At 43.2% G+C, this 72,089-nt stretch overlaps 1 protein-coding gene and 1 long non-coding RNA gene across 2 annotated transcripts; both read left to right on the top strand.

Moving 5' to 3' along the window:
* Positions 1-4,988: 4,988 nt before the first annotated feature.
* LOC102554736 (uncharacterized) lies at positions 4,989-10,959 on the top strand. Its single transcript, XR_001837721.3, has 3 exons — positions 4,989-5,674; positions 6,067-6,161; positions 6,635-10,959. It is a non-coding gene; the product is annotated as an uncharacterized LOC102554736 (long non-coding RNA).
* A 15,991-nt stretch (positions 10,960-26,950) lies between these two features.
* A2ml1 (alpha-2-macroglobulin-like 1) lies at positions 26,951-69,160 on the top strand. Its single transcript, XM_039108844.2, has 36 exons — positions 26,951-27,127; positions 27,457-27,640; positions 28,112-28,268; positions 29,761-29,813; positions 30,388-30,408; positions 32,217-32,385; positions 32,946-33,030; positions 36,683-36,800; positions 37,802-37,913; positions 38,200-38,309; positions 38,642-38,800; positions 39,679-39,906; positions 40,725-40,779; positions 41,538-41,683; positions 42,230-42,379; positions 46,874-47,044; positions 47,741-47,900; positions 49,111-49,213; positions 49,670-49,898; positions 50,544-50,673; positions 52,876-52,994; positions 53,686-53,737; positions 54,816-54,899; positions 55,818-55,994; positions 57,317-57,398; positions 58,111-58,267; positions 60,725-60,799; positions 62,133-62,298; positions 63,007-63,218; positions 64,326-64,535; positions 65,442-65,566; positions 66,157-66,247; positions 66,581-66,649; positions 67,983-68,082; positions 68,708-68,785; positions 69,000-69,160. Exons 1-35 carry the CDS (start codon positions 27,063-27,065, stop codon positions 68,758-68,760), a joined length of 4,377 nt encoding a protein of 1,458 aa, XP_038964772.1. The 5' UTR covers positions 26,951-27,062; the 3' UTR covers positions 68,761-68,785; positions 69,000-69,160.
* The last annotated feature ends 2,929 nt before the right edge of the window (positions 69,161-72,089 follow it).

The raw sequence follows: 72,089 nt of genomic DNA, 5'->3' as shown, positions 1-72,089 counted from the left end.
CATGACACCCAACCCCCTTTGTGAGAGTTGATGGTTTCCAATCGAGAGGGCAGCATTTTCCTCAGTGTTGCAGCCACTGGTGAGTTGCCCATTGCTCCCGCAAACAACCCCAACAAACTCAGTGCATCAAAGACAGGGGGTGGGGGGGGAGCACAAATGCGGGAGGGAATTTGCTCTGCAGTAGATGAAATTCAGAGGAAGGAAGGATAAGAAGAGTGATGGAGGGCTGGAGAGATGGGTCAGTGGTTAAGAGAGCTGACTGCCCTTCCTAGGGGTCCTGAATTCAATTCCCAGCAACCACATGGTAGCTCACAACCATCTTTAACAGGATCCAATGCCCTCTTCTGGTGTGTCTGAGGACAGCAACAATGTACTCAAATACATAAAATAATAAATAAATCTTTTAAAAAAAGAAGAGTGATGGTAGGTTGACTATAATCACAATACATTGTATGCATGAAACTATCAAAGAATAAGGAAAAATAAATGAAATATCTCTACTTATCACCAGATACAATTATTTCCTTCTGAGTTGACTTGTAGAATGTACTAGTAAAATTTGCCAATTGTGTAAAAATATCTAATGTTAGACAGAATTATCTTTTGGACCAAGTACCTCATTTTATGCACTCAAGTGCTTAGGATGTAACTCTCAGTATTTATACCTCATTGTTTTGAATGAGCAAGAGACAGTATTGAGTATCATAAATATGTTTAGCAAGTCGTGTTTAATGTGTAATTCCCTTTTGATGGGGATGATTATTAAGCCAAGCGTACAGCTGCAGAGCCGCACTCCAGTTATAAATGTGAAAAACAGCATAACAAAAGATGATTCTGCAACTACGGCATAAAGAACATTTGAAAATCAACCTGTACTGGCAACATTCACACTCCTCCATTCTTCAAGCATTTTGTCAGTCCTTGGAACACAACTCATACTTCATATGTTTAAATTTAATCTGAAATGAGCAAAGGAAGAACAAAGGCTGATGACCAAAGTCATTGTTCTGTGTGTGTGTGTGTGTGTGTGTGTGTGTGTGTGTGTGTGTCTGTCTGTCTGTCTGTCTGTCTCTCTCTCTCTCTCTCTCTCTCACACACACACACACACACACACCTAGCAAACATTGCCCTAGCATGATGAAATTTGCTACAGATACTTCAAAAACTCAGAGTAAAATTATGTTTCGACTTCTAGCTAAAGTTGTATTTGATCATGTATCAAAAACACTTGAGAAATATCAAGAAATCTGCCTTTTCCTGAAGTGTATAAACCCTGATTTTATGTGTTTTTTTTTTTTAAGATAAATACAGTTGTGGCTATTGATTTAATATCCCACAAGACTCTGACTGGCTCTGGTTGGGAAGACACTATATGGTAATAATGCAAATACCTCAAATTCAATATTTTAAACAAAAAAATGTACTGAGTGCACTGAAAGAGTGTCTCCTGGACTGCTGCCTGCAGCCTAAGGCGGTAGGTTTTAGTTTTGTCTATTTACTTATTACTCATACAGAGGCTCATGTGAATAGCACTGCTTCAAACTCACTATGTAGCTGGAAATGACCTTGAGCTCCTAGTCCTTCTCCCCCATCTCCTCGGTCCTGAGATTTCCGGTACATGCCAACATGCCTGGGAAAATGCATATCTGAAGACTTCATGTCTTCATGATACTTCACCAATCTATTCAATCGCCTGGTTGACTTTGCTATATAGTAATTTAAAGGGTGTTTTTATTTTATGCACAATGTGTATAAAGTAAGATTCTTAATAAATGACTCAGTAACACAGCACCACGATCAAGAACAGAGGATTCATTCCTGACTCTTGACCTTTCTTCCAGAGGACTTGGGTTCGATTCCCAGCATCCACGTATCAGCTCAGAACCACAATCCAGAAAATGGAAAACTCAATCCAGAAAGTGAGAGATTTCTTGCTTGGTTTGAAGTAGGTGAATCCACTTCTAGTCTGGACCTATGACGTGGGAAGACACACGCCATTAACCCAGACCTTGAAGTGAGAAGACACGCCTTTAATATGGGCCACACCTTTTGCTGGACATCTATATAAGGAGAGAGAAGAAGAAAGCTTTTGCTCTTTGCCTTTTTGCCCTCACCTTGCTAGCACGTCCATCCCTTCACTGGCAGGAGAGCCTACGTGTTTGAGATCCCAGCATCTACTGAAGAGCAACTGAGGCATCCCGCTTTGTGAACTGAACACTACTGGATTCTTGGACTTTGCGTCCACAGCCAGCCATTGTTGGATTAGCTGGATGGCAGCCTGTAAGTCATTCCAATAAATCCCCTTTATAATATTAGAGAAAGATGCACTCTAAACTTTGTTACTTTAGAGAACCCTGAAAGAATATGCGAATCCAATCCCAGGGGATCTGTCGCCCTCCTCTGACCTACGAGGGAACTGCAAAGGCAAAACATTGACACAAATAAAAATAAAATGTAAATTAGTCTAAAAGCTATTTTTCACTGAAGAAGCTAAGGTGGTTGTTTGAGGAAATAAACCTAGTTCACAGCTAGTAGTTGAATAATTTGTTTTGGGTCAGTTCCTTCGTAATATTAATGTAAGTAGCCATTTGTGTAAAAATTCATCCTGAGCAATTGTCCTTTGCTTTGAAACAGAAAGCAGAAGAAAGACAGACTTTGTTTTCTGCTATTTACGTAGAACAGACAGATGTCAGGAGCAATGTGGATGAAATATTGTAAATTCTGCCAGGGAGAACAGAAAGAGTCACAAAGAGGAAAGGAATTCTCCCGTCGAGGAATCCCGTTCAACGTTGTCTCACGAACTGGCTCAAAATGCACAGGCTTCCCGGGAAATGAAAGATTGAGGCGTTTTATGCGCAGATCTTAGTGGGGGCAAAATCTCTTGATGACAAAGACCTTTGTGTTTGAAGAGGTCTACTGGCTCTGACATAGAAAACACATTTTGAAATATTTGCATTGCTTTAGGAAGTTGTTGAGTTTTGTGATTCAAGAAAGAAAGAAAAGGAACTTGGTTATTACTCTAAAGCTGTGTGAATGGAGTCTGTGTAAGGCAGAACACCAGCTCTTACAGGAGGCCGCCTTCTACTTGATCTGAAGTGGGATTTCTGTCAACTCCACAGGCCTTACACAGAGAGAGGCAGCACCTTCTGCCCCACCCTGCTCAGTTCAGAAGACACTGGTAGCGTCATTTAAGCACTGAAGCAAATAACACAGCGTACTGCAAGTCAGAGGAGCTTAAGTGGGACTCCAACTAATCTTTTTTAAGGTAAAGATTTGCTGTTTATTATTGTCGTGTCGTTGGTTGTTTTGAAACAGGGTCTCTCTATGTAACCTGGAACTCATTATGTAGATCAGACTGGTTTCAACTCACAGAGATCCTTTCAGGTGCTAGAATCAAAGGAGGACAGTACCATGCTTGGCTCGCTCATTTTTAATTTTATGTGTACTTGTTTGCCTGCAGGTGTGTCTGTGCACCTGCCGGAGCTGCACTCAGAGGCCAGAAGAGGGTGTCCAATCTCTTCTTAGAGCTGGAGCCGCAGACAGCTGTGAGCTGTTCTGTGGGTGCGGGGAATAGAACTCTGGGCCTCCGGAAGAGCAGTCCTTACTCTTATCCACTGAGCCATCTCTCCAGCCCCAGATTCTACTTAATCTTAAGGACAAGTGTCATCTGAGTCCCCTTACAAGAAGTGTGCAAACTAATGGATCTCATAGAAAAGAGAGTAAAACGGAAATAAGGGGGGAGTATAGAGTTTCAGTTATACAGGATAGCAATTTCTAGAAGTCTACTATGAAACACTGTGCTTATTAACAGTTTTAAATTCTGCTCTTAAAACTTACTAAGATGGCAGATTTCATGCCAAGTGTTTACACCATGAAAAATAGTTCGAGCAGAATAGTTTCAGATAGAAAATGGTTAGATGAAGTTATTAGCTGTACAGAAGACTTGTTCTTAATCTTACTGGTGTAAAGGGATAGACCTTTGGGGCAGTAAAGAATCCCACGTACTTGGACCCCCCAAAGGTCTTGTTCTATGAGGCCCTAACTTGTGTGGCTGCTTAATTTCTTCAAAACTAAAATTACATGTTTCGATTTACATTATTTTTGGTGAGGGCTATCTTTCATAATAACCATTTTACCTAAAAAATTAAAACCTCCATTGTTTTTCTTTTTAACGGTTTCCCTTTGATATGGGACAATGGCATCCATAGAGTCTTCCTGTTCCTCTTTCTAATATTTGAAGGTATCACAGGACAGTGAACAAAAAGAAACTGGACACAGTTCAGATCGTAAAAGGCTTAACAGAGACATTAGTGTTATGTGGCCGCTCAAATATTTTCTAATCCCAAATGAGAACTTCCTTATTTATACTAAAAGAAAATGCCTGGTCTTTGAAAGATCTGAGAAACACTTGGATTTTGTTTGGGGTTGTTGTGGTTTGGTGTTTTGTTTTGTTTTGTTTTTCGTCGCCCCACCCCTCCCCTCCAAAGCTTCTGAGTCCTGGAAGAAGGCGGAAGCGTGGAATCAACGTCTTTGTGCATGGGCTGAACTGAATCAAGCAAACATTGTTGTAATCATTTGCGCAGTGACAGATCAATTAGGCAGAGTCCAAGGCACAGCACAATGTTTATGGCCCTCCTCCTTCCTGGAACAGTGCAAACCACCGCCTGGCAGACAGCCTGAGACCGGTTGCTTTCCTAAGTAAACTGACCTTTTCTTTGGCTTGGAGTATCAGTTAAGCTAGCCATAGATGAGGCTGTACAACGTGCAGGGAACCATAGCGACAGAGCACACGGTACCGCGGCCACATTCTGCAACAGCACCAGGACCATCGCCAAGGTGGTCCTAGGCCCAGATTCTCTACTGATTTATCAGCCTCGCAATTTATTGAGTTCTTGCAGCAGGCCAAGCACCGCTCTAAGTATTTTGTCATTAATGATCCACTCCACCTTTATTTTTTTTTTATTGTTATCCTCTTTCCTGGTTCCCCCTCTGAAAACCCCCTATCCCATCCTCCCTCCCCCTGCTTCTATGAGGGTGCTCCCCCACCCACCCACCCACCCACTCCCGCCTCACCCCCTACCATTCCCCTACACCGGGGCATTGAGCCTTCATAGGACCAAGGGCTTCCCCTCCCATTGATGCCAGATAGGGCCATCCTCTGCTACATATGCTGCTGGAGCCATGGGTCGCTCCACATCTACTCTTTGGTTGGTGGTTTAGTCCCTGGGAGCTCTGGAGTATCTGATTGGTTGGTATTGTTGTTCTTCCTATGGGGTTGCAAACCCCTCCAGCTCCCTCAGTCCTTCCCCCAGCTCGGTCTTTATTTAAAACCCATGTTGTGGATGCTGCTGCATTCCTCGCCTGACAGACAAGGATGTTGATTTTTCAACAGCTTTCAGCTTTCCTCAGTTTTATCCCCAAAATGAACAACAAATACCGCTTTACAAATTTCGTACTATAACATTATACCATCGTTTCTAGTGAATAAACACTGAGAAAACTTAATTTGTAATCAGTACTGCCCCCTCCCCCTTTGAGTTAAAACACTTCAGCTTGTGTCTTATTTGAATTTTTTGTTTGTTTGGATTAAAGGCTCTGTGTCACTGCCACCTGGCCTTGAATTTCTCAGGATGACCTCCCCCATTGCTGGCACAGGAGGCGCTCAGTCAATACGGTGAGTTTAATGAATGAGTGAATTTAATGGAAGGGGAAGAACCATGCAGTTATCTGAGTCAGAGTTGCCTCTTGTGAAATTATAATCTGGAAATGTAATTCCTCAAAGAGAAGTGGAAAAGACATATCAGAAGCGGTTGCAATTTAAGATACAGGTATAACATTATATCCCTGGAAAACTCAAAGTATTTTCAAATGCTTCTACACAGCCTAGCTGTAAGATACTTGGAACTTGGGTGGACAAGTAGATCCAAAACAAAGTGCAGTCCCTCTGTCCTCTGCCTCTGTCCCCCAGAGTCCATGTCTTCTCTGCTTGAATTCATGGGCCAGGCAGACTAACTCATGAGCTTGCATGAAAGATAAAAATCTGATCACACATTGTTTAAATCTCAGCCCGAATCCAGATAAAGCACACCAAGCCAACCGGGTTCCACATGGAGAGATTTAATGAGAGAAGAGGAGAGAAGAGGAAAAGAGGCCAGCCATGGGTACGTGGGGGGAAAGGGGACGGGGACAGAGAAGAGGGGAAGATCAGGGAAGAACAAAGAGCAAGAGAGGGTAAGAGGGAGAGGAGGGGGCAAGCAGCCCCCTTTATAGTCAGACACAGCTGGTTGTTGCCAGGCAACTGTGGAGCAGAGCATACCTGGCTGTTCCCAGGTAGCTGTTGGGGGTAGAGCTTAGACAGAATACCCACTCGCATAGTTTTAAGATCTAGGGAAATGAGATGCCTGCAGAATCATGGCTTTTGGGAAGAGACAGAGTCTCCGGGGGAGGCAGAGGAGGCTTCCCAGAGTCAGTAACAAATGCTATATCAGCCAAGCAGCAGGAAGGAGTGCCTGGCGGTGGGGACAAAGGCATTCTCTACGGAAAGACCTGATAGTGAGGTCAAGAAGAAAGATACAGCAGTGAAGCCCATCTCCTAAATAATGCCTTCATTTTCATTTTTCTCTGTACCAAGAAGCTGAGGCTACAGGGAGAGGTGGCAGCCAGTCCTACAGAGCCTCACAGGTCAGGCTTCGGTTCAAACTTCGAGCAGCTTTCACAACGCAGAAAAATCGCTCCTGATGTAGGTGATCACTATCTGTGTTTGTCCAACAAGCACTATGTCCACCAAAAATATTTTGAGGACAATAGCTTACCAAGACTGATCAAGGAAGCAAAGTTTAAAATAAAAAGATAAATAGTTCTTCAAGCACCTAGATAAAATGACAACTAAAAGTCGATTCCTCCTCCGTGTCTTCCTTTCTCTCGTTTCCTCTTTAACTCTTCTTGTTTCCCTGTCTCTCTTTCCCTCCAGTACGGGAGGCATCAGAGTCCATCTGTGCTGGGGGACCTAGGGAGCCCTGCTGGGAGCAGGAAGGGTGCTGAGGCTGAGAAGGACAGCCAGGCAGGAAGGAGCACAGTCCAGGGAGGAGGAGGACTTGCAGATGGAGAGATGTGTTGGGGGAAGTTTGAAGATTTATCAGACCGCAAATAATTAAATTGGTCGAATACATAAATAAAGGCATTGTTGATAATGAGCGCCAAGTTTCACTGTGATGGAGAATGTACCCGTAAACGTGTCCAGTCAGAAGTCCTGACTAATCCTAAAGCATTAGATTAGACTCTAATAGAATCGGTGTGAATTACAGATCCAGCGGGTATGTCTTTCTTACATTGTCTTGTTGTCCTTTGTTTTTTGAGACAGGCTGGCCTAGAACTCATGAAGGATTCCAGGCTGACTTCAAACTCACTCTAACTCTAATCCTCCTGCTCTAACCTTTCAAGCGAGTGCTAAGATGATAGATAGGTGTGAGCTTTTTCTTTTCCCTCCCCCATTCTTTCTTGTTTCTTTTCTTCTCTCTTTGGTCTTTTCCTTTCTTCCTTGCCCTCATTAATGAGTCATCTAGTGGCCAAAACCAAATGGGACTCCATTAGTCATAAGAGCATAATTCACCCCAAACCTGTCTTCCACTTACTGCCAACTAATGAAACCATACACTGAGCTGGAGGGCTGCTTTGGTGGTTAAGAACACAACACTGGCTGCTCTTCCAGAGGATCCGGGTTTGACTCCCAGCATCCACATGACAGCTCATAAGGGGCTGTGCCTCCATCCTTTTCTAGCCTCTGAGACACACAGACATACAGTCAGAACACCCATATACATAATGTTTTTAAGTTCACAATGAGGAAGAACAGGAAATCATGAACAGCGAGGCGTGAATGAAAAAATGTTCCTTACTGAGGGACCTGCATCCTTTGAGAAACACTTTCAAGCCATAAAACTTGCATTTACTGATGACTTAAACTAACATACACTTATTACCGTCTTACTGTGTTTGAGGTTCTGTGTTCTTGCCTGGCACAAAGGCCTGTGATGAACTGTGTTGATTCTGTCCTTGGGAGGAAAACACAGCACAGTGAGTGTCCCTATCCCTTCTCTCTCCTCCCTCTTACTTCCCTCCAAGTGCCCATGGCCAACCTCCTTTCCTCCCTTCTTCTACTCTTCTTCTCTCATTAAGCCTCTCTACGTGGAACCATGTTAGCTTGGTGTGCTTTGTCCCGGTGTGGGCTGAGATTTTAAACCCTAACAGTGGGGGCCCATATGAAGAGATTGATCTCCCCGTGCCTACATGGCCTGGCACCCTGCCACTGCTGACCTCGGGGCAGAAGATAGGCCTTTTCCACCGCATACCTCCACCACCTGTCAAGGCTCGAGCATGCACCACCCAAGATCGCTGCAGCACGTCCCGCCATTGAGTTCCACTCTTACATTCACTGCTGCTTCTGTGTGCACCACCCCAATTCGATTGCAGCTGCTGCCTCTGCTATGCCATCTACACATCCGACCACCACCACCACCACCTGCTGGCTTCCACCACATGAGTTGCTGCTTCAGCTGGCCCACATGCAGACTTCTGCATGAGCCGCTGCCCTCTGCGGTTCACCACGTGGTGCCAGCTCTTGCTGCTTAGACAGGCCCGCCCCAACCACACGGTTCCTCTTTTCCTGCTACCAGACTGCAGCTACAGTCTCTTCACAAACACCGGCTGATTGGTAGGTATATTCCGGTTGGCAAGGAGGACCCTGATTTCCCAGATAAAGTCTGGCCAGCTTTTCTGAGATTACGGGAATTTTCTTGATCATTGAGTGGAGTTTCCCTCAAAAGTGGTTCCTCGCTCCCCTCCTGCTCTGGGCTCTCACAGCCAACAACAAAAAAAAAAATCCCAGGCCTGGGTAGGAACGCTTTCTTGTGTGTCTGGGACCCATCGTTTATAGCTGCCAGGAGTCTAATCCACGACTCAAACACCAGGCGTGGCAGAGTATTACCATTACCATTAATTTCTCCTGGGACGCTGGTGAGATTTAATTGGTGACTTCCTCCAATGGGAAATTCGAGGTCTTCGACCGTACCCCCAAATTCACCGTCAGGATGTCTTTTAGAGAATTTCAAAACTTCAAAATTAACACCTCACCTGAGGACATCAAAATTGATACACCTATGCAGTATTCATTAGATAATGTTCAAAATGGCCGCATAATGGCACTCCTTTTTCACTGAATGAACTTTCTCAAATAGAAAGCAGACTGGGTTCCTATACCTCTAATTCATTCACTGTTATTAAAGAGTTCCAGTACATTACCCAATCTTACAGCTTGACCTTTCATGATGTGCATATGGTCCTTACTAATAATTTACTTCCTGAGGAACACCGGCAAGTTTGGGAGCAGGACAGTCTTAAAACCAGTGAATTTTGAAAAAACTACAAGAGGTCATCCAGGAAGAAACAGGAAAACCCACCCCAATCTTTAGAACGCCTTACAAAGGCTTTATTGCAATACACTAATCTAGACCTGGAAAACCCAGAAGGTAAACAACTTCTGATGAACTATTTCTTTTCCCAAAGGGACAAACTTAAAAAGCTGGAGAGGGGGTCCCTAACCCCGCAGGCAGAAATTTTGGCGCTGACCTTCAAGGTGTACCATGGGAGAGATGGGAAGGCTTGCAGACAAAAGCACCTTATGCTGGTAACGGCTGTCTGACCAGCCTCAGCCACTCCCTGGAACTCCTGGTCTTCTAAGGCTAAGAGACCACCAGGCTCCTGCCAAAAATGTGGTCAAGAAGGTCACTGGGCAAGGGCTTGCCCTAACTTCTGAAAACCAAGGGTCCATGTCCTAGATGCCATCAAGAGGGACACTGGGCTGTCGATTGCCCTCATGTTGTGCAGGACAGGGGGACATCATGCCCAGATAACCCTCCAGAGGATCTTCTAGGCTTGGCTATGGATGACTGAAGGGTCCTGAGTTCCCTGGACCTGACCACTGCCATTTCCAGCAGGGAGACATTATGGTATGTGGGTAGCCCATCTCCTTCCTCTTGGACACCGGGGCCACTTACTCCTAATGGCGTTTTGGGGACCCATTTCTTTCTCCCGATTCCCCATTGTCGGGGTAAGGGGTAACCTAACTTTCCTCACCAAACCCTACTGCTTAGTTTCAATTTTAGGGGTGTACCTCCCACTCATTCCTTTTTGGTGGTGCCGACATGCCCTGTCCTCTTATTGGGAAGGGATCTTCTAGCTAAGTTGGGAGCCTTTATTTCCTCTGCTCTACCCATTTGCCTAAAACCAAGCTCGCCTGCACTCCTCTGCTTCTCCTAGCCAGCCAACCTACTAACACGGACATGTTGCTTCCTTTACCAGCTTTTCAGGTAGACCTCCCTGAGTCTGGGAGGTCCAGAACCCCTCTGTTGCTAAACAGTCTTTCCAAATAGGATCTGGAAACTGTCTTAACTGTCCTTTTTGTCATGACAAACAGTTTTAAGACACCCAGGACACTTTCTACAGGACAAATTCTTCCTTCTGCTCCACAAAAAGCTTATCTTAAAGAATGTTCATGTTGTTAACTCATGTTGTTATCTCTCTTGTAAACTTGTAAGTTACAGGAAACCCTCTCAGACCTATTGTTGTTGTTAAAATCTCCTTGTTGCTAAATATGGGCCCACGCCCGTCCAGATAGAGCACACCAAACCAACACAGTTCCACGTGGAGAGATTTAATGGGAGAACGAGACAAGGGGAAGGATCGAGAGAAAGAAGAGGAAGAGAAGGAGGGCAGAAGAGGGCTGCCTTTTATTTGGAATGTGAGGTAACTACTCCCAGATGGAGGTGGGAATTAAACTAAAGGAATACTGGGAATGTACGGCCGTTGCCGTGGCAACAGTGACCAACCGGTGTCGCTGTTGGAGGTAAAGGCAATTCCTGATACCAACATACTTCCCTTTTTCTTAGCATAAAAAGAAGGGGGGGGAAGGGAGGGGGAAGCTGATGGTGAAAGGGAGAGAGGGGCACTGTGTCTCAGGCTACTTCCTACTGTCTTGGGGTGTCATCAGTGTCGGGGTACCACTGACTTTCACCATCAGGCTCCTCTTGGTAAATGTTCGCATCCGGCCCCTCAGTGGACAGCAGCTGGTAATCCTGTGACAGGAACTGATTAGTAGTTTGATTTGTACCTGTCGTTGAAGGAATGTAGAGACAAGATTAACAAGGCAGGGAGTGAATAGTAACGCCAGAAAGATGACTAGAAAGGGTGTTACAAAAGGGAGTCTCCACTTCCCTATAGGGTTTTCGAAAGTCCAGGAACTGGAGGCCTCACGTTCCTTGAAATTCTGCATGTCCGATTGAAGCTCCTGGGCTTTATTTCTCACTATCCCTGATTGGTTGCCATAGAGACGGCATTCTTCTTGGAGGAACAGGCAAAGACCACTTTCCTTGGCTGTCAGGACATCCAACCCCCATCAGTTCTGAAGCATCACAGCTGCTAAAGAATCAATCTGTTTCTGGATGTAAGCATGGTTTCAGACACTTTCTGAAAACCGTTGTCAAGCTCGTAAGTGAACTTATCATATTGGGTCACGGAAGTAGTTATCCCTACAACCCCAGTGCCAGCAGCACCTGTGGCTACTCCTGCGGTGACCAAGAGTGGCACGACCTGAACTGCCCTCTTACGTTGGGCAGCTATCATACCTACTACTGGGATTGGCAGGGGCTCGTTTCCCTGGGTTACCCCTAGTTCAGGGAAAAGGAGCACCAACGTGCAAACTCTTGACCAGGAGGATTGACGTGTTTTGGACTGCAGGGCATTGTGGCAGAGATGGGGTATCAAGGGTTGTGGTTCTATTGCAGTCTAGGGAGCCTAGCGCTCCCTAGACTAGAATGTGTCCCAGAGGTTTTAAAAGAGTTTGCCACACCAAAAGGAGAAGTAGAGGAAAGGTATGGAGTTGTGGCGACATCAGAGTCAGGGCAGCTGACAAAGGGTGAGGTAAAGTTATCGGGTTGTATCACTGGAAAAGCTGTAAGTGGTCACTGTGAGTTAGTTCCTTAGGGACGCATAGCCAGCAATCTTTGAAGCGACCGTGTCCGGTGACATTAAAGAGTTGGTATGCTGAGGTCAAGGTCTGGAGCAAAAGGTGGAATGACAGGTTGGTGTCATTTATGAGGGGGGATGTTAAAGAGTTAAAGGACTTCGGAGGAGTGTTTGATTACCTTCCTGATATCTAGAGGTTGGACAGTTGAGACATATTTTCTCTGAATGTGGATAGTGCTTATTGGAATCCCGGCTTGATTTTTCTAGTAGAGCTTACCAACAACTCCTGTCTCCCACCTGGGATTCCATAGATCTCCTATGTAGAAGAAAAGTGTCTTGCGTCATTGATAGAAGTGATTGGTCCGTGATCCTAGCATATGTATTTGATAAGACCAATATTGGCAGCCCCCGTATGTGTCTGGCCATGTTTTACAATCATCTTTTGTCTGGTCAATGAGAAAGCAAGAAAAGAGATCAAAATATTTAGATGGGATAACTGATACAGGGATGACAGCAATGTGGATTGGTTCCTGGCACCCGACCACGGAGCAGTTTCAGGACGCTATTTGGAAGACTGTTTGTTATCTGTGGGAGTTTCTTGAACCTCAAATTTCCAGATGTATGGCCTACTCTGGATAGAAACAAGCAGCAAGGAGAGGATGAGAAGCCCATGTCTAGTCCAGTGGTGTTGAACCCAGCTGGTGAAGTAGAGTCTCATTTTCTGGAGTTGGGGACAAGGTGGGTCTCGATGTCTTCTGGAGCTTAACAGAGCATGGTCCTTTAGGTTCGATGTGTATGAAGAATGTTTAGGAAAAGGGGTAAAAGGTTTGAGGTGGGAAAGGTGGACCCAATGAGGGAATCCCTCCAATTTGGCAGCTGTAGATGTCACGAGAATCACCTTAAAAGGGCCTGCCATTTAGGGGAGAGGGGTGAGGGCTGATGATCTGGGGGTGGGGGGGGATAGCAGAACTTGATCTCCAATGTTGATAAGCAGTGGACAAGGGACAGCATGTGGCCAAGGTAGATGGTGGTCAGCAAAGTTCCATAGGAGAGAACGAAGGTGACAAAGCAATGGGGAAAGTAGATGATCTGGGAGGGGAGAGCATTTAGGTGAAAAGCCAGGGGTTAGGACTGGGAGTCCATACACGAGTTCAAAAGGTAAGACTTGAAGAGGTCAAGTAGGGAGAGCTCTTTGTCTGAAGAGAGCCAGAGGTAAGAGTTTTACCAAATCTAGATGGAGATCCTGTGACAGCTTGACAAGAGTAGTTTTTAAAGAGCAGTTAGTTCTTTCTACCTTTCCTGATAATTGAGGGTGGTAGGGAATGTGGAAATGCCAGGAGGTGTCTAGGGCCTTAGCCAGAATTTGAGAGATTTGGGAGGTAGACTCAGGACCATTGTCTGATTGGAGGGAGGCTGGGACACCAAATCGGGGGATGATCTCTTGGAGGAGGAGATCAGAAACTGTCTGAGCCCTTTTGTTAGTTGTGGGAAATGCCTCTATGCACCCTGAGATGGTGTCTACCAAGACCAGGAGATACTTGGTACATTTGACAGTGGGCATGTGGGTGAAGTCAAGTTGCCAGTAGGTTCCAGGAAAGGAGCCTCTGTCCTGGTGGGTAGAGAAGGGGACACTATGATACCTTGAGTTGGAGTCTGACACCTGACAGAATTTGCAAGAAGCAGTGATTGATTTTAAGAAACTTAAGTCCTCAGGAGTAGGCTGTAGGTGGGTCTTAACAAAATAGGACAGCTCTTGGCTGTTAGAATGAAAGTGTTGGTGAAGACAGGACAGAGATTAGCCAGTGTTGGGAGTGAAAGTGGGGTTGTCGGTTGCAGTGTAAGAATTCCCTGGGGAGGATGAGATGAGTCTAGGCCCCTAAGGGCTGTAGCTCTAACTGCCTCATTGGCTCAGTTGTTTCCCTTGGAGGCAACAGAGTCATCCGTCTGGTGGGATCTGCAGTGGACGATCCCAGTAGCTGTGGGGAAGTGGGAGGCCTTTAGCATGGCCATAATTTGGTTCACATTAGTTACTGATCCTCCTTTTAAGTAACCCGCGCTCCTTCCAGATAACCGCATGGGACAGGAGGATATGGAAAGCATATTTGGAATCTGTGTAGATGTTAAGGGGTTGTCCCTGTGCCAGTTGAAAGGCACGGGTAAGGGCTATTAGTTCAGCCTGTTGATTGGTAGTATGAGCAGGGAGGGCCTGCGCCTCTACCACCTCTGTGTCTGACACTATGGTGTAGCCAGCTTTTCTTCCCCCCCCCCCCACCTCTCATGGACCAAATAGATTCCACCCAGATAAGTACATCTGCCTAAAGTTCCCACTTACGTACGACCTATTCCAAATGGTGGGATTCCTCTGGGTTTCAAATGTACATCTAAGAAAAGAAAAATTGTCTTTCTCCCAAATGTGCTTAAGCTTATTCTCTACCTATAATAAGTGTGTGTGTGTGTGTGTGTGTGTGTGTGTGTGTGTCTGTGTGTCTGTGTGTGTGTCTGTGTGTGTTCCAGCATCTTGTCAAGTCCAGGCACTTACTACACCCAGGACAGCTCCAGAGAAGTGATCTCTGGATCCAGATGTTCCAATCTTCTCTCACAGACACAGATGCTTCTATTGGACCTGTTCCTTCTGACCTCTCCTCAGATGGTTCCACAGACCCTGGACAACAAGGAAACAGCCAACTCTAAGACCAGACAAACATCCCATACCCACTTCTCTTGGTTCCTTAGAGACATGTCACCCTAAAGCAAGCAGGAAGTAGTCAGAGATCACAACGACCCTATTCCTGCTCCACCATCGCCTTTCTAATTCTTTTTTCTTTTTTTTTAATTAAAAAAAGTTGAGGAAATGTTGGTATTCTGTCTAAGCCCCACAGCTATCTGGCAATAGCCAGGTATATTCCGTCCCACAGTTGCCTGGCAACAGCCAGCTGTGCCTGACTATATAAGGGGCTGCTTGCCCAGTCCTCATTCTCTTTGTTCTTCTCTTCCCTGCTCTTGTCCTCTTCCCTGTCCCTTCTCTTCCCATCCCCCACTTTCCTCCACATGCCCATGGCTGGCCTCTTTACTTCTCCCCCCTTCTACTCTTCTTTTCTCATTAAACCTTTCCACATGGAACCGTGTCGGTTTGGTGTTCTTTGTCCAGGTGCGGGCCGAGATTTAAACCCCAACAGTGAGTGATTACTAAATGAATGTATTCCAGTATAGAAATCTAGTGTTTTCTAAAGCAAATTATGTATCTTCCAATACACACATGGATGATAAGATACTGATAGGAATTTGAAATGTCCCAGCTATACAAGATGGACCCAAGCTCAGAGTCCCTGCAGTGCACTGGGCCAAACATCCTTCTTACTTGCAGTATCCAAGTGTAATGCGTGGAGAGCTGATGAAACCCTCTGTGAATGTGTATGGTTGATACAGGCACAGCCATGCCAAAGACGTCAATGCCTCAGGCATGGGAATGGCAAGGGTTTCCCCTGGTCCCTGTGCCAGTGTTGCCAGTGTTGCCAGTGTATACAGAAACTGTGGCTGACGGCTCTCTTTTCCAGAAGTTTTACAGTCTGAATCTGCTCCCCTACAGAGACTCCCCTACTGAGACCTCCTACAGAGATTAATTAAACCCGCTCCTCCTTCAGCTGTAGACAAGAAAGCCACTTCCTCCTCCACTCAAATGCACAAGATACTGAGTTTCCAGGTCACTGCTATTGCATGTCCAACAGGTCACATGCTACATGATCTCAGCCTTTTAGCGTGTGTGTGTGTGTGTGTGTGTGTGTGTGTGTGTGTGTGTCTGTGTCTGTGTCTGTGTCTGTGTCTGTGTGTCTATCTATCCTTTCTTTATTCCTTTATTACCCCAATCATGTCAATCCCTAAAGCCATTGGATCATGGGAGAAGGGAACTCTATGGTCAATTTAACAAGTGCAGTTCCAGAGAATGAGAAGCAGGGCAATGCTCTATGGTAACCTGAAGAAAAGCCAAGTCAAATAGAAAACGGCAACTGGGTTACGTAGTTACTGAATCATTTCCTACGGAAATCATTTTGAACTTTTCTCCACTTGTGCTTCTTCTTCCAAATTGTGAAATTCTTAAATGGCTTCGTAAACTTTTTAAAGAAGATGTCTTTAATTTTTTACGTATATGACTGTTTTACCTGCATGTGTGTGCCTGGTACCCTGAGAGGCCAGAAAAGGCCATTGAATCCCCTGGGAATGTAGCAACAGACAATTGTATGCCACCATGCAGGTGCTGAGACTCGAAGCTCGGCCCTCTGGAAGTAAACAATCAGTACTCGTAACCCATATGTCCAGCTCCTGCCTCTTGTCTCAGAGTGACTTGAAATTTATGCTGTATTAGCAAATTTACTTTGGCAATGACTTTCAGGACTCAGATCAGAAGTCGCCTTGTCTAATACAGAATCGAGGGCTGAAAGCTTCAGTAGTTTTGTTTGTCAGTAGTAAGCACAGGGAAGAGAACTTAAATGGCCTTAGTTGTCTATCCAGTCCTTTCCTCATCGCACACACATCCCTTGAGGCTCTCGGCAAACACTGATTTCAAAGCTGCAGAGAGGCCTGAGGCCCGAGGCAGCCAGCTTCTCACCGCCCAGACTGCAGGACTGGGAACTACAATTTTAATAGAGACTCTATAGCCCATCCAACTGTAACAGGAATGAACCACCATGACCAGCCATCTATTGAGCAAGCTGGCTTAGTCAGTCAGCAGGGTCTCAAGGGAGGGAGGATTGGAAAGAAAACAGACAATTAGACAAAACAATAACATGACTCCAGCCAGTGCTGAGGCTGAAGCAGCTTTATTTTTTCCTCAGTCTGCTTTCATATCAATCTAGGTACATTCAATGAATACAGTTCTCAGATCAAAGAAAAAGTGATCAAGCAAGGCAAAGAACAAACAAGACCAGGTAGTAATCAAACAGAGTGAAAGATCTCCGTAGGGAGACCCTCCCTGAAGTATCGAGAAGTCGAGGACCCCAGACACATGAGAGACCGATCTTGAATGTAATACGCAAAAGGTGAGGTTTATTACTCGGAGATCTCCAGACCAACACATATCTCACGCAGGAGACAGAGGTGTCGGTGGCTGGGAGAAGGGCTTTTTAAAGGAAGAGGCTGTGAGCCCCAGGAGATGGGGGGACATCAAAGGGAAATGCCAAAGATACCACAAGTTACAGGATTGTCAGGTTGTTTATGGCCCCAGGAGATGAGGGGACACCAAAAGGTTTTATGGCTCCCTGGTTCCTGGAACAGAGCTACTAAATCAGGAGAAAGGTCAGGTCCTCAGGTCCTCATTGTTCTGAGAGCAAAGCTTAACTCCTGTCCTTTTATCAGAGTTGATGAAGCATCTGCATCTGAAACACATCTGGCTAGACTTTGGCCAGCCTGTGGTTTCCTGGAATGCTCTCTGCAGGACACAAAGGCTGGAGGGCACAATGGGGGCTTGAACAAACATCACAGGGGCAGAACAGAACCCATTACTCATTTACTCACGAAACGTCAGTGAGTTTGTATCAGTTCTCCTGTATTTTTAACAATCTATCTTCCTGAGTCAGATCCTATTGCTGAGTTTTGAGCTAGTTTATTTTTAGCTAATTTAAAACCCTATCTCTCAAGAGCAATGAGGTCCCAAAGTCACTGGGTCTGGGGGCTTAACGGAATTATCAAGACAGAAGGGAAGTCACACATTTCTTGGCTGTGTTTACCTTGATCCTTGCATTAGCCCAAGTGTGAATATTCTTATCTGAGCCCACTTCTTTGAGTCCAATGACAGGCACTTGCCAAACTGTCTATGAGCTGCACCAAAAGCTCTCCACAAACTATTATAGCACAAATAAACAGAACAGAACATAAAAGACTTAAAAAAGGAAACCATCTTCTTGCATTGAGAAAACTTGGTTAGTAAATAATAAATAGAAATACTAAACGCTACATTTAGAAACACTGAACTTGTGTGCATGCGTGCGTGCGTGTAGGTGGGATGCTGGGGCTCAAACCCAGGGCCTTGGGTGTGCACGACAAACCTACCGCTGAGTTATACCTCCATTCTGGTTTGTTAAAACTGTCTCCCTGTGAAACAGAGGCTGGTCTCGAACTTCTGTGCCTTCTGGCTTTGCCTTCCACTAGGACTGGAGCTTCAAGCCTCACACATGCTAGACAGGCACCTACCACTTGGCTCCATCCCCCAATCTTGACTGGATTGCAGGTACATATACTCAGGCCTGGCCTTAATCAATGTGTCATTTATGGAAAATGTGGACATTGAAACCAACGCTAGGAGGGCATTTAAAATGTGCACTTGTTATTAAATAAAATAAATTGACCCAAAGGCCCAGAACTCTGCCCCTGCTTCCCAGAACAGGTGATATACTTTGGCATTAATATCCCAGGAAGAAAAGATTCTTTCTTCATAAGGAGTTAAGCAACAGCCTTGACTTTGGGAACCTCCCAAAGAGCGCTCCCTGGGCTCATGATGGTCACATTTACAACTTGGCTATGTTATTAGAACAAAGAGCCCTTCTTCTCAAAGTCCCCATTCTTGCCCGTGTGTCGAACGATCACTGTGCTTTTGAAGCCTCTTTTGAGCTGTGTAATGAAACCACTCTTGACTCTGAGGGAATTGTCAAGAGGCCCCAGAACAAGTGTGTCCTCCCTGAGCAAACAACAGCTTTTCCAAGGTGTCAATCCAAGGAACAGGCAAAGCTCTGTACAGTGAAGGGATCGCAAGGAGAAACTGAGCATGTGAACAGAAGACGGGACAATGAAGCCATGGCCCCACCAGACAGGCCAAGAACAGTACTTCTATGCTTTCTCCGGGTTCCGCCCTAGTATATGTGTGGCAGGTTGACACTGGCCAGACTCCTTCACATGGCTGAGCCCTGCTGTCCACGTTCTGTAGTGAGTTGGAACACCGGCTGATTCAAGAACCAGTGTGTTCTGTGAGCTTTGTTTTGAATTGTATTGGAAACTATTAGAGGCTGATACTCTAATAAAAAACAACAACAACAATAACAACAACAAAAAACCAACCAATGTTGGAGAGTATGAACCAGGCTGTGGTGGTACCATATTTAATCTCAGCATTGGAAGTCAGAGCAGGCATCTTTGTGAGTTTGAGGCCAGCTTGGTTGGTAGAGCAAGTTCCTGAACAGCCAGGGTTACATGGAGAAACCTTGTCTTGAGAATCAGATATAGATAGATAGTTAGTTAGATAGATAGATGGATGGATGGATGGATGGATGGATGGATGGATGGATGGATGGATGGACAGACGGACAGAGAGACAGATAGACAGATAGACAGACAGATAGATGGATAGATAGATGGATGGATGGGTAGATAGATGGATAGATAGATGATAGATGATAGAGAGAGATTGAAAGCCACAAGGTATTCATTTACTGAGCAGATGTACTAAGTTGTCTTTTTAGGTTTTTACAGAAATTATATCACTCCATAATTTTCTCTTTAAAAGAAAGTTAGTGTAACTTAGTGTTGTTCTCCTGACATGAAATAACCCCGTTTACTGTGCCTGAACCCTTACTGCCAGAAACTCTGACTTCTGGGTATTTTCAGTAATTATTTTCTGTTAAAATGCACTTAACTCTCAGAGAGCTGACACTTTGGCCACTATGATCAGGTCCATTTATAAATGACAGAATGAGACTCTTTACAGGGAGCAGAATGGAATCTATGCGGTCCTAGTCCTAACACCACTATGTCCCACCTAACCAGAATTAGACAGGTATTTCTTTGAATATGTAAGGGTGTTTCTCTTTTGGAGAGATAGCTGTGAACTTATCTCTAAGATAACTACACAATACAATAATATAACATAAATCTTGGAAAATCGACAAAAGATGCCTAACTTGTAACTTCCCCAAGTTAAGAAAAAAAAAATCTTTTAAAGAAAGGCCAGGAGGAGGGCTGAGTGGATAAAGGGCTTATTGGTGAGACACAGGGAGAGAAGATGGCGCTTCTCTGAAGGACATGTGAGTTCTTCCTCATTCTCAACGAGGAAACATTTTAATTGGTGTCCGAACAAAGCTGCCTGTCCCTCCTTCCACTTGGGCCAACTCCAATCAACTGGAGACCACAGAGAGCAAAAAGGCCAAGTTCTGCGTGACTTTGGAGCTAAGACATCAGGTTTTGTCTGCCTTGCTCTTGGATAAAAGCGTTGCTAGTGTTGGATCTGAGCAGAAATTACACCATTGGCCACCATGCTCCTCCTCCGGCCCCTGAGCCCAAATGGGTCAGGGTACCAGCCCCGCTGGGACTCCAGCTCTTCACTGCGGGTCTTGAGATTACCCCTCTTCTTCCTTCAAATAAGTCACCAACCAAGCAAACAAATAAAATCACACCAACAGAGAGGGTGTGGCTGCTACTCTCTTACCTCAAACGACTTCAGTGGAGTCAAGTTGCTGTTGGTGAAAAGAGAACCAACGTGAGGTTACCATTTTGTGTCTCAGTTTGCTCCCTGCTTCCTGCTTCTTGTACACGCTAGCCATTTTAGCTGTCTGGATTCCTTGCACCTGCAAGATTTGCTCATGAGAGTCTGAACACGCGTTCACCTTCGCTGTCTTTCCTCCCTGCAGCTGACCTCGCCGGAACCACTCTGCATCCACCCTGCTCCACATCTTGCGTTTAAAATGCCTCAGGCTAGGTTGAAAAGTCTCAGAGAGGAAACTATATACGTTTATTAATTAATGATCGCATACTCACAGCCTTCGACAATGAATGGCAGATTATTTTACAGGAATTATCCCGCTAGGCTTTACCCTTGCCCAGTAAATTACCTGGAGGACTTTCAAAGCTATATTAATGGGTTAGGCACTGGTAAGAAGCCAAAGATAAGAGGAACTAGCGGCTCTGTGTTAATCAGAACTTTACGATCAACAGCAAAAGGATTGTAGAGCCACTGAGTCTGATGGTAAATGATGTCTTATCTTGTCATCAGCTGTCATGACTGTGTGACTATACATACTTATATTTACTTTCACGAAAATAATGTCAGAATCAGGTGGAAATTACGATGAAGCAAACCAGATGTAAGGAAACACCTTGAAAATCCATCTGGGGCCGAACAACAAAGCTTCTCTCCCTTACACACACCAGCGCTGTGGTGCAGGGATAGAACAGTGTGGTGGAAAGACCGGTGTGTACAACACAAGTCACAGTTAAATATAACCTTCCAGATATCACCACAGAAATCACAGTGAACTCGGCAACCCGGCCCAAGGGGTTGCCCAGCTGATTTGACATTGCCCAGTCGGAAAACAGGCCTGACCTACCCGGCAAAGGATATTACAATTAATTTTAGGGTTTTTTTTTTTTTATGTTGCAAGAAAGAGAAATGATATTCACAAAATAGGGCACAACTTCTCACTACCTCTCTCGTCCTTCAATGTATTAAAACTTAGATTTATAATCGGGGAGCTGATTGTAGACATAGGAAGAGTCTAATTCGGGGGGGGGACCCCTTTCATCTTTTATTACAGAGCGGAGAGAGGAAAGTTGCACCTTCAAATTTAACACTCAGGCTCCGAGTTGAGCTGGTTCGTGGCCTATCAACTCCGTTATATTATTTTCCTTATTTCCACCCAATCTCAATTCCTGGAGTTTATACCTCTAATTAGTTTTGAGCCCACAAATAAATCCACGCTCCGTGGGTGGCTGAGGTTCCGTGTTTCCTCCAGTTAAAGTCCCCAGCTTCTTGCGGAAGGAGGGTGGTTTAACTGCACGCTACGTTTTTATGACTCGCCCACATCATCTCTCCAACTTGTGTCTCCATCGCTCCAAGTGCTCGGTATTTCCTCCAGCGTAAAGCCAGAAGTTAAAATGTCTCCATTGATGGTGGCGGGGGAGGGCAGAGGGACGGGGAGGTTGGGGGTGTCCCCCTTCTCAGAGGAGAAGGAGAAGGGTAGAGAGAGGAGCTGTGTGTGAAGGGGGGGAGCTGAGAGGGGGGCTGGGATGGGAATGCAAGGTGAATAAATAAATTAATAGAGAAAATATGTCTCCACTGATGGATTGTTGGTCATCTTCAATAAAGAGTCCACTTCACATTTGTTTGTCTGCCTGGGTGGGGTGACATTTAAGGATAGTGGACCCTTGTCAAGTGGAAAGATTAGAAATGAGCTTTTGTGTACGGAAGCTGGCACGTACTTGGCTCTGCAGACTAGCCAGGTGGATGGATTGACTTGACCTTCTTAGCAACACCCGTTTCTCCCCCCACTTACCTCTTTTCAATCACTTGTCCACCGTCGCACATTGTACCTGGAAAAATTCTTGGCCAACAATGGTGAAGTGACACAAGAATTAAGTATCTGAGAACAGAGGGGCACCTCGACTTGTAAAACAACTTATTGTTCAAGGAGGAAAAGACAAGTTCCCTTTCAAAGGATTGCCACATCGGGACTGAGTAATTTCGTTTAGTTTAAGACATAATTAGCTGAATATAGGTTACTGGTCTTGAATAATCTTTGAGTTGTGTTGACTTTACCATTTCACAAAGGCAAACTTGAAGTTCAAGATGTTCTCAGAAATGCCAGAATAAACCTCACATCTATTCTCCCTCTTAAAATGGACCATGATTAATTATGGCCTTAAAGCAGGTCATGCCAGGACCACTCGTGGCGCTCTGCTCACATCCACAGTGGCCAGGGAAACAAGCACATGCTGCCCCAGGCCTGCGCAGCCAGTTGGCAGCACAGACTTCCCCATTCAGAAACTGAATGGCTGCACCTTGCAACCACATCGATGCCCACAAGGCTAACATCACCCACATGCTGTGCAGGTCCTGAACCTTTGTCTAGCTGTTCTCACAGCACATGCCTTGTTCAGGAGGCCTTCTGACAATAACGCCACCTCCTACTTCCTCTATACAGACCCTCAATCCCGCCTTCATACCAGTCGGACTTTCTTCCCTCTTCAAATCCACATCAGAGCAGCTTCAAGTCTAAGATTCGGGGTAAGATCCAAAGTCACCGCCCAGGCCCTTCTCTTTATAACTGTTGTCGAACAGTTCCTGTGGTTTTTGAGTGTGTTCCCCACACCATTCTAAGTCCACCTCCCTAGTCTGTGTGGAACGCAGGGCTTGTTTTTCTTATGACTTTCCTTCCTTGTCTCCTCTAACAAGGCCTCACCGTGTAACCCGACTTGGCCTTGATTTTTCTCTCCTACCTGCAACATTCCTAATCATGTTATCACTTCCAATCCCCGAGGCCTCAAAACCTCCTTAGGCTCCTTTGTAGTCCTCTCGTTCACAGAGCTAACTCGATTCCACAGAACACCAATCGCAGCTCCAAAATAAACTGTCTGTTGTGTCCACTGGCATTGGTGTCTATATTTGCATCTTCCTCTGAGCAGACTGCGAGCTATTCTTAGGAAGCATTGGATACTGTTCACTGGGTTGTCACCATACCATGGCGCGTCCCCGAGACCCTTAGGACACACATTCTCCACACCCTTATGCTGGAATAGTAATAGTATTATTACTGCATAGCAATCATATAGTATTATCATTACTATAGTATTATGCTGAAATAGTATTGTTACTGCTTAGTAATCATATAGTATTATTATTACTATATTATTATGCTGTGATATCGCAATAGTAGTCTGTCTGATTAGCCATTAAATCTTGGTCTTTCTGGTAAGAAGATTGCTTCAGCCACTTACATTTACCTCTTCCTGTCTACCACCTACCATAACGCTAGTAGACTAGTTATGCATTCAGTTAAGCACCCTAGGTAAGTATACTGATGAACACCAATGACCTGCATGGTACTAAATCTATCAGGGGACAGAAATTCCTGTTACTGTCCTCGGTAATTATATACTCATGGCCAATACTTCTAAAACAAAAGACAGGCTGGGAAGAGGCCCTTAAAACAGACTTACTGGATAGAAGTTTTAGAAACAGCGATACAATGGCCCTGAACTATCCATTTTCATGCAGAATTGTGATTGGTCCAAATGTTTGTGACCGTGTGATAATGGAGGAGAGGATCCCAGCTATGCCTGTCTGTTGTAGTTCTACTTTTGTCTCTGTGTAGTGTTCCTGGCCTCTGAGAACGAAGCAGGGCCCCTAGAATGAGATCCTTAGATCTACTATCAGCCGAGGAGGATCAGGGAAGTTTTATTTTTGTTTTTAATAAGCAATGATTAGTCAGCGTTGCATTGCTACCAAAAAATGCCAGGGGCAGCTAATTTTGTAAAGAGAACAGACCTATTTAGTTCTGAACTTAAGACTCTCAAAGTCCGTTGGTTTGACCATTGGTGATACTCGGCACACAAAGGCTCAAGTGCTTGTGTGTGGACGATCTTAGATCTCCAAAAAGGAAATCAAAGAGAGAAACTTCAGAGTCTCCCACTAGGCCTTACCCTGCAAAGGGTCCTCCATCTCCCAACAGCACCATCTTGTGGACCAAGCATTTGTTACAACAGACCCTTGGGGGACACTGCTCAGATTCAAGCCACCTCTGAGGAAATGTCTCAGGCTGTAGGGTGGCCTTTGGGGAAGAGGGACTCATTTCTATGACTTCCTTCAAGAGACAGGAATCCCTAATTTTTATGGCCCTCCTTGGTGAGAAAATGGAAGGCAGTAGACAGTCCTTCAGGAAGACATCTTAGGGCCTGAGAAGTCCAGAGTGCGGTCCTTCAGAACATAGACTGATGAGACTCAACATGATATCTGGTTTTGTTCATTTTCTTGCTCAGCTTCTAGCTCAACAGAACCCACTGAGAATACAAGCAGATGGTGTATCGCTCTCTCCTGTGTTTATTGTAGGTAGAATAAAGGCCAGGTAGAACTACCTCTCTCCCTCTTCTTTCTCTCCTTCTTTCCTTTTGCCCTTTCTTGGTTCTCTCTGGCTTTCTCTACTCTTTCCTTCTATCTTTATTTCTTCCTTAGTATTTTATTTATTATGCCCCTACATTCAGAAACTTGAACCCTATTTATAAGTGGCTTTCTTCTATGATGGATAATGGCTGCTTCCACAATGTGTGATGGTTATGGCTTTAGAACTTATTTCCACCAAAGTATTATATTTAATTAATGTAGTTCTGACACGTATTCAGCATTATACTTTAATATATGTGTATATTACATATTATTCAGTCAAGTTAATTAACATTACTACCTCTGTGACTGAATAATATCACATTATATGTCAATATATAAATAGGTAGACAGACCAATCCAACACCAGTGGATTCTTTGACTGATTACATGTCTTGACATCTGTGAAAGGGGTTGTAATAAACATGAGATATAAGTATCTCTTTGTTATAACCCCTTCATTCCCTTTACATATATGCCCAGTATTAGAGTTGTTAGGTCATGTGATAATTCTATTTTCATATTTTCAAGAAAATGTAAGGACACTTTCCATAATGATGATGTCATTCTGCATGTACCTCTAATCAATCTCTCTCTCTCTCTCTCTCTCTCTCTCTCTCTCTCTCTGTGTGTGTGTGTGTGTGTGTGTGTGTGTGTGTGTGCATGTTGATAGTAGCTGCCATGGTTGGAGCAGATTTCTCATCATGGTTTTATTTTATTTTACTGGTATGTATATAGGTGTTTTCCTTCATGCGTGTCTGTGTACTACATGAGTACCTGATGGCTTCAGAGGCAGGAAGAAGGCACTGGGTCTTCTGACGGTTGTCAGCCTCCATGCGGTTGCTGGAATCAAACCGGGTTCTCTAGAAGAGCTTCCATTTGAGCTTTTCTATATACTTATCCACAATTTACACATGTACCCCTAGGGAATGCTAGTCAGATAACTTGCCCATTTTAAAATCCAATTGTCATTTTTTACTGCTCAATAAAGTTCCCTATATATTTTCAGTATCAACTCCTGCCCCATCAGATAAGTAGTTTCTACAGATTGAAGCCAGTTTCTGCCTTTCCTACCCAGTCTAACATTCCTCGGTGCCCATGAACTCGACTTTTCACTACTCGAAGTTAAAAAAAAAAATCTAAGAAAAACAAACAAACAAAAAAAGGAAAGTCATTGAAAATGGGAGAGTTGCCATACTGGAGAGCTGATGGATATCTACCAGATTCAACTGGGTGTGGTGGCTCTTATCAGCAATTTCAGCACTGGGACAATCACTCTGGCTTCAAGGGTAGCCTGTGCTCCACAGGGAGTTCCAGACTATCAGCAGGTGCTACAGAGTGAGACCCTGTCTATTATGACCCTGTCATAATGATGATGATGATGATGATGATGATGACGACGACGACTGACGACAACAGCAACAATAGAAAGAAAGCTGACTTCAGCATTTCGTTGGCATGAACTTACAATTAGGTTGTTGTACTTTACGGCTGATAATTATTTTATTGCCAGTGGTGCTTGTGTTTTTACATTTTCTCTAAATTTCTCATGATATTGGAGGAGACAGTGAACACAGTGTATGAACCTCACTAAGAAAGCCATGCTAAATATTGACTACAAACCAACATTTTAACATTGAATTCTATATTATAAAATTATAAAGGAAAACAACACACTTAACTATCCAGAGAATGAGTCCGTGTTGCAAGGCGTGATCCCCTGAACACAGTTTTCTTCTGAGAATCGCTATCGAGATAAGGTTTTACAGAGATATCCTCTTCCGAGAGACACTGCCTCAGCACGCTGCACTGCTATTGCCGTCAGCCCTGTGTGGAGAATCCAAATCAGATGGACTCCTACGTGTCACCCAACTACTTTCTTTGTTTCTCTCCTCTTCCTGTCCGACTTGCACTGCCGACTCCAGCCAGGCCAGCATCCAGCATTAGCAGGAAGTTACACATAAACCGATGCCCCCTGGCGAGGTAACCGGAGAGGCGATCTGAAGTGATCACTCTCAGGATCCTTGCTCCAAAAGGTAATTGATCTTGCATTCCGTGAGACTATAAAAGCAACGTCAGGCAGACTAAGCAAGAGGAGGGGGAGAGCGTGGAACACCTAGGTAGCTGACTTCCAGCGAGAGGAGGGAAAAGGCAGCTTCTTCTGAAGTTACCGTCCAGGCGCTGAGACGACATGGTGCCTACCATCGTGCTCAGTGCCCTCGTGCTTCATCTCACTAACGTTGTGGCTTCAGAACCGTAAGGGAATTCCAAACTCTCTGTATCGAAGTACTGACAATATCATTTTGTTAAATGGATTCCACCTTAAAAATCTACTTGGTTCGTTATTCTATTTCACCCTCAGCAGCCGAGTGCTGGGCTAACCTCTAAGTGTCGAGAAAATGCCAGAGTGGTTACTATTTTGTTAAGTCACCATGGTGTGCATCCAGTTTAAGGTTATCCTGCCTGTGGAAAAAAAAAAAAAAACGCACGGTTTGGGGAATCCGTCAATAGCTCAAGCTGCTGTGGGTGGGTGTAAAGACTTCTCTAGACTTGTTTGCAAAGTGCCGGCTCTTCTCTCTGTGCAGGCGATACCTCCTGTGGGTTTCTGCTGTGGTACAGCGGTTTTCCTCAGAAAAAGCCTGCCTTCACCTTGTAAACCTCAACGAGCCTGTGTCCTTGAGCGTCATCCTAGAGTATGCCGGAGTCAACACTACTATTTTTGACCAGCGTGTGAAAGAGGGGAACTTCTATGCTTGTGCAAATTTCAAAGTGAGGCACCAAATTCAATGCCGCAGGAATATGAACCTGCTCTCTTAAGGTTTCTTTTCAATGATAAATCTTAATTTTGTGTGATTCGCAAAATCTACGGGGTATGTGAAAATTTTCAAGAGAAGCAAGAAACAAAGGGGAAACTTCTGATGTGCAGCATACCTTGCCGCTGTTATTGGTGATTTTCTGCTATAGGAAATGAGACGACTGCTGTTTTAGACAGTGAACATGCCTCACAGAGCCTAAAAGGAAATGGGGTGGGGGGGTTAAAGGGTAGAGGGCTCTGGCTCAGGGAGACATAAAAGAAATAGACACCAGGAAGATCAACCTGAGTCTATTAGAAAAGACTCATCTACGGAGCTAGCAATCGCAGCAGAGAGCCTTTGCTGGGAAGAGACACAAGGCTTTGTCTGTCTCTCCGTCTAAATGAAGACACACAGTCTTCCCCTCTCTGCTCTTCATCACAAACAGGTGTCTCACGTGTCCCCGGAGCAGTTGGCCTTTGTGACACTACTTGTTCAGCAAAACACTCTTATAATCTCTGAGAGAAGAGCTGTAGCAGTCGCTGCCGAGGAGAACGCCACTTTTGTGCAGACAGACACACCGGTCCACAAACCTGGAGACACGGGTAAGTCACTTTAAAAAACGCTTCCTACGAGGTGACGTGTAAAACAGAATAAAGCTTGTCTTTAACATCATTGACTGCTGCATTCTCATAATTCCTATAGTCACAGTGCCATTAGATCCGGGAGCTTGTGTATGGCTTCATAAGACTCTGTGCGTTCTTTGATTGCACACAAGTCCTACTGACGAGGCTTCACGGTACAGTGGTTGGCAGAATGCAAAGTTGTAATTGTTTGATCTAAACCAGTGATCCATTACATACCCATTTGACAAGCTCATTAATTCTCCTTTTCAAGCCAATTATTTTATTCTTTGAGTGAAGGTAATGAAAGTTTCTTTGGACTTTCAGGGAAGCAATGAGAGTCATTGTTTAAAAAAAGAAAATAGTGCCAATAACAGCAAAGACCTCACCAGCAACATTTAGGAATTCTACTGTTCTATTTTTATGTCAATTGTTATAACACAAGAAAGTCAGCCAGAGCCTTTCTGCTTTCTTATTGTTCTAAGCAGATTGTAGAGCAAAGAATACCAAGCTATAATTCAAAGACTCTTGCTTCAAAGCTTAGCTCTGTTGAGCAGTGATTGACTTTTGGCAAGAAAATTCTGATCTTTGAGATATACTTTCTTCATTTGCAAAATGAAAGGGTTAGAGATGAAACCACCTGTCCCTTGGATCCTGATTCATATTGCATATTTCTATGATTTAATAAAAAACAGAAGAACTGAACGTGGAGTTTATTTTGGCTTACACAATAGACATTTATTTCTGGCAGCTGAAGCACCCACAGATGTGGAAGTGCCGGGGCTGGTTTCCTCCAAGGATTCTCTGCTGTGCTCTGACTGATGTAACTGTGTCTGGGGCAGGGGAGTTCCTCCAAGGAGTCTCTACTGTACTCTAAACGGCAGGCTTATGCAGGCTTCTTTCCTTTTTCTTTTATAATTAATTTTAAGTCAGCCCACAAGGCAGTGCATTTCATTATGCTATTTTCCTATTTAATATTACAAAGATAATGCCTAAAGAGGGATTTTCACTTCCTGATATTCCCTTTCCTGCTCTTACTAAGATATTAGAATACGCTGTACATTTTAAAGAGCCAACATCTGTCTTTTGTAGTTCTGCTAAAATACCTTAATTTTGCTAGTACCATTTTCAAGGAAAATTATACTTATCCATTCCCACAAATGTCTTACATTTATGTCTCTATGGATAAGTCTTCACTAATTCTATTCCAAGATATCTCAGTTTTATAGGGTAAAAGCTTCTAATGTCAGTCTGGGGGATAACAAGAATCATCAAAAGAGGGATAACAAGTAGAAAAATAGATTTTCTCCAGTGGACTCCTAACCTGAAAGGCTCAGATCAGAGGTTGGGGGAAAGGAATGTGGTATCCTGTGATGGACAGGCAATTACTTAGGAATATATCTTAAAGTGATCATCCCCATAAGGTGGGGATCACAAGAAAAACCACTTTACAGCTGTCCTCTCTTTTCCTTAGTTCACTTTCGAGTTGTGACACTGAACACCTGGCTGAAGCCTGTTGATGAATTGGTGAGTCCATAACTTCTAAAGGTACAACGAGATTGAAATCTAGTCATCAAATCCATTGCTGTACAGAGCACCTTCCCGGAATGTAAGCCAGCATACATCAGATACCTGCACACCCATTCTTATTCCTGTACTAGTCACGATCACCAAGGTAGGGAGCCAGCCTGATGTCCATTGGCAGATAGGTGGACAAAGCAAATGTGGTGTGCATAATGGCGTTTTATTTGAATGAAAGTTTTCCAGTTGCAGAAAAAAAAATAAATGGAACTAGAGGTCATGGTATTAGATCAAATTAGTCAAACCCAAAAGATAAAGACCATGCTTTTTTTCAACACACACACACACACACACACACACACACACACACACACACACACGGAAGCAAAAGGAGAGGTGGGGTGGACAGAAGAGGGTACTATGAAGTGAACACGAGCACGACACAATGATATATATGTATGGGAAGTATCATAACAAAGACCATTGCTTTATACACTAGCTAAAAGAATTAATTAAAAATAAATCTTGGAACTGATACTATCTGTCTCACTAAAGTATTAATCTGTGTTTTTCCTTTCAGTACCCTTTGATCACCGTTCAGGTAAGGCATCTACTTTCTGTATCCAGTTTTAAAAAAAACATTCAGATTAGGAATGGGGTGCTTCTAATTTTCAGTTTTATATAAGTGAAAATTAAGATGATTAAAGCAAACAGAAAAGAAATCTGCATCTGAAGACAATTAGATGTATGATTAAAATGTAATTTTGAGAGCTCTGAAGATACCTGGGAATCCTGATTTCTTGTCCACGAATCCCTAAGAATAATGTGCTGACAATTGCAGACTCCTTTGTTTTTCCCACTGTATGTTATAATTGTAGATCATACCATTCTACATCAAATCAAACACTCATCATTTAATTGGTTGTATTTACAGCTTACTTGTAAATAACAACAGATCTCAGCACCTGTAGTTTTGCCTCTATATACAGTGTGGGCTACCAATATTAGCTAATTTTAGGGGTATGGGATCCAGGCTCATAATTCACAGTCAGATGGGCAAACACAAGGCACTCATAAACTTCCTGCTGTCCTACGGTGTGGATGCTTTAAACTTTTCATATTGAAGTGAACCGCTCACCCCTAGTGACATGAATTTCGGGTGAGCTGTCTCAGGTTCTCTACCTTACCCAATGGTTTGCTTTCACATCTGACCCAGGTAACATTGTGTTCTCACAAAGCTTCACTCTGGCTTAGATGAATAAAAGTTGACATTTCCCAAGTCACAATGTGTCCGTGTGGGCACTCTGAACAGCATCAGTGTTACAGGGTGAAGTGTTTTTAGCCACCTTGTAAAACGGCTCTTTGGGGAAGAATTTATTCTGCCCTGTGACATCCACTCACGCCTAAGCCAGCGTGGGGTCTCACGAGCAGCTTAGCAGAAAGGAGGTCCAGGATATTAGGTTTTCTAAACATTATAGGAGAGTAAAACAAACCACTTTAAAACTTTTGAAATGGCAGTAAGTAACTATTTGTTTCCTTACACAATCTGTTAAACAAGACCTTTTGAATCAAATCTTTTAAACACCGTCTCTTTAATCGGAGTGTAAAATATTCAAGTGAGCTTGTATGTGTGGCAGTGGGCTGAAAGCAAATGAAGGTTGCCTTCCAACAGCTGTGCCTGCCTTTTAAAAACCACAGAAATCCCACTTAGGTGCTATTGCGTAACCCATGACCAACATAGAAAGGGACCAAGTGGAAATCTGTGACAACCATTTTTAATTAAATGACATATTATTGCTTTAATTACATCATGCACGGGTGCCTGGGTATTTTGCCTGCATGTACGTATTTGCACCATATGCATGCAGGGCCTGCAGAGGCCGGAAAAAGGCCTCAGATCCCCTGGAACTAGAGTTATATATGGTTGGGAGCCACCATGAAGGTGCAGGGAATAGAACCTAGTCTTCTAGAAGGATCACAAGTGTTCTTAACCTCTGAGCCATCTCTCAGGCAGCCCCACTGTGACAATCATTTTAAATGTTTGTTAGAATGAGTAGTCTCTTGTACACTTATTAGTATGAGTCTACTCTGCTTTGGGGAACAGGACACTATTTTGAAGTAATTATGTTGAATTTTTAATTCTTTGATTATGCTACTCTGCTCTGGAAAGATAAAAACCAAAGGTATCAGTTATAAATTATTTTTTCCATGAATAATAGTTTTAAGAATGTATCGATTGGATTTGAACAATGTTGCAGTAGTTACACTGTTTCAGTGTTGAGGTCATTAGTTAAGTATTATAACAGTTCACTCTACTTCCAGTAATTATGGAGAATACCCAGAATAAAATGGAAAGGGGAATTTTCACAGACAACCTCTGACTGTCATTCTTCATTCACTGTTTTCAAGAATCCCCAAGGCAATGTGATTTTTCAATGGATAAACGTGACCACTTTCAGAAACATCACCCAGCTCTCATTCCAACTGACTCCAGAGCCAGTATTGGGGGATTACATGATCGTCATAAAAAAACAATCAGGAATGACGGTGGTGGATCATTTCACCGTTAACCAAGATGGTAACCGAGTACTGTTTCTGATTCTCCTACACACAAGTTCAAAGCAACAGAACACAACACTTTAGACACAGGCATAGGAACTGAGCTCCTATTGGGTCTCTGCTGTCTGCTCTTCTGTTTCATCCTGGGTCCTCTCTATGCCTTGTTCTGGGCCCAGGTCTTACTCTGCTCCTTGCCCACTCCTTCCCTCGCCTAAGAAATATCTCATTTTCTGAAATTCAGGTAGTCTCCTAGAAAAGATCTAGGAGATTAAAATATAACAGTGGGTGATTCTTTTTAGGCTAAAGAAATAAATACACCACTACTACCACCACTACTACCACTATCACCATCACCACCACCACCACCACCATCACTACCATTACCACCACCACCACCACTACCAGCACCAGCAGCAGCAGCAACAACAACAGAAACAAGAAACTGACCTTTAATGAGGGACTTTCACAGATACATGGAAACAGTTTGCTATAGTTGCTGTAGCTTTGCTTTCCAACTTTGTCAGCTGACGCGTGGGTTTTTTGTTGGTTTGTTTGTTTGTTTGTATGTTTTGTTTTCAGTATTGCCCAGATTTGAAGTTGAGCTTACTGCTCCAGAGACCATAACTATCGCAGACAATCAGTTTCCAGTGGTTATGTGTGCAAAGTAAGTGTATATTCATTTATCCCCCCAGGGTAAAATCACCTTAAGCTTCACCATAGAACTTTATTTATACACCTATATTAAAATTATTGTAGACATTTTGAAATGTTAGAAAATTCTAAAGAAAAACATAGTAACGAAACTCCAGAGCATTCTACCAATTGCTAACACATTGTAGCTGATTTCCACCTTGTGCTTTCTGAATTTTTTCTCTGGTTATATTTATTCTTTTCTGTCCATTCTATCTAATATTTAAAAATGCGTGACTCCATATTTTTCTAGCCTTTCTATCAATTCCAATTCCATACCTTGTAAGTAAATCTTCTTAGGAAAATAGGGGTTTTACTTACTGTTCTATGATATAACATGTAATCTATCACATTGTGTTTCTAGTAATTGGTACATTTGTAGTAGAGCTCTTCTGTCAAACTGTATAGTAGCCTGATTTAGAACTGGATTGTTTACTTAAGAAACATTTCCCTAAGGGGAATGGCCAAGTCAAAACATAGATTCTTCTAGTCTTTAAAATGCCATGTTGTTCCCCCTAACTCCAGAAACTGTTATGAAGGGACTGGCTTCACTAGGTCTTTACCATCATCAAGTGTTCTCACTTAAAACCAGAAAATATATTATAATATATTATTGTGTTATAGTATATTATATAATTATAGAAATTAATTATAGAAATTATAACATTATAATTTAGTTTGAATTTATCTGAGTCCCTTAACATAAAAACATCCTACCTGATCTTGGCAGCGTTTATCTTCTATTTGAAAAATTATTTCTGATGCCCTTTATCCTTTTTGTGAAATCTTTTCTTTTTTTTATTGGATATCTTTCTTTATTTACATTTCAAATGTTATTCCCTTTCCCAGTTTCCTGTCCATAAGCCCCCTGTCCACTCCCCCCCCGTAAGAGTGTCCCATGCATACCCCTTACCACCCATGCACACCGCTTCCCCACCACCACCCCCGACATTCCCCTGCACTGGAGGTCCAGCCTTGGCAGGAATAAGGGGTTCCCCTTCCACTGGTGCCCAACAAGGCTATTCTCTACTACATATGCAGCTGGAGCCCTGCATCAATCCATGTATAGTCTCTTGGTAGTGGTTTAATCCCTGGAAGTTCTGGTTGGTTGGCATTGTTATTCTTATGGAGTTGCAGGCCCCTTCAGCTCTTTCAATCCTTGCTCTAATTGCCCCAAAGGGGGTCCTGTTCCCAGTTCAGTTGTTTGCTGCTAGCATTGACCTCTGTATTGGACATGCTCTGGTTGTATCTCTCAGGAGAGATCTATATCTGGTTCCTGTCAGCATGCACTTCTTAGCTTCATCAATCTTATCTAGTTTTGGTGGCTGTATATATATGGGCCACATGTGGAGCAGGCTCTGAATGGCCTTGTGATATCTTTCCAAAAATGTGTAACAATAATTTGAAACTATTTACTAGGTGACAGCTACAAAAATTATTCTCACGATGCCATGAGATAGGAGCTGTTATCATCTCAGTTTTATAGAGAACGATCAGCTGTAAGAACTGGGACAACACCAGGCACGTGGGTCTTCTGAGTGGACAGTTATCCCTGGGCAGCTTGGTGCCGTTCTTGACAAACACCTGTTGAGAGCTGTGGGATGCCTTAACAGATGACATTTAAACACTGACCTTTGAACATTTCTTAATATACGGAAGCAGCAGTCTGTAAAGGGTTACCTGGGAAACGTGACCGGAGGCAGGAGGGGGGTCTTCATGATCTCCCCGAGAATCTTGAAATCAGTCTGTCTCTCTCAGAGAAGGATCAGACATTTCTCTGAGTTTCAGGGTAGAGTAGCTGAATGTGTCCAATATATTTGAGATCATAGATAATCTGTGCTGAAATGCTGGGATAGATAATATAAAGATGAAGAAATCCAAGATCCGAAGGGTTTCATTAGAGAACCCTTCTACAAACCAAGAACCCACATTATCATTAAATGTGCAAAAAAAAAAAAAAAAAAAAAAAAGCAACCAAACTGAACACTGGAGAGCCCACTGTCTTTTCTTGGGTTATCCTGAAAACACATGCAGACCAAATGTTAACACAGTTTATTCTGACTTCTTGAAACCTCCTTAACATAGGTGCCAGAGGGATGAATAAGAAGCCAGCACCTTGGCTGGAGAGATGGCTCAGTGGTTAAGAGCTGGCTGTTCTTCCAGAGGTCCTGAGTTCAATTCCCAGCAACCACATGGTGGCTCACAGCCATCCATAGTGGAATCTGATGCCCTCTTCTGGTATTCAGGTGTACATGCAGACAGAGCACCTGTACATAAATGTGTGACGTTGTGTGACGTTGTGTGACATTGTGTGGCGTTAGTAGTTTTGATGTGGTCTGAATGTCTGACAGTGCAACCGCTGAGGTGAAGAGTGCTAGGTCAGCTGCCCACACTTTCCTCTCGTCTGCAGATTTAGTTTGGAACCATTAGAAAAAGCAGTGGCAAGCCAGGTTATATCAGCAATCTCGGGAATGAGTAGGTTTTTAAGAGTGAAGACAGAATATTGACCCACAATTATCTCATCATCTACTAAAAGTCGCCCAGATCACAACAATGAGAAGGACATTCTGTCTCAAACAAAGATGGTGACCTACACTCCAAAGCCGTATGCTAACCTGTAAAGAATCTTACTTTATAAACAAAAGCCAGAAGAGTAGCCATTGGGAAGAGCACTGTTAGCCCAGCATTGGTCTGGCCTCTATTTCACCTGTGTTAAAAATCAAAACTCGTGGATGGTTTTAGTGACATAGGCTGGTTTGAAATCTCACAAGCACAGAGCACATTAGCAGGACGGATGGCGCAAACGTGGCAGAGGTGAATGACTTTGACCTTTGTTTCCCGGAAACGCAATGTGGAGAAGTGAGTTACTTCTCAGTTTTGTAACCAAAATTACTAGAGGGAAAAAAATAAGTTAAATGTTGCATTAAGCATAGGACCAACACCAGTGCTGGACAGTTATTGAAAGGGCATTGTACTCTTCGAGCTTAAAACACTCCGTTTTATTATACGCAAATTTTGCTCTTGTCGCTAATTTTATAAATAAAGTCAAAATAATCCTCAAATTATAAAAACAAACGAAGAACATAATGCCTGGTTTTGCCTTTGGACTTTAAGAAAAAAAGGTAGTGTGCTTTAGCAGGAGAAAAGCTGTGAATGCAATGTTGGCGTCTGCATACACTTGATGTCAACACATCTAATGCGTTTTTATGTTAGATGGCAGTAAAATAAGAATAAGGTTTAAAATACTGGTCTGGAAAGACTTCAACATCCAGAATCATCAAGTTTTACCTATGTACACATGCGTTTACTAACAAAACCAGCTCATTTTCCAACACTTTTAACAAATTATGTCTATCTCAAAGTTTTGCTCATTAAGTTTTTCTCCACTGATATATTGATCATCTAAAATTAAATGAAATTGAACTTTGTTTTCTTTTTTAAACCAGCTAGATCCTCTTCATAAATTAAATGTCTAATTTCACCTGAACTCTGTGGGAGAAAATAGCCCTAAAGGCAGTTAGATGGAAACACCCGGTTTCTAGACTTCATATACGATTTCTGGTGAGGCCAGTAATTGTCACTACGATGTTGCCCATCTGTAATCACAGTGCTCCTTTTCCCACTAGGTACATCTATGGCCAACCTGTGCGTGGAAAAGCCCAGATCAAAGTGTGCAGAGAGCTCTTCTCCCCGGGGTATTGTGAGAGCAACGAGAATGAAATCTGCGAGCAGTTCACTCTGCAGGTGCGGACCACGGGCTTACTCTGGAGGGAACTCCTCACAGGGACTTAAGGCCACCTCTAAAAAGGATTCCCAGCACTGTTATTGTGTGGCTAGTGGGGGTGAGAGCTAAGTCAGGGGAGGAACATGAAGATCATGGTTCACCCAGTTCCTCGACTTCCGGGTGCTTTTGCCCGTAGAAGTTTAGACCTGCAGAGTTGCTCATCGGCTTCCTAAGTTCTGTACTATCTGGGTGGTCTCCACAGTCTTTCCTTGGAGAATCCTTCCTCACGCAGCTCATTCAGAGACACCGCAACCCAGAATGCTCTGTGTTCGTTGTTCCAGACTTCCGGTCTCCTTCATTCTAAATCCCAGCTTTGAACGCCTCACCTAGTCTACTGGGCTTTATCTTTATGAATATTTTTTTCTGCGTGTCTATAAGTCACTGGTTTTAATTTTATCTTTTTAAATTCTCTTTTAAGGGTTTTTTTTTTAATTCACGCATATGCCTACATGATACCTAGTGCAAGTGATAGCGAGGTCCAAAGGAATGAGCGTGTCCTTCCGATGTTTAAAATTTGAAGTTAGTGCATTTTTCTTATTTTAAATATAACTAAATGTACAGTTTTCTAGTTATTGTTGTAAGTAGCGAAAACGTACTTTTTCCCTATTTCAAATAGCAGACCTTAACAGCCGCAGACTTCAACGTGCTTCATCTAAGAGCATTGGTCCGTCTGTTGTTAGTGTTTCTCCAAGGGCTTAAATTCTTATTCTCAGGATATCGTTAGCTTTATCCGCAGCCTTTAACTGTTTCATGCCTACCCTACTTTCAGGAGAAGCATAGATATCCCCTTCTCTGATGGAAGTCTCCCGGCTTTAACTCTTTTTTTTCTTCCATTCAATATCTCAGCGAGGGGAAATCTGGGTACACAAGGGCGGAAGACTTTCGTATTGACAAAGTCCCATGAGTCCCATGAGCCTCTTGGGTCGCTAACTTTTCCATTCCACCTCTGCTTATTTTTCAGCTGAAAGATGGCTGTGCTTCTTACATTGTCAATACGAAAGTCTTCCAGCTGTACCGCTCTGGGTTGTTCATGACGTTGAATATCAACGGAGTCATTACAGAATCTGGAACAGGTAACGATTGTATCTTACAGGCAACTTCCTCCCACTGAGGGGAAAAATATGAAGTTAGCAAAAAAAAAAAAAATATGAAGTTAGCAACATCAATTATTAATTACGAATTAGTTGTCCGTCACTATGGTAAAATGAAGCCTCTTTAAAGGTGGCTTTTGTGGGGAGTGGAGGGATTGAATCCGTATCCTCACAGATCCTGAGGATACCAGGATGCATGCCCGGCCCTGAGGGTGTTGGTTCAAACAGTGAATTTCTTCCTGACGCTCTGTTTCATCATTTCTTACAGGTGTACAGATCAGTAAGACACACTCAGTTTTTATCACCTCAGTGCTTGGCACTGTCAGCTTCGAGAACATGGACTCTTTCTACAGGAGAGGGATCCCTTATTTTGGAACTGTAGGTTTGATGGGTACTTTTAAAGAAACCTCTCTGGTTTTCTCCGTTCATCCCTTGAAATCTTCTAGACACTTTCATTCTAGGCTCACAAGCCAATTTTAATATCATTATGATGTCTGGTTTGCTTGGAAAGTTCTAGGGCTAACAGAAACCAATGTGTAAGGCAGCAGCTTCTCCTGCTTTATGTGTAAACACATATGCACAATTAGTACAGTTGATAGATATTTCTATTCACTGAAATTTCTGTTAAATCACTATCATGGATTAAAAATTCCTTGTAGAAATTCAGAGTTTCATGTTCTAAGAATATTAACACTTCTGCTTTTCTACAGCTTAAATTTTCTGGCCCCAATAACACACCGATGGTGAACAAGCTTTTGCAACTGGAGCTCGATGGCAAACCTCTAGGGAATTACACCACAGATGAGAAGGGGGAAGCTCAATTTTCCATTAACACTTCAGAGATATTCGAGGCACAGATGAGCTTAAAAGTAAGACATCCAAGGGCTGGCAGAGACCGTCAAGAATTCCACTGTAGCCCCAATGCTAGGGACCTGGAACATAGAAGGCTCTTAGATAGTAGCATCTTTTCTGTGACTTGCTTGCCCATTCAGTACTCAGTGAGAGCAGAGTTCAGAAGATGAGATGCTACCACTCTCTCACAGCGACTATTGTGACCAGTATGTCTTCTGTGGAAGTAGGACGTAGAATGTAAGAAAATCGGCCTTCTCCCTTACATCACCCTGTGCATAGAGATTTCTTTTCTGAGCCTTCCACAGAAGTTCGCAGTTCAACAGTTTGTCATGGCTTGCGTGCAGGTGAAGGATACAGAACTTAACTCTAATTCTCTGACTGTAATTAAAAGCAAAAATCCAAAGTATTTTTGGTCATTAAGTGTCCTTGTAGCACTCAGGACGCTGAGACAGGAGGATCTTGAGTTGCAGGTCATACTGGGATACATAGCCAATCACCCTCCTCACACACACACATACCCCAGCTCACACACACAGAATAAAAAAACATAACAATTCACTCTTAGTCCAGTCAGACAGTCCCATAACAAGGTCACTGTGAATGTATATATATACATATATATATATATATGAAAGAGAGAATGATATTATTATCTCACTTTGTGCGAGTCAGTTCTCTCTTTCCCACCACAATGGTCCTGAGAATCAAACTTGGGTGGTGAGGCTTGGTGGTAAGCGCCCCCACATGGTGAGCTGCCCCACCAGCCTCCGCCATAACAGCTGTGAGCTAGGTTCCTTCCTGGTTGGAAGAGATGACCAGTCTTGTGTTAGGTAGTAATCCCTGTCTTAGAGGTGCCCATTGTTCTAAAGCCTTTCCTTTGCTTCTGTCCTGCCAGGCCACATATGTCCGACCTAGAAGCTGCCATCGTTCCAGCTGGTTGGACCCTGAGTATTTGGACGCCTACTTCTCAGCCTCACGCTTTTACTCCCAGACCAGCAGCTTCATGAAGATCATTCTCGAGCCAAAGCCGCTTCCGTGCGACCAAGAGAAGATGGTCTCAGTGCTTTACTCCCTAAACCCCGAGGTTTACAAGGAGGCCTCAAAAGTGACCTTCTTTTATTTGGTAAGCTTCAGCTGGTGGATCTGTCTAATCCGCACAGCACAGTTTAGGGGATGTCACCTGTCAGACCTTGTCAATCTAAGTGAGCTCCACCTACCCACTTTGCTGTTGAGTACCCCTGGCTCCATGAAGAACACGGGAACATGCTTGCAAAATGATCCCAGCCAATCTGAGCTCCCCTTAGACTGAGGTATTTGCTTCTTCAGTCGTTCCGTTGTACTTCACATCAGATGTTTATGACCGTGTGTGAAGGGTTAAGTAACATAGAAAGCTCAAAAGGATGAGTAGAAAAGGAATCTGTTCTCATTCCCTCTCGCAGAGGCTCCCGGGAGAGTGAAAACAGACTTGGAAATTAAGGCATTCCTACTTCCACCCCTCCACTCTCTCCTAGTCCCCAAGTACACGTGTCCTCCTTGAACACATTGTCCAGACGCTCTAAGCTCTGGTGCTCTCAGCTGTATATTCCTAACTGGAAACATTAGTGGGATCATTTAGACTCACCAAAATGGAACAGTAAGTAGGCCTGAGGCCCTGACAGAGTTCCATGCACGTGGAGTCATCTCGTCGGCCTTACGGGCATTAACAGCATGAACCAAATGGGTAGATAACAGGCAGGCGAAGTCGCTACCTTTCACATGCATTAGACGGCTTCACAGAGCTTTGAGTTTTTTCCCTGTTCTGGCCCAATATGTGTGAATCCGCATAATATTCGTTTGTGGAAGCTACCTTGTTACAGGACAGAATGGGCACCAGATTAGCCTGTGAGGACATGGTATGATGTAAGTTCGATGCTCACACTGGGTCTTCTCTGTCTGGCACAGGTGATGGTGAGAGGAAGCATCCTCCTCAGTGGACAGACAGAAGTCAAAGTTCAAGGTGGATACGATGCACTTGCTTTGGAATACATGCCTTATCTCTGTGCTTTCTCCAAGTTAGGATGAGCCCTTGTTACCACAAGAAGTTGGAGGGCAGTAGGTAGCATGGCCTGAGGGAACACTGAGTAGTTTGAATTGCTACCTTTCTATCACTGCTCTAGTTCGCTTTCTATCACTGTGATAAACCCTAGCCAAAAGCAACTTCAGGAAAAAAGGATTTATTCCATCTTGTACTTCAGGTCACGGAGGGAAGTCGGGAGCAGGAATTCAAGGCAGGAACCTGGAGGCAGGAACTGGAGCAGAAACCGTGGAGGAGCACTGCTAACTGGCTTGCTCTCGATGGCTTGCCCAGCTTGCTTTCTTATATGCCCTAAGTCCTCCTGTCCAGGAGTGGCACAACCCACAGACAAGGCTGCATTCATCATTAGTCAAGAAAAGGCCCCGATAGACATGCCTGTGGGCCAATTAGATGAAGGCAGTTCCATAATTGAAGTTTCCTCTTCCCAGCTGACTCTAGTTGGTGTCAAGTTGACAAAACTTACCTGGACCCATCAGTTAATCCTGTGAATCATGGAAAAGTGATGTCTAAGGCGGTCCTACGTAGTATCTTCATCTGTGTATAAGTCCCCACTTCGCCTGCGTCTGAGCAAGGCCCGGCTCTATTTTTCAATCCACATGCCATTTCCCTTCATCTAAGCCAACCCAGAGAGACAATCGAGCGCCAGGACTGTGTCATCTGTGACCTGCCTGTTTCCACAGCCCAGAATGGAAACTTCTCCTTCCCAATCATCGTCACTGCTGATCTGGCGCCAGCAGCTGACCTGTTTGTCTACACCCTCCACCCCAGCGGGGAAATCGTTGCAGATAGTGTCAAGCTCCAGACTGAGAAGTGCTTTAAAAACAAGGTGATGTTTCCCTTACCAGCAGGGTGGCCATTTTGCTTCCTGCTACCTCCTTTTTAAGGTTCGTGCTTACATGAACTTGTTTATTTGGTGTGTATGTGTGTGCCCATGCACACATGTATGCATGCGTGCTCTCGGGGTGAATGTGTTAAGAGCAGAGGACAGTTTGCAGGACTCCATTCTCTCCTGCCACCATGCGGGTTGGATAGACCTTAAACTGTGAGCCCTGATAGCAAGCATTCTCAACCACTGTGCTGTCCTCCAGCCCTGTCTCTATCTGCGCCCCCTCCCCTCCAATCTTCACACAGTAATCTTACAGTTAAATTACTGAAGAATGAGAGTCACAAAGAATTGTCTTGCTGACACCTGGTCATTGGAAGCTAGGGGATTTGGGGAGAGTGAAAAATATTCCCACAAGGAGCTGAGAATAGGCAGGAAAATGTACGTATAGAAGTCAGTCAGGATTTGTTTGGGAAAGGCTGGATTTATTCAAGTTTTCTTCACGTGTAATTGGCTCTACCCCTCATTATTTTCCTTTCTCCACTTCAGGTTAGCATAAAGTTCTCAAAGGAGCAGGACCTACCCGGCTCTAACACCAGCCTTCATCTTCAAGCGGCCCCTGGCTCCTTCTGTGCCCTGCGAGCGGTGGACAAAAGTGCCCTTCTACTGAACCACGGACAAGAAATGACACCAGAGAGTGTAAGCAGCATTGTTTCTTGGTGTTCCCGAGCTGTGTGGCTGCAAGCCCTGCCCTTCCTTGCATGCTTTTATCTGAGGTGGAACATGTTGAAAACATCAAGCCTTTGTTTCATCCTCAGTCATTAGCATGGGTTATTAAGTAAGTGAGTTTTCTGCTTGGCATTCACAGCAGTACAGAACTCTATACATAATTATAACGGGTTAAGAATTCTATATGTCACTTGACCTTTTTCCCTTACTGTTTTTAATATTCTTCCTTTGTTTTGTTCATTTGGTGTTTTGACTGTTATGTGACAGGAGGAATTACTTTTCTGGTTCAATCTATTTGGAGTTCTGTAGGCTTCTTGTATGTTTGTGGGCATCTCTTTCTTTAGGTTGGGGAAGTTTTCTTCTATGATTTTGTTGAAGATGTTTCCTGGCCTTTTAAGTTGGGAGCCTTCACTCTCTTCTATACCTATTATTCTTATGTTTGATCTTCTTACTGTGTCCTGGATTTCCTGGATATTTGAGGATAGGAGCTTTTTCCGTTTTATATTATCTTTGACAGTTGTGTCAATGTTTTCAAAAAAAGAAGTGGGTAATATAATAATAAATTTCAGCTTTTTGTGATGTTCAAAAAAAGAATTCTAAAACAATATGATATTTTAAAATCATAGTGAGGGCCTTTTGTTTTTTTTTTTGTTTTGTTTTGTTTTTTTTTAAGTTGGTCTCTATGTTCTTTGACAATGCCCAATTATGTTTTTGACATTAACTAATCTACTGGCCCAGGATGACCCAGGCCTGACTTTACTTTTTTTGTACCAGCCTTGCAAACTGATTTTTTTCCAGAAAGCCCTCATTCCTTGAATATGAGATATTTATCTAGTTCATCTTTTTTTAAATAAAATATATCCAGTTGACATGTGATCTCTGTTCAAGAGACACAAGACACTGCCCTTATCCTGGACTACATTTCTTTTTAGTCTGTGTATTTCTTGGTTTTACAGTCCACTGGGTTTTCTTTTCCTATGTCAGTCCAACAGTTTGAATGACAGAGATTAATTTTTGGTAGGAATCAACTCCTTTGACAGGTACCCCAACTTGATATATCTCAACTCTGGGGCCACTTGCACTTCTAGTTGATTTTCAATATCCACCTTCTAACTTCTCTGGCTCAAGGAGAGAAAGCTAACTGGTATTTTTACTGTAATTACATGGAATTTACAAATTCACCCCTGTGCGGCCCCCTAATGGGGGAATATTCCAATTGGAAATTTTAAAATGGCTTTTTAAAAAATAATTTTTCCAAGTATAATTTTTCTGTTACTCATGAATTACATTTTAAACATTTTTCTTATGTAAACTTTTTATTTGTTCACAAGTGTGTCATAATAACTCTGTTGCTGTTGTAAACAAGGTTTTCTTCCACTATTTATTCTATTGTTATTCCTGAACCCAGCAGCTGTTTTGCACAATAATTTACATTTTGCTAACTTGCTAAATTCCTTGGTTAGTTGAATTATATTTTTCACTGATTCTCTGTTTCCATGTATTACAATGTTGCCATCAAATAGAAAGTTTTCTTTTCCTTAGCCTCCCTTCCCTCCCCCCCTTCCTCCCTCTCACCTCCCTCCTCCCTCCTTCCCTTTCTTGCTCCCTTCCTTCCTCTATCCCTATCTGTCCTCCTTCCCCCTTCCTTCCTTCCTCCTTTCCTTCCTCGCTGCCTTCCTTCATCCCTATCTCTCCTCCCTCCCCTCCTCCCTCCTCCTCCCACTTGCTCCCTTCCTTTTCATTCCATGCCTCTGTTTTCTCCTTGCCTGATTGCAGTGTAGAACCGCACTGTGGAAAGTGGCCTCCTTGCCTTGTCCTAGCCTTAGTAGAAAGAGAGGAACATGAGCTCCTGGTGACCTGCGAATAACAGTCTCGTAACCACTTCCTGTGCTTGTTTTATAAATGTTGGCTCTTTAAGTACTGTTTCTCGATTGGTGCTAGCTCTGCTACATTTCTTAAGAGATTACGATTTATTATTTTATGTATATGAATGCTTTGTCTGCATATACATCTATGCATGCTGGAAATCGAAGCCAGGTTCTTTGGAAGAGCAGAGGCTCCTAACCTGCCTCTGCCTCTAAGTGCTGAAACTAAAGGTCTAAGCCTCATGCATAGCAATGAAATTTTATTATAGTGACTTTCTCAAGAATAATATAGCTTCACTTTTTTCTTGTTTAACCTTGAAACCCAGCCAGTCATTCTAAGTAATAGCCAGGGACCCTGGCCAGTGACCAGCTCCACAGCCAGTAGTCTTGACCGTTCCCTTCCTCTCACTGTAAAGTTGCATCCTTCCTTCCTTGGAAGAGCACATCCTGCTTACAGCCATGTTTCTCTATCGCCCCCTGAGCTATCCCACTTTCCAGACATCTTTCAGTGACATAAAGTGTATTCTCTGCTAGCTTCCTCAGTAGGGCACAAGAATTCCATCACATCTTCATACTTAGAATCATTTTTCTAAAGCCTCGATATAGAAGATGAGTGAACTCCTGTAATGTCAGCGCTTGGGAGGTACAGGCAGGAGGATCAGGAGTGGAGAGCCAACCTCAGATGCTTGAGACCTGTTTTTAAAAAAAACAAAAAAAAAATAAAAAACAAAACAAAACAAAACAAAACAAAAAAGCCCAAAAAACAAAAACAGGGCTGAAGCAATGGCTCAGTGGTGAAGAGCACTGGCTGTTCTTCCAGAGGTTCTGAGTTCAATTCCCAGAAACTGCATGGTGACTCATAGCCATCTGTAATCGGATCCAATGCCTTCTTCCAGTGTGTCTGAATTAATTGAATAAATAAATATTTTTAAAAACCAAAGCTAACAACAAACAAAACCTTTTAAAAGTAAAGAACAATGACTTGATACATGGAAGACAGGTTATGGGACTATTAAATTTGGGACTTGTGTTTTTCTTGAAAACCCTGCTCCTTTGTACCTTACTGTGAACATTTTTTAAAGGAATTATGCTGTCAGACTAAGTCTCTCTGGGAGGCCATTTGACCTTCTTGTCTGGAAGCCTTGGAGGGTTTTTTCCTCCTTTATATTTAAACTAAGATATCTCTCAGGATTTATTGTGTGGGAGAAAAATCCAAAGCTTAGTCTGCACTATAACTTAAAAATTAAGCCTTTTGACTTCTTCCCTTTCTTAAAAAATTTCATCCACGTTAGCTCATTTTCACATGCACTCAAACTCTCAAGTTTGCCTGTGACCTGCTTCGATTCTTTCTCTTTTTTTCTTTTGTTTTCCATTTCTCTTCTAGAAGCTGGGTGTGCTGGGTGTGGTGATCACATCTGTAATCTCTTTGCCTTGGGGGGCAGATACAGGGAAATCAGGAGTTCAAAGCCAAGAGCCCCTGCCTCAACAAACAAACAAACAATGGCTGGTTCCTGTCTGTCATTTTTCTCTTGGGGTCTTTACCCCCTTAAAGTTCATTTCTGATGTGTTCGTCTTCGGAGTTCGTTCTCAATCATTTCTTCCTTGGATTTGCCCATTTTCATACTTTCTTCGTTGAATTTCCGCTTCATGATCTCTTGAAATACCGTGCATGTCCATTTGCGAAGACTCCCTTTACTCCGAATTATCTGAGCAATGCTCTCCTCTTGTTAGTTGATTAATTGGCCTGAGGAGTTTCATTAACTAAAGTGTGTCCTCTGTTTGATCCTGTCACACCTTCCCCTCCCTCAAGCACCATCTCCAAGGGTCCGGAATCTCCTCCATTGACACCGTTTCCCCCACACCAGGCATGTGTTTGAGTGAACGGAAGCCACCCCTCCATTTCAAGCTCTTCCCTCTCACTGGGAGCTAATGTGTCAGAAGATGGTTCCTATTTTAACAGGAGTTGTTGGAGTGTTTTTACATGGAATGAATTTGGTTTGTTCTTCTTCTAATGCCTTCATGTGGTTCTCCTCCTGTGCATGTTAAGCTTTCCTTCAGTTTTACATATTCTCAACTTTTCTAGCAGTCTTCGAGAACATGGTACCCATGAATCTACCAACGACGGAAAAGATTCCAGGAAGATTCACTGTCCCTTCTAACTGTAAAAGTATAAGTTGTTGATCTCACTCCTGGTTCACTTTTTGATTGGTTGCACACAGTACTGGGCATCATAAGAACGGTTCCCTATGAATATATAAAGTATTTTGCCACTTGTTCATTAATACGTAGATTCAGGCAGCTGACATCATCCTCCGGTTCTAAAAACTCCACTACTATAACTTGAGACAGTTATCTGTGTGCTAGGCTTTGGAACAGCTGAGAGTTCTCCACGACCTTTCTTATTTGCTATCCCAAAATCTACCCTATGAGCCAGAAGAGTTTGCGAATAACATTGACTACACAAAACAATATTGGTCTCCTCATTTGAATTTTTGGAAAGGTGACTCAGCAGTAAACGGTTGCGACACAAACTTTTTCCAATCTTATAATTATGCAAGGAGGGCTTCAAGTCACCGAGGACCGTGTACTCATCTCCTAGGTGTACAACATGCTCCCGTACGTCCATCAATATGGCTATTTCTACAATGGTCTCAACTTGGATGATGAGAGAGCTGACCCATGCATCCCTCAGAAGGACTTGTTCCACAATGGGCTGTATTATAAACCTACAAGCAATGTTTGGGATGGAGACCTCTCTAATCTTGTCAGGGTAAGATCACAGAGGAGTCTGTAAAACATTTCCTCTTGTAGCTTTAGTGGTCATGACCCCGTCTCTCTCACACTACAGATCCTTTCTATACCGTGCTGACAGTATACTCTTTTGAAAAGAGATGTTAATCCTGTTGGCTTTTTTTTTTTTTGCATTTTGCTAAAACTAGGTTATATAGCTAGAATCATGGGAACCCTGAGGAGATGGTATTCGATTTCTTGCAATATATCTTATGTGTCAATAGTTAAGCCAAGAAGATAACTTACATTCTTTATTCCACATAATTGGAGACTGACAGCTACACATGCTCAGGGGCCATGCAAGCATCCTTATGATCAGAATCACTGTGGATGGAGAAGAGGACACTGAATCAGACAGGCTTTAGTTCAAGTCCCAGTTCTGATTAACACACGTGAACTGTATAGACATGCATGTGCATGTGAGCATGCATGTTTGCTGTTAAGACAGTGATGGTGCTGGTTTCTTGTATTCCCTTAAGCATAAATGGAAAAAATGGAAATATTAGCCCATTAATAATAAGAAAAATAGTGGTTATCGGAGACTCGATGTCTGTGATCCTGAATCCTGGCTGCACAGAAAATACGCATAGTTATTGTGTGGTTATTATGACTGTAGCCCTCTCATAATTCACTCTAGAAAGGAATGTATAATTTTTTTTGTGTCTTCCTCTGAAAGAATATGGCTCTGAAAATCTTTACAAATATCCGTTACCGGAAACCGGAAGTGTGTTCATCCCAGGAAAACCAGCCTTTGCTGAGGACATTCAATGACCCAAATGAACGGATAATGATGTACGGTGGTGGTGGTGGTGGTGGCGCACCAGCTGCTTCTGCCTGTGGGTAATCTAGAGCTTCCCGTCGGAGTGGTATTCATAGAAGTCTTTGGATTGAGCGTTTGTAAGATTAAAAACCATGCAAAACAAGGGCTTATAGATGATTTAGGATGATTCAAAGCAAGAGCTAGACTTCCTGCAGTTCAACGAGACAGGCTGGAAATATTTTTGGTGATAAAGAATAATTAGCTTCTAATATAAAAGGAGGTTCAGGTTTTGTTTTTTTTTTAAATTTTTGTTTCTTTTTTTTTTCTCTTTTTTTTTCGGAGCTGGGGATCGAACCCAGGGCCTTGTGTTTGCTAGGCAAGCGCTCTACCACTGAGCTAAATCCCCAACCCTTAATTTTTGTTTCTTAAGACGGGGTCTTACCCTGTAGCCCAGGTTGGCCTCAAACTTGTTATGTAGCCAAGGATGACCTTGAACGACTGGTTATCCCGACTCCACCTCTCAAATACTGGGGTCTGAGAGCATATGTCACCATGCCCAGCTCAATAGTTACTATTTTAGTGTAAAAACACCAACTGAGCACATTGTATGTAGCCTATAGGGCACTCCTATAGAGGAATGTGTTCTGGAGAATTCCAAGTATTAATGGCGCAAAAAAAGTAAGCAAAAATAATGCCAGTGAGCAGAGTTGGTGGGTGCCAGCATGTCAGTCAAGGGTCAGTGAGGACATTTAAAATTCATCCAGACTTGGCTGTAGGTGATGTGCTGTTTGTTTGTTGTAGCTTTTAAACACATATTGAAATTTGAGCACCGAAATAGTGATAGCTCGATTGAGATTTGAATTTCTCAGCAATTAAGAGCTCACTCATCTAAAGGGACTGGGAGATGGCTCGCTGGGTAAACTGCTGGCTGTGCAGTCGTGAGGACCTGAGTTTGGTCCCTAGTCCCCACAGAAATGCCCGGCATGCCAGTGCACACCTGTTACCCTAGTTCTCAGGAGCAGCGACAGGTAGTCTCCGGGGATCATCGGCTGGCCAGTCTAGTTGACATGTCAAGGTGCAGGCTCAGCGAGACCCTGCCTCAAAACTTAAGACGGAAAAGCAAATAAGGAAGACACCTGAAATCCACCATGGCCTCACAGGTGGTCACACATCATGCACATGCGCACACACATAGCTGAACTAGGCATGTGGCACTGAGGCACAGCACATACATTCGCTCTTTCTACACAGGATACTTCTTTACATCTTTCTCTCTCTCGTTTTAGTTCATGACGCTCCTGACAGCATCAGCCATGCAAAAGTGGCCATCAAAGAGACAGTCAGGACAAACTTCCCCAAGACCTGGCTGTGGAACCTCATCAGCGTGGAGTGAGTTTTATTTTCCCGGCTTCTTAGTTTTTTATCTTAAACATATTTCTCCCCTTTGTGTCTCTATCTATGTTTTTTTTTTCTTCTGATTTGTTAACTTTTATTCCTGGGCAATAAAGTAGGGAAGTATTTGTTGTTTACAAAAAGTCGTTCATCTTTCCGTCCCGATACGAGTTTGATCGTTAGTTTGCTTATTTGTTTCAGTAAAGCATTACTTTCCCACCAAGACCTTCACTTCTATAAATTTCATGCAGGTAGCATATGCTACCTCAATTTCTTTAAAAAAAGGTATTTATAGAAATATGGCATTGCTGTGGTTCTATTCTACAGACATCGGATGAGGTCTATGCCTTACCTAAACATTTTCCAAACCGTCAATCACTTTATTTGTGTGTGCTCTGCATGATATTGGGTTCCCACTCACAGATGTGTGTCACCAACAGCCTGTCTTCTCAGTTCCTCAGGCTCAACCAATGTTTCGTTCCTTGTCCCTGATACCATCACCCAGTGGCAGGCCAGCACCTTCTGTGTCAACGGCAATGCTGGGTTCGGCATTTCACCCAAAGTGTCCCTACAAATCTCCCAGCCCTTCTTCATGGAAGTTACCTCACCCTTTTCTGTTGTTCGAAGTGAACAGAGTGACCTCATTGTCACTGTCTTCAACTACCGGACTACATGTGTAGAGGTAGGCCACATCCTTTGATCTGGAAACAAAAATCCAGCAAAGATAAATTATTTATTATTCTTTACACTAAATATCACCATAGTCTCTCTATTAACAAATAAAAACACATACTCAAAGGATGTCATTTCTTTGTATCATCTTAAGAAATAATTATTGAGATTTTTAATTTTATTTTCTGTATGGTATTGTTTTACCTACATGTATATGCACCACATGCATTTCTGAGACCCGCAGATAACAGGAAAGGGCATTAGATGCCTTGAACTGCAGTTATAGACAATTGTGAGCCCCCACATGGGTGCCCAGAACTGAACCCTGGTCCTCTGCAACAGCACCCAGTGCTCTTAACTGCCGAGTGAAGTCTGTGACCCCAGAAACAGTTGTTTTAGATCACAACAATGACATGAAACTTTAGTGAGAAGAAGATTTTGGGATGATGCACAGTCTACCATTCTGTGAGTTCGTGACCAAGTCCTTGTGCATCTTCTCACTTCGCTACGTTAAAATAGGGAGGATCTTCTCAAGATGATGCACAGCAGCTTCTTCTTTGAAGACAACAAAGAAACCATTGTGCAATAAGTCGTAGAATCTAAATCAAAGGGGGGATTTAAAATGCTACCCCTGTGGCCATTATTCCCTTTTTAGATTTCTGTTCAGTTAGAAGCATCTGAGAATTATGAAGCAAGCATCAACACCCAGAGTAACACTGACAGTGAGGTCCTGCCGGCTGGAGAACAGAAAACGTATGTCTGGACCGTTACACCAAAAACACTGGGTAAGCAGATGTGCCAATCTCTCATGGACTGACTACATTTTAGCAACCTCTGTTTTCCTTAGATTTTTTCCAAAACACATAACTTTCTTTGCCATCGTATTTTAGCTGCCTTAATTCATTTCTCTATATTCAAAATTCTTATCACTCAGTTTCTTTATTTAGAGAAGGCTTTGTTTTATTTCTGTGCATGTGCCTGTTATATGTGTTTGTCACCATGCGCATGCAGGCACCCATGGAATCCAGAAGAGGGTGCTCCATTGGAACCTAAATTATAGATGGTTTTGTGTTACGTCATTAGTGCTGGAAACCAAACCCAGGTCTTCTGTAAGAGCAGCAAGTGAAACATTGAGCCCACTCTCCAGCCCTACAGCTCCTTATTATCAATACTCTGTGGAACAGAACTCCATTCATTCACATAGAAATTATAATAAGAGTAAGCCATGGCACAAACACTAATTTGTGTGATTTGTCAACTCCATACATCATACATCTCAAATGAAGATCATGTTTTATTATTATTATTATTATTATTATTATTATTAATCATTCCATACATTTACATCTCAAATGATATCCTCTTCCAGGCCATCCCTCCACAACCCCCCATCTCACCTCTGCCATCTCCCCCCTCCCCTTTGCCTCTATGAGGGTGCTCCCCCACCCACCATCTCCCACCCCACTGCTCCAGCATTCCCCTACACTGGGGCATCAAACTTCCACAGGACCAAGGGCCTTCCTACCCATTGACATCAGACAAGACCACCCTCTGCTACATATATATCTAGAACCATGGATCCCTCCCTGTACACTCCTTGGTTGGTGGAGACCATGTTTCTTTAATGCTACCCCAGTTGGTCCTCCATCACAATCATCAGTTATAATAGTCACTAAAATTTTGTTTTTTAACTAAATGTACTAAACAGGCCAGCAGATACCAAAAATACCAATCAGTGGGTGAGGATCAAATACTGAGAACTTTGCTTTAGTGCCTGGCCATTTAGAAAAGTAACTTTAGAAGTCTATGGCTGCTGATATAAAAGAAGGAGAAAGTTTAAAAGTTTAGTGAACCAGAAACTTTTTAAAACTATTTAATACTTATTAAAAATATTTTATTTCACATCCTTTATTCATTGGATTATTACATCAGTGAGAAATATGAGATTCTTTTAAAATATTCAGCTGTGATAGTGATTTACCTCAAACCGTTTTTCTGTTACACTCAAACTTTCTTAATTTTTATGCACTGTACCATCTTCAAATCTCTTACTCTGGAAAGTGAGGAAGAATTCTGCACTCACTGTTGCATTTTTGTGGTGTTCAAATGCTCTGCAAAGCAAAGAAAGAAATAAGCAAAATCCACAACAAAGAAACAGGAACAATACATTGGTTGTGTCTACAGCGCACAGATGATATTACGCCTTGCCAATAAGCTTTACCAATCCTCCAATGTCTGTAAACAGGGACCCAGCAGATCAGTTTTGATTACATACTGTGATACCACAGAAACTGAAATCAACAAATTCCTTGCCAGCACTCAGTTTATATCTGGTGGCCCTTGTGCTGTATTATATTTTACTATTTCTCTTTGATCGTAGGAAACATTAGAAACCCCAGTTATTATCGGGTGCGCTGGTGTTTCTCTTTGATCCTGGGAAACATTAAGAACCAGGAAGGTTGTTGCACACCTTTAGTCCAGCCCTCAGGAGGAAGAGGCTGGCGGATCTCTGTGAACTCTAGGCCTGGTCTATATAGTGAGTCTAGACTAGCCAGGGCTACATTGTGGCACACTATCTCAGAAAAAAAAAAGTAAGGAAGGAGAAGGGATGGGAGGGGAGAGGAGGGAAGGGGAGGGGAGGGGAGGGAAGGGGAGGGGAGGGGAGGGAAGGGAAGGGAACCTGCAGCTTTTTGGTGTTATATTGTTCAATGTCATTCTGTAAACAATGTCAAAGTGGTGGTACAGGTTTATAAGATGTTATCTTTCTTAAAATTTGTTAGTTCTAAGGGAGTGACTGACTAGCTTACTGCAGGGAATCCTGAAAGATGTAGAACAAGACAGGAGAAGAAGCAGATAGTTTGATCTAAACTTTCATGTGATGGTAAAAGTTGACTCATCCCATTCAAGGCCTGATTGACCAACCTGACTTACCTCCCCCTGGAGAAGGAGACACTATCCTGTAGCTTATGCTTGGCAATGTTTTCCAGGTAAAGTGAATATCACTGTAGTGGCTACATCCAAACAGAGTAGTGCCTGCCCAAATGATGCCCATGAGGAGCAAGATGTCAACTGGAAGGACACTGTAGTCAAAACCTTATTGGTAGAGGTATGTAAGTGTGAAATACGAAGTTCTTTCTGCTGGGAAACAGTGTCTAAGAGATAAACTAAAACATGGTTCTTGAAAATGCTTCATTGACTTTGGGCACAAACCTTCCAAGTTGAACAAACTGCATTATCATGCACACATCCTTTCTTTAATGAGTATCAGCCCTGGCTGGGCATGTGGCTCAAAGGGTAAGTACTTTCCTAGCTTGTGCAGAGACCTGGGTTCTGCTCTCGGTATCCCCAAACTCAGGTAACAAATGAAGCCTCACCAAGGACGATGAACCCCCTTGAAACATGCTTTCTTTTTCTTGACTGTCTTCTTGGCCTGCAGCAGCCTGTAGCTGTCCCCAACTGCCATCCTTTCTAACTGACCCTCAAGTCCAAGAGAAAAATCCTTATCTCCCTCTATACTCTGAGCAGTTCCTGTCATCCTCACTAAACAACCAACTGAGCGGTTGAAAGTGTCACTCAGTGACAAGGGTTATCCTTGCACAACCTACGGGAGCAGAAGGCCTGAGGGGTCTGTAGTGTTCAGAGACTTCTACCTAGGAAGGACAGGGACAAAGAATGGCTCACAAGAACAACCATGAGCCAGCCGTACCTGTGAGAACTGATGTTTGTTTTCTTTTCCTTTATGTGGAAAAAATGATCCAACTCATTATTTTGTTCTTTTTTTGTTTACTTTCTAACAGCCTGAAGGTATTGAAAAAGAATCAACCCAAAGTTTCCTTATCTGCCCAAAAGGTAAGAGGGCTCTCCCGGCGATCACTTGGTTCTCGAGAAAGTTGTAAGCATGGCAGGTGCACTTTCTCAGCCTATGCATGAGCCACAAGACACAAGCCAGGAGCCCAGTTGCCATGTGGATACATTTTTAACTTCCCTTGCCGGCTTCACGTCCCATTTTGTCTTTGTTGTATAGTTTTTAGCAAACAAAAACGTATATTTATGAAATGTTGTCCATCTAATGAGATAAGTCCTCTCCTACCTACCTTCTCCATCTTCTATGTTTCGGTCTCTTTGTTCATATAATTGTCTCACAATCTTGGCCAATGGAAAACTCGGGATTTTGTTAGATAACACCAACACAGTGGTTGCTCTTATACTCTTGGTATGAAATAGTCTGTAGATTAACTACTGACCCTCAGTGACCTGATTTGTGGCCATCATGAGTATTGTTTGAGTCAGTTGGTGGTAGCCTGACCTTCAAGTTTACTCACCCTTTGAGCATCCCTTCTGTAAGCTATGAGTCTTGTATCTTCATATTTTTCCATGCACAATTTAAGAACCAAGCTGAGGGGTTGGGGATTTAGCTCAGCGGTAGAGCTCTTGCCTAGCAATCACAAGGCCCTGGGTTCAGTCCCCAGCTCCGAAAAAAAAAGAAAAGAAAAGAGAGAAAAAAAAGAACCAAACTGATAGAAAATTGAGACCACTGTCTAAAGCGAAGTATACATCAATTTCTGTGTGTATTGATATTTTAACTAGCTCAAAATCTGTTTAGTATTTAAATTCTTCATTACATTCATTTGTGTGTGTGCACACACAGGCATGTGTATCTGTGTGTGCTCATGTGTACGTGTATAGACCACTGGGGAATGGAAGTCAAAGGACAACTTGCAGGAGTTGCTTCTCTCCTCCTACCATTGGGTTCCAGGAATTGAACTCAGATCATCAGGCTTGGTGGGACATGCTGTCACCCTCTGCGCCATCTCACTGGCCCAAAGTCGCAATTTCATTTCACCTAATAAGTAAAACTAACTGACGGCCTGCTGCTGCTGCTGCTGTGACTTGAGGAAGGGAGTCTTTGCGGTGTTTTTCCTTTCAGGTACCAAAGCCTCAAAGCAAATAACTCTGGAATTGCCAAACGATGTAGTGGAAGGATCAGCCAGATCTTTTGTCACTTTTGTGGGTGAGTTTAACTTCTGTGTCCTAGTGGTTTTGAAATCATACTTGAGGTGGTCTCTAAAAAATCCTAACACAACAGAATGGAGATGTTTTCATGAGCTCTCAAGGGAGGGAGTGTGTGTAGACCGTCCTTTCTCTCTGTTCCCATGTGAGCTCTGAAGGCATGAAGCTTTCAGACAATGAATAAGCTTTCAGGTAATGAATACTTGCACTGGTAGGTAGTGGCAGATGCTCGGGGAACAGGAGAACCTGTTCTGACCTGTACATATGAATGCCTCTTGGAGATTATGATATGTTGTGACACTGAGAATTGACAGTAAAAAGACAGAGATGTTCCCTAAAGTCAAATGATTTGTCTATCATCAACATGCAAGCCTGTAGAAGAGGGATGGGTTATAGTTTATATTTCATCAGGCCAGTATCTCAAAACACAAATCAGAAGTAAGCCAACAAATGAGCACACTTCTATGCTTCCTCTTTGCTCTCTGCATGAGATTTTTCTGTGCTCTGGAAATGATCTTCTTATCCCCAGAGCCCCTCTAATTCTGCCCTTCAGAACCACCTCCCTCAAGAGTCCCTCTAGGAAACTTGGTTTGTTTATTTATTTTAAATTATGTATATAGGGGGCAGTATATTGACATAAGCATAGTGTCCACAAAGGCTGGAAACAATGATTTCCCCAGAAATGGAGTTAGAGGCAGTTGGGAGCCTTCCAATGTGGATGGTGGAAAATGAACTTTGGTCTGCTTCTGGAGCATCAAGGGCTCTTAGCCACTGAGTCACCTCTCCAGACTCCCATTTACCCATTTTAGAGTGAACTTTAAATAATTTCCTGTCCCCGTAGTGCCCTGTGGTTGTTACTGGTTGTTAAGGCAGCGGCTTAGCATAGTGTAAGGGCCTGACTCTCCGTTTCTGCCTTTAGGAGACATTCTGGGAGTCGCAATGCAGAATCTAGAGAGCCTTCTCCAGACACCCTATGGCTGCGGTGAACAGAACATTGCCCAGCTGGCAGCTGACATTTATATACTTGACTACCTCAACGCTACCAAACAGCTGACAGAAGAGGTCAGATCCAAGGCTCTTCTTCTCTTATCTAAAGGTGAGAGGGCTGAGCAGTTTCCACCCACAAAGGGGAAATCAATTGCAACCAATATTGAAATATGATCAGTCTTACTCTGGTGAGACAAAAGTGGACCTTTAGGTCCTCTGAGTCCTAGCCGTATGTTCTTTAAAATCTCTGTTCATTATTTAGCCTCCTAAATAGAATGGTAGTTTCAAATTGTGAACTTATCTTTATCTTTAAATTTTCTTTATTCATACATGCAAACAAAATGTGGTCATACCCACCCCTATGTCTCTCCTTCTTACCCTCCCCAACATGCCCCCCTCCAAATTTTGTGTCTTTTATTATTATAACCCACCAAGTCCAGGTAACACAGCACAGTACATATGTGCATGGTGTAGAGGCCTCTCCTAGAATGGGAGTGGGCTCCCAGCGGCCATACCCTCAGTAAACAATGAGTTTCCCACCTGCTGCAAACACTCACTACCAACAGCTCCTTAGCATAGAACTGAGCCTGGGGATCATCTACCCCATCTACGCCAGGATTTTGACTGGCTTGATCTTCTGTAGGACTTGAATAGGCAACCACAGCTCATATGAGCTCACAGTTATAATGGCCATGCCATGCTCGGAAGATGGCATTCCACAGTACGCACACCCCTCCCCCATCATCGGGCTGTTGCATCCTTCCTGTCTCCTCCTCTCAGATGTCCCCTGGACCTTGACAGTCACGAAATTAATATCAATGAGCTCGTTTGTAAATGTGTCATAGTTACCATACCATCTTGTTAATAAACAAGATGTTGCTGGGAGCAATGGCTGAAAATGAGTCACTTGTCAGCCCGTAGACTGACTTGCCTGCGTTCCAATGCAGTGATGTGATTGAAGGTGAATGCAGAAAGATGCATACAAGCGACATTAAAATGGGATATTGGGGACAAGTCCAGGAGGAAATGCATTTTGGGTTTTCTTCTTAGGAAAGTAAAACTGAGTGAAGTAAAATAACCTTAAGGGAAGGTGTTGATTTGCTAAATGCAGTTCAGAGCCATAACCTTAAGGGAAGGTGCTGATTGCTAAGTGCAGTTCAGAGCCATAACCTTAAGGGAAGGTGCTGATTGCTAAGTGCAGTTCAGAGCCATAACCTTAAGGGAAGGTGCTGATTGCTAAGTGCAGTGTGGAGCCAGCATTTAAGTAAGGCATTTTCTCTCTACACAGAGCTAGACAACCTGGAGTTTCAGGGACCCAAACTGAAGTGTCCACAGTAGCGCAGTCCAGGCCTTGTGATTTGCCCAGTGTGCTCCAGGCTTCTCCTTCTCTCGCAGGCTGAAGGACTCTGTTCTTACTCTGTTGTGTTTTAGGTTACCAGAAACACTTGTCTTTCAAGAACTATGATGGCTCATACGATGTGTTCTGCCATAACAACCAGGAAGGAAGTGTCTGGTGAGAGATTAAAACTTTGTTTCCCCCAAGAGGGGCGAGGAGAAGGAAAGGGAACAATAAGGGGAGGGATTTGTAAGAATGAGACTGGGAAGAGAGGAGGGAGGGGAGTGTGATTGGGATGTAAAGTGAATTTAAAAAAAGAATTCAGGAAAAAAAACCCTTTGTTTTCAATAACGCAAGTTATTTTCTAAGCAGGACTTGCAAGAAGGTGAGAGCAGCTTGAGCTCAGGGAGGGGTTTTCCAGCCAAGTGGGTTTTAAAGTGGTATTACTGATGCAGCAATATTCCCACAGTCTCTTGCAACCTGCTTAGCTGTCTGGTCACTTAGTGACGGCTTTCTGTGGTGACACAGCTCATCAGCTCCATGACAAGTGTCACGTCTTACTCTGCGCCTCCCAGTCTTGTTTAGATACTGGAAAGGGAAACCAGAAGACCCCACAGCGTTCTACATCATACCAGAGCTGTTTCTGGGCATGTATAATCAAATGAACTACACAGTCAGACCTTGAGTGGCCAAGATCCACCTACTCTGTTTTCTACCAATTTGCTGTTTACCATATTTTACGGACCCCAGTGAAAGGGCCACCGTCAGTCAAGACTAGTAACTGTCAACATCAGACACGTATGAATGCTTTACCAAAGGGAACAGTGCTGGTGAACCTGTAGCAATGACATCTTCACTCTAATGTTTGCTTTGATGGTCCCCATTGCAGGCTCAGTGCCCTTTCTTTCAAGACATTTGAGAAAATGAAGGAATATATTTTCATCGAAGAGACGGTCCCCAAACAGACCTTGATTTGGCTTGTGAAGAAGCAGAAATCAAACGGCTGCTTTAGAAAGAATGAGAATCTTGTCAACAATGCTCAGGAGGTATGGGACTCAAGGAGGCTTTCTACCCCGGTTTCTCTGTGTCACCTGCCTCTTCTGCCTTCCCTCCTCTGGAATGCATCGTTCTTGTGAATGTCATGTCATGCCTTCTGAGTCAGCTGTAGTCACAGGTCTCTCTTGTGTGTGTCCTCTCCTCGAGCATCCGTCCTGCTTTGTGAATGTTTAACCAGAGCCTAGGCAGAAGCTGCATATGTCTTTTGTTGAGTCAGGTTCCACAATCATTAAACTTGGAGAAAGGAGGGAAGAGGACTCAGCAGAAAAAGAAAGAACCTGGGAATTTGGAATCAGACAATACATTAAAGGGAGGTGGAGTTGAGTGTATGAGGAATTTCTTTCCACACCTTAGTCCTGAGGTTAAATCAAGGTCTCAGGTAGAAAATGCAGCTCAGGCTGGAGAGATGGCTCAGTGGTTAAGAGCACTGGCTGCTCTTCCAGAGGTCCTGAGTTCAATTCCCAGCAACCACATGGTGGCTCACAACCATCTGTAATGGGATCTGATGCCCTCTTCTGGTGTGTCTGAAGACAACAATGGTGTACTCATGTAACTAAAATAAATAAATCTTTAAAAAAAAAAGAAAAGAAAAGAAAAGAAAATGCAGCTCAGCTCATAGAGTGCGTCGACACAGAAACGCAGCTCCTACCTCAAAGAAAATAAGAGATAATTTACCCTGAAATCAAGCATGAAGGACCATGTTCCAGGAACACAGATGTAGGTCGCTCCAGTTCCATGTTCCAATTTTTTTTTGTTTAAGTTTTTTTTAAGTAATGGAACAAAGAAAGTCACAACTCTGAGAACTTTTCAAATACATTGCTTAGTAGACGGTCAGAGCAAAGCTGGGGGAACTGAACCCTGGGACTCAGAAGCTAGCTGATGATCCCCTTAGCCTTTTATTGGCGGAAACTAGGGATTTGTTAAATTAATACATTCCCAAAGGTTTTGTCTGTTAGTCACAAGATCTGGAGTCAGACACAGAGGTGATCAAGGAAGGGCTACTTAGGAGGCTAAAGATAGTTGAACTAGTTCTGGACCTGCAACATTCCAACCCCTCTATGACCACTGAGGTCTTTCACCTTCCTTCTGTCTCACCCATCAGCAAAGTAGCTCTTTGCTTTGTTCAAATTAATACCAAATCAGCCATATGAACTGCTTAGAATGCAAGTCAAATACCAGGCCACAGAATACTGTGCACAACATACGTATATTTAAAATTGAATGTTAATAATTCTCGTCAGATAGCATGACTACTATTCACCTAACTTAAATACTATATGTTAGTGTTTTTGTGACTAAGGTTGTGTGTTCAAACCTTTTCCCTAGTTAGTCTCCATTCGGAAACATGGTGGTTGTTTCATGGTTTGCTCTCCTTTTTTTAAAAAAAATTGGATATTTCTTTATTTTCATTTCAAATGTTATTCCCTTTCCCGGTTTCCTGTCCATAAGTCCCCTATCCCATCCCTATCCCCTTCTTCTATAAGAGTGTTCCCCTCCCCACCAACCCCCTCCCCCCGTCTGCCCCTGACATTCCCTTACACTGGGGGTCCAACCTTGGCAGGACCAAGGGCTTCTCCTTCCATTGGTTCCCAACCAGGCCATCCTCTGCTACCTATGCAGTTAAAGCCATGGGTTAGTCCATAAATAGTCTTTGGGTTGTGGTTTAGTCCCTGGAAGCTCTGGTCGGTTGGCATTGCTGTTCTTATGGGGTTGCAAGCCCCTTCAGCTCTTTCAGTTCTTTCTCTAATTCTTTCAACAGGGATCCCATTCTCAGTTCAGTGGTTTGCTGCTAGCATTTGCCTCTCTATTTGACATGCTCTGGATGTGTCTCTCAGGAGAGATCTATATCTGGTCCCTTTCAGCATGCACTTAATAGCTTCATCAATCTTATCTAGTCTTGGTGGCTGTATATATATGGGCCACACGTGGGGCAGGCTCTGAATGGCCATTCCTTCAGTCTCTGCTCTAAACTTTGTCTCTGTTTCCCCTCTATGGATATTTTTGTTCTCCCTTTTAAGAAGGAGTGAAGTATCCACATTTTGGTCATCCTTCTTCTTGAGCTTCCTGTGGTCTGTGGCTTGCATCTTGGGTAATTTGAGCTTTGGAGCTAATATTCACTTATCAATGAGTGCATACCATGTGTGTTTTTCTGTGACTGGGTTACCTCACTCAGGATGATATTTTTCAGTTCCATCTATTTGCCTATGAATTTCATGATGTCATTGCTTTTGATAGCTGAGTAGTACTCCACTGTGTAGATGTACCACATTTTCTGTTTCCATTCCTCTGTTGAAGGGCATCTGGGTTCTTTCCAGCTTCTGGCTATTATAAATAAGGCTGCTATGACCATAGTGGAGTATGTGTCTCTGTTGTATGTTGGAGCAGCTTTTGGGTATACGCCCAGGAGAAGTGCTCTCCTAAATGGCTCACTGTCCCTTTGTTCTCAGGACAGTGACGAGGATGATATCGCACTTACTGCATACGTCGTCGGGGCGTTCCTTGAAGGTGGACTCAATTCCAGTGTACGGATTCTCATCATCTGTGGCTTCACTCTGCTGAATGCACCTTAGCTGGAGTCTAGAATCAGAATGAAATCCTTAGACAGCATAAGATACCAGAACAACATTTAATTCATTACAATCCTTTGAACTGATGATGTTCAAAAGTCTTTTGATTCACCGACACTTTTGATGGCTAGAATTGTGGTTTTCCCCCAGGTTGGGTACACTCATGGAAAAACTCACTTTTTCTTGTGGTGTAGGTTATTTATGTGTTCCCTGAAATGCGGCTATGAACTTCAGCTTATGAACCTCTGCTCTAGTGGGCGTGACGGCACACACAGCGTTAGTGATGATTATGGTATTCAGGAAATCGTGGCAAACTGATCCTGGCATCTGAGGCCACTCCTGTTCATTATAGCCAGACCCAGACTCAAAAGTAAAAGCAGCGTCACTGAAGAAGGATGCCCGCTCTCAGCAAAGCCACAGTGGAAACGTTTGTTTCCAAGACACTGAAGCGCTTTTTTCAATAATAATAATTTGGTAAATGGGCTTTCCATTTGCCAATTCTGCTCCTAAGAGAGAAAATTTCCAGGGTCATTAGCATATTTTCAAATGCAAAACTCTATTTAAAGCATGAAAGTAATATTTTAGGTCTAAAAAATACAACTGCGTGTGATCTGGGCAGTTAGCTCAGTTACTAAAGCACTTGCCTCACATGCATGAGGACCTGAGTTCGGTTCCTAGAACCCATGAACAAGTGTAGGAAGCCTGGTAGATGGAAGCACGTGCCTATCATCCTGTTACTAAGGAGACAGAGAAAAGAGGATCTTGGGATTTGCTGGCCAGCGAGGCTAATATAATTAGTGAGCCCCAGCTAAAGCCAGACATCTCTAATGAGGTAACTTGTGGTCTTCAGATTGCCACCTAAATCTGTCCTCTGGCCACCATGACACATGCATATACACATGGTTGTGCACACACACACACACACACACACACACACACACACACACACATATAATTACATGTTTTGTGACATGAAAGAAGTTTATATTATATCTAAAATACTGTTGATCTGATATTAAAGCACCTCGCTCCTTAAATTTTGTTTTCCCCTCCGAAAATAGTAGTCCAAATGGTATGCTGTATGTGGTTTTAAAATTATAGTGTGTGAATCTATATGATAGGTTTATATGTAAAAATAAAACATGTGAGTATGTATAATGGGTTTGGATGTGAAATGTGCTTCAGGGATATAGCATACACATCATAAACAGAAGTTAGCGTAAGTACTCAGCAAACTCCCGAAATGTTGAGGTGTTACTTACAAGCATATCTTCCCCCCCCCAACTAGTTTCCTGCCCTCCGCAATGGTCTCTATTGCCTGGAAGAAGCATTTTCGAGTAGTGTCACCGATGACCACACTCAAGCTATCATGGCTTATGTGTTCACATTAGCTGGGAAGCAACAGCAAGTGAAGTCCTTACTCCCAATCCTGGATCGGTCTGCTACAAAAACGAGTAAGTCTTATTACCAATTTCTCTTCGCTAGTGGGCAAAAGTCCCGAGATCAAAGTACAGAGCCTACTGAGAGATCGGGTCGAACCCTCCCTCCACCAAGTGCTTCGGCATCTCCGGAACAGGTCAGCAACTGTCTTCAAAGATTGCCAGATACTTAACTTTTTCTCAAACACCTGAAGGAAAGGAAATTAAGCATGCTGCAGATCATAATTACTTCTGAGATGACTTAACACCCTAAGGAGATGCCATATTTATTTCCCAGGATGTCATAGAGAAAAACCACAGACTTAAATCCCAGAAAGTTTTTTCTCTCTAGAGGGTAGACATGTAAGATCCTGAGAGCAAGAAGTATGGGCTCTTTGCCCGAAGTGGATGGCTTCTTCCTCTGCCTTCCGGTGTGTCCTCTGTGTGTGGACACCCTTGGCTCCCTTTTATTTGTCCATATTTCATCTCCTCATAATCATCATCAAATTGGATCATGTACCACCTTAGAAAACTCATTTTAACCTTATCACCTCTTGAAAGGTCCTATCCTGAAATCTGATCAAGGCTTCAGTACATTCGTTTAAAATTCAGGCCACAACAGGAATCCAAAGAATAGAGCCTGTCTATTAGTTACCCCTCTGAGTGGGTAACTTATAGAAGCTTGCTTTAAGGACTTGTGGAAATTCTTTGTATAGAGGCTGATTTTTTCCCCCACTTTCTCAGATAATATGATATACTGGGAGAAAGACGAGAAACCCAAGGCAGACAGCTCTCCATCATTCATTCCTTCTGCACTTTCCGGTGAGACAGAGAAGACGTGCTATGTGCTGTTGGCTGTCCTTTCCCAGGACACTCCGGACCTCGATTATGCCAGCAAGATTGTGCAGTGGCTTGCCCAGCGGATGAACTCCCATGGAGGCTTCTCTGCCGTGCAGGTGATTGGCTGATACAGGGTGAACGTGCTTAATGCAGAAAATGATTAACGTTCAAGATGATAATAATCGTCACGATAACAGAGCTTCTGAGATGAAGAGTATTCGATATCCTTTTTGAGGATTGAGGCATTTTGCTTTGTGTCTATGAATGCTTTGCATGTGTCTACATCTCTCCATCGAATCCCCTTGATCTGAAGTTAGAGACGCTTGTCAGCCACCACAGGGATACTGAGAATCACACCTAGGTTTTCCGCAAGAGCCATGGTGCTCCTAACCACTGAGCCATATCTCCAGCTCGAACATTTCATATTCCGAATCAAATTCAGAATTATTTAACCGATGATTACTCATGGGCTCGTTCCTGTGTTTCAGACACTCTTGCGAGGAGACACTATCTTAGGTGATAAATCAGAGATTCCCTTTAAAGAATGTAGGCCAAGTGTGTCTCCATTGCACAGTGGAAAGCAGAGTGAAGGTCTAGAAGAGATTTTCTTCATAAGAACAGAGTCTAGGTACTGCAGGTATCTGATGGTACAATGGTCAAAGCACATGTCAACTAGGAAGAGAGAGTTCTCTGTGCTTCTGTGGTCTCTGCATCAGAGAAAGCAAAAATGGGAACAGAAAATAAGAAAACGAATAGCCAGGAAGCCACGGGCGATCCCTTCCCTAACAGGGAGAATTGAAAGTCAGGGGAACTAGAGTTTCATTTAATGAGGACAATGTCCTTTTCTCTCCTCCTTTAAGGCTCAGTCCTTGTGAGATGGCAGGGTGACAAAATTCCAAAGACCCCTTTTCTGGATTTTGTCTCTCTTTGAGGATAAGGGACAGAAGTGTGGTCATCACACTGTGTGATACCTTCACTGTCTGACTAGATTTGACATGATATCAACAGTGGAGATGGTGATTTATAAAAAAAAAAATATTTCGGAAAACTAAAATCCAATTAATTTGCTGAAGACAATGAACTGGCAGCAAATCCCACCACTGAGCCTTCTTTGGTGTTCGCAGCATTGATTCTTGTCCTATTGGTAGCTTTAGGAATGTTTGTGGAGACTGACAAGAAGTTTGTCACCAACAATGGCTGACCTGTACCACTGTTCTGTTCAGGACACCACAGTGTGCCTTCTTGCCCTGACCCGATACATGAAGTTAACCGGCTCTAACCCTCAAAACACCATCACCCTGAGCACGGAAGAGTCTGAGGAGGTTTTCCACATTAACAGAGATAACCGCCTTCTGGTACAGCACTCAAAAGTTTCCGAGGGCCACAGACGATACACGGTGGATGTGGAAGGAGACGGATGCTCGTTCACCCAGGTAGTGAAGCCTTCCTCACTGGGAGAACCGAGCCTGTCTATAAGAATCCAGACCACTGTCCAGCTATGCGTGATGTGTTCCGTCACTTTGACTCTTCCTGGTTCCTGCCTCTCTCACATTTTTCTAACAACAGCAGAAAATGCAAGATACGTTATAGAGAAGTTAATTCACATTTTTTTAAATTATTTTTAAAGTTGACATTTAGGGACCGGAGAGATGATTCTGTGGTTAAGAACACTGGCCACTCTCTAGAGGATCAGGGTTCAATTCTGAACATCCACATGGTGACCACAACTCCAGTTCCAGGAGATCTGATAGTCTCCTCTGGCCTCTGTCAGCACTGAACACCACAAAACACCCACACACATAGAATAAAATAACAAATCTTTATAAAGTAGTAAAGTTGGCATACAGAGTAATATGCTTCCTAATAGCATTTTCATGGATGTTTTATTCATCTTTCTTCCTTACTCCCATCACCCCCTTTTCCCCCTTTGTTGAAGGTCCATCCCATCAATATCCCCTTTCTGCTTTCATGCCATAAGCACCTCATTATCTCCCCAAATAAAAGCTCTTTTTTCCATTTCATGATTCTCTTTCTAATTCCCCCCACTCTCTTCCCACAACACACACACACACACACACACAGACATGGACACACACGCACGTACAAGCATATATATATACACATTAAACATGTTTAGTAATTAAATTTGTCATACTGCTGGTAGAGAGTATTCTGCCTTCATCCAATTATGTCACCACGCTGTCCCCCATAAACACTTCACTGATCCTGGTTCCCTGATGATAGATAGCTCTATAAAGCACATTGAATATGGAGTTAAAGAGATAGCAGGTTCTTCAGTGTTTACTACAGGATGATTCTCAAGATGCTATCCTTCCCAGGCTACCCTCAGGTACAATGTGCCCCTTCCTAAGGAGGCCTCGGGGTTTTCCCTTTCTGTGAAAACCAGAAAGAGCAACTCTTCGGATGAACTCCAGACCAAGTTTGACCTCATGGTGACCCTCACGTAAGTGTAACGTTTTAATATCCACTCCCAGGTCAGAGAACTCGATCAAAGAGTTATTTCAAATAGGACTGAAGAAAACCAAACCTGAATGACAGTGACCACAGTGAGTCCCATGTTGACAGGTGATCTACACCACGGCCACATCACTGTCTTTTTAGATACTGGCTTATTAGACAGATCTTCGGCAATGTCTACGTGTGTGTGATTCACACTCCTCAGCTACAACCTGAGAGCTGTTGCCTTGCTGACCGATTAAGAGTGTGGAAGCTCTCCTCGGGTGTTGGGCAAATCTAAAGCTGACAGGAACGGACATGATGTAAACAAGGACGGTTCTGTCTGTAGTTCTGACTTTGTGGAATTCAGGAAGGCTTTGTGTTCACAGAAGTCATGATCGGAACCAGGTGATGCCACCTTGCCCACCCGGCCTCTTGACCACTGTCCCTCGGCTGTGACTGCACTCATGGCCGAGGATGAAGTCTGCCAGCTCTCCAGACTTCAGGCTTATTAGCCCACCTGCCCACCTGCCAGCCTCACTGAGAGAGCTCGTGTTCCTAAACCCACGTAGAGATGTGTTTGCTTTTTCATTTCAGGTATACTGGAGCTCACGAAAGCTCCGGTACAGTCCTTGTGGATGTGAGGATGCTCTCTGGCTTTACTCCTGTCTTCTCATCTATCGAGGAGGTAAGTAAGAGTAGCCCTGTTTCCCAACACAGAGAAAGTGAGAGTGCATAAAAGATAAACTGAATAGTGGAATTCTTCATCTAAGCGCATTTCTTCGGGGTTGACGTTTGTATTTTGTCTGTACTGGAACAGGAGGAATGATGTTTTTATTCTGCAGAAATGCAATCGTTAGGTCCACTCTTCATCGTGTGTTTTTTTGCCCAGTTCCCTTGTATTCTCACCAAAACACTGAGGTACAAAGGGAACTTTCCCTAAACAGACAGCATAGTGCTCACCTCTAGAGGGGAACTCAGGTGTTCTGATCCTCAACTCTTCTTGTCAATCTCCTCAAAGCTTAAATTCAATGGTCAAGCGATGAAGACGGACATAAAGAACGGCCATGTTCTTTTCTACTTGAAAAACGTAAGTTCGACAACAATAGCTTGTTTTTTTCTTCCCTGACTTTGCTTCTGAGTTTTGTTTCATGGCTTTGTGTTCTGAGGGGGTGTTTGAAACCTTCTATTTATTAGGGACATGTGTGAAAGACTTTACTGTCTTAATGAGACACTGAAGATAGGCTGTGATCTACCTCACTAATCATACCCTTTCTATTAACAAGTTATTTTGTGTGAGCCATGGTTGCCTGACTCGTGTTTACAAACGTCTTTAATCCTTACAGAATGTGATGTAGTCAGTTACAGAGATGAATAATTCTTCTACAGCTTGAACACCAATGGAGAATGCATGATTTTTTTATTGCTTAAACCGTACATAGTCAAAGTATATACTGTGACATTTTGACATACAAATGTGAGTTGATTATTGTGAGTTGATTATTACAAACAAGCCAACTAACAATCCTCTCTTCATAAAATTACCTTTTTAGCATAATATTTTAAATTTATTCTTATTTATTTTCATACACATATACGGGGTATTTTGATAATATTCATTCTTCATCCCCTGCATCTCCTTCTCCCAGGACCCCCACACACACACACATACACACACACACACACACACACACACACACACACACACACACATGCTCCCAACCTCACGTCCTCTTTTAAGTAATCCACCAAATCTAATTAGTACTGCCCATATGCACATGGGTAGGGGACCATCAACTGTGACGTGTTCAACCTATCAGAGGCCACACCCCAGAAGAAAACTGGCTCTCCCTGCCTAGCAGACATCCATTGTCAATAGCAAGAGGTGTGCATCTGCCAAGTAGTTTCCTGTCATTCCCCTGCCACAGTTTCAGTATCCATCAATCTGTTAGCAAACAGACATGGCTTATTTCCGTCCCTTGGCACGTGTGAGCAACATTGAGGTGATCATGGCAGTGCCCTTTCAAGATAACAATCCAGTTTCTCTTGGATGTATCCTCTCAAGTAGGCTTTCTGAATCGTGTCATAATTCTATTTTTATTTTGGGCATGAGAAACTCCAAACCGTGGTGTGACTTCCGAAGCATTCTTTCTATGCACACATCCTTCCCACTCACACCAACCTACTCTCTCTAGCATGTTTGAGTGCATGCCTTAATAAAGCACCCACGCACCTTAACCTAAGCAGTGAAGCTTAAATGTTTACATGATTTAATATCAGCTAGCTCGTCGTTTTGCTGTCATATAAGCTAGTGGTGGGCTTGGTGTCTAAATTATGTAGGTCACAAGCTCATGGAATAAGTTTCTCAGTAACATTCTTTTTTCTCACCTACTAAGACTTGCTTATCATTCACCCCTTTATAGGTTCCCAAGGCAGCAACCAGCTTCACCTTCTCTATTGAACAAACCAACCTTGTGGTCAACATCCAGCCAGCCCCAGTCACGGTCCACAGCTATGAAAAAGGTAAACAACCACATCACAGCCATTGAACATGTCTGTAACTCACACTCTCTGAGCCACGGCACACCCCCAAACCATGATGGTTTCATGTTATAGGATAATTCTTTTATTATTTCATGATGTGGATTCTGACTGTGACAGTTCCCGGGATATCTTAACACTCAGAATCTCTTTTCTGTATTGTGCAAAGACTCATCCTTAACTTAAATATAAATGATCGCTAACCTTCCAAGCCTTTTTCATTATCATTGTTACTGAGTTAAAGATTTACTCTTGCATGGTGCTTCTATGATTTCAACTTAAGAATGGAAGAGAAAACATTATAGGGAAAAATGTAATAGATTGTGCTTCAAAGCAGTGACTTGTGGAGACCATGACACATCCCTTGGGACATGAGCTTGGTTAGTTTCTTGTTGGATGCCATTCAGAGTTTGTCAAGGAGTAGACAAACACCACCTGTCCTTTACTAATTTAAGGCACCCTGTCATATGACTTCCTTTAGGGGAATCTAAGGCTCGTTAAATGGATGAGTGATTACTTCTCTTGAAAAATGACTGGAAAGATTTGGTTTAGTGTCTTACACACAGTTGGAAATCTGGTAAAGACAAATGCTCTTTTTATTTTCCAGATGAATATGCTTTTGATTCTTACAACATCAATAGCATTTCAGATTCCCAGTAAGACAAAGCAGCTCACAGAGAAAAAGGTAAGGATGTTGTACGGAAGCCATGCCTATGCTTCTTAAAGCCGCTCATGTTTTTAATAGCTTGGCAGGTTATAAATGTGTGTGTGTGTGTGTGTGTGTGTGTGTGTGTGTGTGTGTGTGTGTGTACACATGACTTATACATCAGCATGCATGTTTATAGAGCTGTTGGGGGGGAGATGTGTATTTACTGTTTAAACTCTGCTTTAAATTGCAGGTGTGAGACTATTTCTTTGAATATACTTTTCTCCTGGTCACCATCCTAACAGAGAGCCTAACCAAGCACCTCTCACATCCTGAAGGATCTTCCATCACAGTGACTTCCTGTCAGCTTCACGTCCTTCCTTCTTTCCATTAAATGCATCATTTCAAGTCTGAGGCCACTGTTTTCTATCCTTTGTGGTTTTCATTACTGAAATCTCAGGGCTTCGAGTGCAACTGAATGATTTGCTTCATTTTTGTTTAAACTCAAGTTTGGGCATCTGAACTGTGCAGAACCGGAATCCCAAAGATGGAGAGAAATAGAAGTGGTGGTGGAGGAGATTAGATTAAAGTAGGAAAGTACTGTTTCAGCTCAACGGAAATACAGGCCATAAAACACAGTCTCCCTTGGGGAGCACTAGGAAATCACAGTGGGTGGGAAGCAGAAGGGGCCGGAGTTAAGGGAGAGATGCATTGAGTACAAGGTTGAGAGGTTACTACAGAGCACCCTGTCATTCTAAAAACCAGTGGGAGGGGATGCGCCTAACCCTGTAAAGGCTTGATGCCCAGGGAAGGGAGGAGTGGGGGGGGGAGCAGTGGCAAGGTGACGGTGGGGGTGATGGTGGGGGGTGGGTGAGGGAGGAGCGGGGAGCACACTCTCAGAGGCAAAGGGAGGGCTAAGACAGGATGAAGAACTGTGGGAGGGGGACCAGGAAAGGGATCAACATTTGAAATATAAATAAATAAAATAATTTAATAAAAATAAAAAAGGTGCCTGTTGGGCTGGAGAGATGGCTCAGAGGTTAAGAGCACTGGCTGCTCCTGAGTTCAATTCCCAGCAAACACATGGTGGCTCACAACCATCTGTAATGATGGCCTGCAGGCAGAACACTACGTACATAATAAATAAATATTAATTTAAAAAAAGGTGCCTGTTAGGGTTTAAACCTCGGCCCGTGCCAGGACAGAACACACCAAACCAACATGGTCCCACGTGGAGAGGTTTAATGAGAGAAGAGTAGAAGGGAGGAACAAAGGAGGCGGGCCATGGGCACGTGGTGGGAGGGGAATGAGGAGAGAAGGGACAAGGACAAAGAGGGCACGAGAACAGAGAAGAATAAGGACAAGGGAGAAAGGAGAGGATAGGGGAGGGGAGGGGAGGGGAAAAGAGGGGAGAGGAGAGAGAGGAGAGAGAGGAGAGAGAGGAGAGAGAGAGAGAGAGAGAGAGAGAGAGAGAGAGAGAGAGAGAGAGAGAGAGAGAGAGAGAGAGAGAGAGAGAAGGGAGCAAGCAGCTCCCTTTATAGTCAAGCAAAGCTGGCTATTGCTAGGCAACTGTGGGGGTGGAGCATAACTGGCTGTTTCCAAGTAACTGTGGGGGTGGGGGTGGAGCTTAGACAGAATACCAACAGTGCCCATTTAAAAATAAAACAAAAAACAAAAACAAACAAACGAACAAAAAACAAACCCTATTGTACTGCTTTAAGCTTACCTGAAGGCAATACATTAATCTACTCTTTGTCTGACTTAGCATTCCTGCTGTGTTAATGAATTTACATTGAAGATAGAAAAATGTGAAGGAGCTGGGGGGAAAAATGATAGAAATGAGAAGCTTCTGTATCAGCGTTCACACGGCTTCAGGATTCACTAAGATTCTTTTACAAACAGGAAAAGGCAACCAACAAATTCTCCAGTCCTACAGTTAAAGAATTTGGAGCCAAGAGCTCCTAGATCTCCCTAATGCTGTGACCCTTTAGTACAGTCCCTCATGCTGAGGTGACCCCCAGCCATAAAATTATTTCATTGGTACTTCATAACTGTAATGTTGCTCCTGTTAGGAATCATAATGAAAATACCTGGGGTTGGGGATTTAGCTCAGCGGTAGAGCACTTGCCTAGCAAGCACAAGGCCCTGGGTTCGGTCCCCAGCTCCGGAAAGAAAAAAGAAAAAAGAAAAAAAAAAAAAGAAAATATCTGTATTTTCCCATAGTCTTGGGCGACTCCAGTGAAAAGGCCATTGAACCACCTGCAAAGGAGTCCTGATCCACAGGTTGAGAACGCTGCCCTAGACTACCAGGATACAACAAAATGCAAAGCATTGGGGTAGTTAGATGTGCTCATCCATGTAGTTCCTCTGTTCGGGGTAGCATGCTCATCTTTAACCAATAAGCCTTATTGATTGACATTGAGTGAAACCTGCCTCCATCTGTGTGGGTGACTCCACTTAGTTAAGATTCTGTTCTTCTATTTTATCAAATACAGCAATTCAAACATGTAAGCAGGCCATCAACACTCGTGAAAATATTAAAATTTTTAAAAACCCACGGTCTGCCTGTATTTCAAAGATTCCACTCAAGGAAAATATGCCCCTTATAGCCTAACACTGGGACATTTTCCTTTTCTGTTGTTTTCATATGATTATAGGAAACTTCTTTTTTCCTAAACAAATAACCAACTCTGTTTATTTGTGTATCCAGTAGTGACACTAGATATATAATAAGATGGTTTCTCAAATTATAGGCAAGGAAGAAGGGTATGCAGATGACAATAGATAACTGACCAATTGTTGATCTGCCTTCCGAAAGGCTGATGGAGGGCTCCCTGCATTTGTCTACCGCGTCATGTTGACCTAGTATAGAGCCCTAGGCTTGAGTGTTGACAGTTGCTGAACACCCCCTTGGTGTTTAGGAGCTAAGAGTTCTACATTTTGTTCTAAAGGCAAACGGGAGAAGACTGTCTCATGGGCAGCTAGGAGGAGGGTCTCAAGACCACCCCCAAAGTGACACACTTCCTCCAACAAGGCCATACCTATTCCATCAAGACCACACCTCCTAATAGCACCACGCCCTGGGCCAAGCATATTCAAACCACCATGACAACCATCAATAACCATCAATAACTATGCCTGCTGCAAATTTAATTAGAGGAGGGAGCTACGTTTCAGTCCAGCAAGCAGCAGAACTTGGTAGTTTGAACCAGAGTTTGGCAGAAGTGGTTTGGCTTTAAAGTCAATGATATAAGAAAGGGGTTGTGGAATCCCCCTCCTCAGCTAAAGAAAAGCCACTGAGGCTGGGTGTGTCAAGGCTGTCTCTGCACGAAAGCCCAAAGAG

The sequence above is a fragment of the Rattus norvegicus genome, chromosome 4 (assembly GCF_036323735.1).
Source record: "Rattus norvegicus strain BN/NHsdMcwi chromosome 4, GRCr8, whole genome shotgun sequence".
Lineage (NCBI taxonomy): Eukaryota > Metazoa > Chordata > Mammalia > Rodentia > Muridae > Rattus > Rattus norvegicus.
The sequence above is the reverse complement of the archived record's forward strand: the minus strand, read 5'-3'. Positions and strand labels throughout refer to the sequence as shown.

Excerpts from the sequence above, each read along its gene's own strand:
- A2ml1 (XM_039108844.2), top strand. The coding sequence starts at position 27,063 with ATGGTGCCTACCATCGTGCTCAGTGCCCTCGTGCTTCATCTCACTAAC. Across the intron at positions 55,995-57,316 it reads TCTTCTTCTCTTATCTAAAG|GTTACCAGAAACACTTGTCT; the intron begins GTGAGAGGGCTG and ends GTTGTGTTTTAG. Across the intron at positions 66,650-67,982 it reads TTCTTTTCTACTTGAAAAAC|GTTCCCAAGGCAGCAACCAG; the intron begins GTAAGTTCGACA and ends ACCCCTTTATAG.